This window comes from Dunckerocampus dactyliophorus, chromosome 5, assembly GCF_027744805.1.
Source record: "Dunckerocampus dactyliophorus isolate RoL2022-P2 chromosome 5, RoL_Ddac_1.1, whole genome shotgun sequence".
Classification (NCBI taxonomy): Eukaryota; Metazoa; Chordata; class Actinopteri; order Syngnathiformes; family Syngnathidae; genus Dunckerocampus; species Dunckerocampus dactyliophorus.
The window spans coordinates 16,741,875-16,813,963 of record NC_072823.1 but is presented as its reverse complement, the minus strand read 5'-3'; the positions used below and the strand labels follow the sequence as shown (position 1 = coordinate 16,813,963).

The following is a 72,089-nucleotide window of genomic DNA, read 5'->3' as shown; positions in this document are numbered from 1 at the left end:
GCTAAATAACTGGCCATGGAGCTAAAGTCCCAGCAATCTGAGTAAGAAGGTGAGAAACACGATTGAATTATATCTCGTCAGGATGTACAGGAAGTCTGCATCAACAGTAAGGTCCATCCATTCGTTATTTACAAATATTTCACATTGTTTTATGCGTGTTAAAATATAATTATTCTCTGTAAAATGTATTTTTTATTAAGATTTTTATTTTTAATATTTTTGTTAATATTTTTGGGTGTTAATTTACATTTACAAAAAACACCGTGGTTTTCATTTTCTGTTTTTGTCTGACCTTTGGGAAGGAATTAATGAGGAAAACCCGCTGTACAATGTTTATCTGAGGACTGATTGTTTCTTGCTTGCAGCTATGCTAAAACAAAAGTACACATTTGTAGTACCTAAATATTGCAACACACCATGACACAGGTGGATTTTGTGTTGCAGATGTGATTTTAACTAATAATGAGTCAGACTGTGTACACAACAACCTGGGCTGCAGTATGCAGAATAAATGAATGAGCAACTAAAAGAGTCTGCCAGATTGCCACTTATTATTAGCGTTATTGTGCTGCCACGCAATTCCTGTTGTCAGGCATTGCAGGCTTTGATGAATTTATCGCTACGAGACTCGCAAATTGCAAACGCACAAATCTCGCTTGTCTCAGTTTAACGGTCCCTATAAAAAAGCGCCACTGTTTCTCAATTTGGCGGCAGTATCGCTTCATAGAATCATATTTGATTAGTGGTGTTCGGCAGCCTCGTGTGTGAGCGGAGTCAAAGAATGTCTTTCTGCTAAAATGAACGGCGGATTTGCAGCCATGAAGAATCTAAATGTCCTACTTAGCATTTCCCCAGGTTTGCACGTTAACCCTTTCTAATCTCTTCCATTGTGTAAGGAAGAAAAATAGTTCAGTATTTAAAAGAATATACGTTCATACAATTGTTGGTACCCTTCTGTGAAAGAAATAAAAACCCTCAATAGTCACTGAAACAACTCAAAACTGACAAGGTAATAATTAAAATAAAATACAGAAATTTGCCAAAATGCATATTGACCAGCTATAAAGCTCCTGGGGGACAAGTCAGTCACATCAGCGCTATGTTTACAGACCCAAAAATGAAGCATGCAGAGGCAAGAACACCACCACTGTGAAACATGAATGAGACTTAGTTCTGTTCTAAGGCTGCTTTGCTGCACCCAACACTGGGTGTCTTTAATCTGTGCAGGGTACAATGAAATGTCAAGACTATCAAGGCACTTCTGGAGCGAAGTGTGTTGCCCAGTGTCAGAAAGCTTGGTCTCATCTGCAGGTCACGGGTCCTCCAACAGGACAATGGCCCGAATCACACAGCCAAAAACACTTAGGAAAGGCAAAGGGCAAAACATTGGACTATTCTGAATTGGCCTTCTGTGACTGAAATATTAGTGTGTGATCTTTTTTTTGGGCCAGGCAGTGTATATACAGTCTTGTTTCACTCTTGTTTCTTCAGTTTCTTGTTCATTTTAATGTCTGATACAACAAAAGGTACCTTTGTTTTGACAAATATCACAATGACAACAAAAACAGCTCATAAGAGTTACATTTTTTGGCAGTACAATGCTATAGCTATTCATGTAAGAACTCAAGTGATTTTGGTTATTATCAAGAAAACCACAGACGCCCTTAAATTAAACTCTTATGAGTTATATTTGTTATCATCATTATATTTGTCCAAACAAATGTACCTTTAGTTGTACCAGGCATTTAAATGGATCAATAAACTGAAGAAACAAGGGTGGTCTAATCATTTTTTCCATGACTGTAGAATATGAAGTGCTCCGTGGCTTAGTGCTAATGTGGTTCAGAAGGTGCAGTAGGCCTGACACATTTATATTATATATTTATTTGATAAATCCATTTTAATCTTGCGACAAAAAAGAATATAATGAGAACAAAGTCGTATTTTATAATAAAAGAAACAGAGAATAAAACTGTATTTTGGGAAAAAAAATGTTTAAAATTATCTTTATGTGGTTGTTTTTTTTTTTTTTTTGGGGGGGGGGGGGGGGGGGGGGGGGCGCACGGTGGTCTAGTGGTTAGCACGTTGGCCAACACAGTAAGAGCCTGGAGATCGGGAAGACCTGGTTTGATTCTCCCCTGGGCATTTCTGTGTGGAGTTTGCATGTTCTCCCCGTGTGCGCGTGGGTTTTCTCCAGGTACTCCGGCTTCCTCCTACATTCCCAAAAACATGCATGTTAGGTTAATTGGCGACTCTAAATTGTCCATAGGTATGAATGTGAGTGTGAATGGTTGTTTGTCTATATGTGCCCTGCGATTGGCTGGCGACCAGTCCAGGGTGTACCCCGCCTGTCGCCCAAAGTCAGCTGGGATAGGCTCCAGCATGCCCCCGCGACCCTAATGAGGATGAAGCGGTATAGAAAATGGATGGATGGATGGTTGTTTTTTTTTATGACAAAAGTGGTAATCTTACAAAAATGTATTCCTATGGTTTCAACGAAAAAAATGCAATTTAATGTAGTTTATAAAGGTACCGAATTTATGAGTAAAAACATGTTTTTAACAAATATTTAGTGATTTAGAAATTGTCACTGTTGCTTTTGTTTGTGTGGCAATTTTGACATTAAAATTAGTATGTTAATCTTGTAACATTCTACATTTGTTTCACAAAAAACAACTTTTTACTACATTATAATTATAACTCCGTTCACACTTAACTTTTTTGTACTACTATGCCTTCACTACAAAGTTGATTTGAAGGGATTTCTACTTTTGCAGATTGCTAACTTTGTCCATGATAATCACCCAGGAGGCCTTATGTAAGTTTGAAATATAATGCACTGTAGACATTAGAACTTGTCAAAGTTTCTTTTAATGAAACACAGTACAATAATCCTTAAATCAACATATGTAGCCAAATAGAAAGACGTGCGATCAGCATTATGCTAACACAGTGGTTCTCAATTATTTTCTGTCATGCCCCACTTGGGGACAGAAATGTTTTTGCGCCCCCGCCCAATTTGAACTACTTTTGAGAAACTGATAATATCAATTTATTTATCTGTACTGTACAGACTGAACTTGAAACTGAAACCGAAATGCAACAAAACGGAGAGCAGTGACGCATACAAGCGTATTCAAGAGTCAAATTGCATGCTGAGTACAACAAATTCATACATGTTGGCAGGTCTGCACTAATATTGAAAACCCTCCCTCAGGACCCCCCCCCCCCCCCAGGACCCCCCTGACAGTTCACCGCGCCCACCCCCAGGGGAGCCTGCCCCTCTATTTGAGAAGCACTGTGCTAACATAGTGATGTGCTAATGGTATTAGCTCAACTAATGGCACAGGTTTTAAGAAATTTAACATAAAAACAACAATTACGTATGGGCCTAACACATAATTGTATCATACTTACAGGGAGATACAGTAATTTAAAAGGTTTAACAGGAAATTTAAGTTTTGGGGCATAAACCGCTCTATTGCCCTTGATTGCTCATCATTTTAAAAATTATGGCAAGTCAGAATATGCCATAAGTAGGTAAATGAAAACTCAGAATTATGCTGTCTGGCCCGAACACTTCTTTGTACAGACAATGAACAGTACACATCCACAACACTCATTATTCACACTCCTACCGTCAGGCAGACGCTACAGGAGTTTGAAGTCCAGGACCACAAGGCTGACAAACAGCTTTTACCCACAGGCCATCAGGCTCCTCAATGAAGCACTCGCACACGCCGCACGCAACACACGCACACACTCATAGCACTTTATTTATTTATTTGTATTATTTATTTGTATTAATGTCTCTTCTGTTGTTGTTGCTTAATTTATTGGTATATATGTTTATGTGTTTATGTTTCTTATGTTCTTATTCTTTCATTTGTTTTCTTTCTTTTCTTGGGAGAATGAACAGAATAAGATTTTCATTGCATGGTATAACTGCTGTTGTACTATGCACATGACAATAAAACTCTCTTGAATCTTGAATCTTGAATCTTGAATTTTGGACATATTAGGTGTCATTATGAGACAACCCTGCTCTGACTTTCACCATCGCCCATGTCAATAAAGCTCACACACGTGAGCAAACATTTGGCACTTACTGTCAGCCTCTGGAGAAAAGAAAGAAAAAAAAAATAAATGAAAGAGTCATCATTTCTGGTGTCAGCAGTGTGTCCATAGTACTGCACAAGAGCCTATTACAACCCAGAGAACATAAAAAAAGATGCATAAGTTAGAGCAGCTAGAGAGGCGTTTTAGACTCCTCTCCTCATCAACTCCTCATCCTCTCCTCTCTCTCCTCATGAGGCTATATAATGCTGACGGGCAGAATGAGAGCAGAGGGAAGCTCAGAATATGAGACAGTGAAGTGAGACAGCGGGGAGGGAGGGGAGGCATGGCGTGCCTGTCAATCAAAACAAAAGCCCTATCATTTACAGTGAGACAAAAAGACACCGCGTGGAAGAAGGTGAGAGCGGAGAATTAATACAACGGAAACTGAGCCACATGTAAATGAAGTGTGCGTGTTTGTCAGCAACAGCCATTTACTGCCTGGTGGGCCCCCTGGCGCTGTCACAGAGAAGAGCACTGCCTTGAATATTTTAGCCCAGATTGATACTTTGTTAGGCAACTGTCTGACGTTTGCCTCCTCCCCACACCGCCCCCTCTTCCTGCTTTGTCTCGTTATAACATCACGATGAGTGAGGAACACAAATGCAGGATGAAACCGCAAAACTAGGTGTTAGAAGATAAGCTTGCGTTAATAAGATGGATGCGAGCTTTGATTAAAGGATCAGGGGAGTAAGACATGTATCAGCACTTCATCAGAGGTGAAATTTGAAAACGTCTGGGCCCTGATAAAGTGCAGGGCTCCCTCATGGTGTCTAACTTTATGTCAACACAAGAGCAAAAATATTGGGGCATGCTGCCATGACAGTTTGGTGTCCAAGACATGTTTCTGGAGTATCCATTCCTTCAGAAGCATTGAGATTCAGAGTGGACTAACTCCTAATTAATTAACCAAACTGCGGTCAGAAGTCACTGATATTGGACCTGAGAGAGGTCCTGCTGGCAAGAGAAATATGATTGTTTAATTGGTTGATTTTGTGGTGCATTACAGTAATTGTCTATATGGAGCACACACTCCAAAATCTTCCACATTTGACTCATGTGAGCAAGTTTAAGCAGCTGCAGTCTCTCTGCCAGAGGCGAGTAGCTGACCTTGACCTTTTCCTACCTATTAACATCATCTCCTCCCTCCATTAACGGCAGGGGAACAAGGTGGGAGAAAGAATGGTTTGAGGGGAGATAGACTTGTGTGTGTGTAAGGAATCGGTGTGTGTTAAAATGTGTGTGTCCTCCTGCTGATCGGCAGTGTTTGCTCTGTTGGAGTCCAAAGTGAACAACGTTGCCTTCAGGAGCAGACTTATCTATTCAGCTGATGAGCTCTGCTGCGAGTTGGAGCGTTCTTCCCTCAATGTCTGACGTCTGCGGGCTTGTTCCGACTTCATCCCCTAACATGCCGACAGACTTCCTCAATGTGGCCAGCAGCTTACTAGGGATATCAATAACTCTTTTTTTTTTTAACCCTGGTGCAGACTGCAGAGGGAACACATTTGTGTGTTTGAATGAGTAAGTGTGTGTGTGGTATACAGTGCATTATACAGACTAGACTGGAGGAACCACCCAGCTGTAGGCATAGGCCACATACCAATTTATACATGCACACACACATACACACACACATTTATATTTGCAAGGGGTTGTTGGGTATCACGCTCCTAAATTGGATTGAGACGACAAAGTGATCCGTTTGGTTTGGAGCAGGGGTAATGCTTCTGAAAATCCTAACCTACTTATAGGTAAGCAGTCCAAAGCCCCCACAGATGGGTGAGACAAATAATGGAAAAAACCAAAAACAACATCGGGCCGTGTCAACAGCAACATACAGTGAAACCACTAAGGTAGGACACAATCAGTTATGAATAGGAATAGAAATAATCCATTCTAGGATCACACCCTTGCCATTATAAAACCCAATAACTGTACTGGGAATGTTTTAAGTAACATTTGAACACTCTTAACTGTCATACAAGTGTCAAAATAAGTTAACTGCACATGTCCACGCAGCTCTAAGCCACAGTTGTCCATGTTGTAACATGGGATGTTTAGAAAGACACGCTATAAACCTTGCAATCCTACCTACACTCGGTGGTCCCAGTGTCACTTGTGAGCTCCAATGAGTCAAATATGAGACACTTTTTCATCAGAGTTCAACAGTTGCCGTGGTCCAAGTAGTCCAAGTAGAAGCTAGTTATTTTGTCCATAAAGTAGCCACATCATTGTTTAAGCTGTAGGGTTCAAAGTGCTCGAAAAAAGCAGCAGCAGATAGTCCGGAGTTTATAGTAAGTCCAAGCAAAAGAAAACGTAACATGTGTTAACTTAGCTAAGGTGTAATAGAAAGGTGAGTTGCTTAAAACTAGGTTAAACACATACTAAACTAGAAATCACAAATTTGCCATGCTGGACAAAAGTATTGGGACACCACTTGAGTCTTAATGCTTTGAATGAGAGTTATTTACTTCACGTAAGTTCCTATATATGGTCTTATTAATTATACAGTGGAATCTTGGGTTTTTATACGCCCAAGTTTTCATATGATTCGGTTTATGATGAAAAGTCTTGCCAAAAATATGTCTCAATTTTTGGATGCTCAAACAATGCCCAAACAAAACATCCACACGTTGTTGACTCAGTCTCTGTGAAGATTGGATAATCGTTCTTTTAGAGTTTGGATTCCAGCTACGGGATCCTTTAATCATCTTTATTATGCGCACGTGTGGTTTATTTGTTCATAGAACGCACACAGAACAATGAATAACTCAGTTTTTATCCCCTTTCTTCCTCCTAATAAGCAGGGCGCACACTGTGCTGATGAGGTGTTCAAATATGATCTTGGAAAAAAAAAAAATTACTGACACTTACACTGTGTGCAAAATTATTAGGCAATTTGCATTATTGATGATTACTTTTATTATTTAACAACAACAGTGCTGTTGGTCATTCCAAAATGTTAATAAACCTCAAACTTGAATATTTAAGGAAGTGAAAGTGAGGTTTTGGCTTTTGGTGAGAATATCTCTGTGTGCACCACTATTACTGTGCAGAATTATCAGGCAACTCAAAGAAAAACAAAAACATTCCCATCTCACTACTTTATTTTCATTTGTTTAAAGCCAGAATGATAAACTTTACAAACTTTACAAATAAATATTTCTGGCATTTCCAAAAATAAATCGGTGACCAATATAGCCACCCTTCTTTTCAATAACACGGAAAAGCCTTCCATCCATGGAGTCTGTCAGTTTCTTCATCATTTGACCATCAACTTTTTGCCTCCCAGACACTGTTCAGAGAGGTGTACCTTTTTGCTTTACTGTAACTCTTACGGTTAAGAAGGGCCCTCAAGTACTCAATAGGGTTTAGGTCAGGTCAGCAAGGAGGTCATGTCATTAGTTTTTTTAGACCTTCTTAAGACCTTTACTAGCTAACCACACAGTGGAGTACATGGATGCGTGATAAGGAGCATTGTCCTGCATGGTCTTCTTGAAAGATGCACACTTTTTCCTGTACCACGGTGTGAAAAAAGTGGCAGTAGGTTTGGGAGTTGAGTTTGAGTCCATCTTGAACCTCAAAAGGCTCAACAAGCTCATCTTTTAATAATTCCAGCCCTTACCAGTACCCCACCTCCACCTTGTTGGCATCTGAGTTGGAGTGGAGCTCTCTGCCCATTGCTGATGCAGCCACGGGCCCATCCCTCTGGTCCATCAAGAGTCACACTCATCTCATCAGTCCATAAAACATTCGAAAAATCTGTCTTCAGATATTTCTTGGCCAAGTCATAGCCTTTCAACTTGTGTGTCTTGTTCAGTGGTGGTCGGGTTTCAGCCTTTCTTACCTTGGCCATGTCTCTGAGCACTGAACACCAGGTACCACACTGCTGGACACTCCAGGTAGATTACAGTTCTGGAAATTTGACAGCAGTGGAGGATAATGGGTTCCTGGGAGCTTCACGTTTGATTTTTCTCAAATATATGGCAGCTAATTTGGATGTTTTTCTCTCGACACGTTTTTTGCGACCCTTTTGTGCACTTGTGTTGGAACTGTCCATAAATTAACAAGCAATATAATTATCACTCATATATCTTAGCCCTCCCCTCACTGCAAGACATTTATAAAACTAGAGTCCTCCGAAGAACACACAACCTCATCAAGGACAGCACACATCCACAACACTCATTATTCACACTCCTACCGTCAGGCAGACGCTACAGGAGTTTGAAGTCCAAGACCACAAGGCTGGCAAACAGTTTTTACCCACAGGCCATCAGGCTTCTCAACGAAGCACTCACACACGCCACACGCAACACACACTCATAGCACTTTATTTATTTATTTATTTATTTGTATTATTTACTTGTATTAATGTCTCTTCTGTTGTTGTTGCTTAATTTATTGGTATTTATGTTTATGTGTTTATGTTTCTTATGTTCTTATTCTTTCTTGTGTTTTTCTTTCTTTTCTTGGGAGAATGAACAGAATAAGATTTTCATTGCATGGTATAACTGCTGTTTTACCATGCACATGACAATAAAACTCTCTTGAATCTTGAATCTTGAAGAAGGAGGTTGGTGAAATGTGTTGCCCTTTAGAAATGTTTGTTTTAGGAATGCTGCTGTGACCCCGCAACAGAGAAGGTGGCGACTCATGGCGCTCCTGTGTCTGTTGACGCCGAGGCTGCAGTCGCAGACCAACCGATGTCCTCCAAGGCTATGCTGAAATGTGCTTCATACCACACATGTATTAAAGATAATCACCACAGAGATGCACACACATATACAAAACAAAGCAAAGACAGTTGTGCAGCTGCTTGTCCCCCCCCCCACCCTCTCCATATCCAGAGCGGTTTGGGAAGGCAATGGTGCGTCCCTTCCGTTCTCCTCGCGAGTAAAAAGATGCGCTTGTTGTCTTGTCTCTTCTGTAATTTTGCTGTGTTTTACAAGTGTCACAGGAGTTTGAAGCTGCTTGCCATTTAATGGTTCTGTGGTCACAACCAAATATTTTTGGCAATTTCTGCAATTTCAAGAGTGCTGCATTTACAGTTCTTGATTTTTTTTAGAGTCTGTAAAAACTGTTTTCTCGTCCATTTTGCAAGAGGAAAAGAAGCTGCCAAAAAATTGTGCACGCCTAATAAAGGGTGTTGATCTCCTAAGGCAACACCCTCCCTCAGTACACACATGCACATCACCTGGTATACTTAAACCCAATAGGCATTCAAGTTTATTCGGTTTGGGATTGGAAAATATGCATAAAAATTAGAATATGGTCAAAATACTGACTTGCCTAATAATTGTACACACAGTGTATGCGCACAAACAACGCTAAAAACCTTCAGCATATCAGTGTGTGGAATCAAATTATGGAAGAAACTGAGTAAAGAACTCAAACAATGCACTAAAATGAGCCATTTCAATATACAGTACAAGCAGTTGATGTTTACAACGTATAAAGCAGAAGATTCCTGAATCACAGGGAAATACCTGTACAATGGAATGTCATATGACAACTGCACTTACTCCTTATTCTCCATTTCTTATAGGACTATCTGAAGTACTACATCATTTGTACTCACTTATCATCCAGCAATGTACTGTATGTGTCACCTATTAACTTCTTCATCGTTTATTATTATATATATTTTTGGGTATACAAGTGGTATACAATTTATTTATATTGATTTACAAACCTCAACTTCATTGTAAAATATTGCTTTATCATTTTTTTATGTTATTTCCGAACTGGTAAAGAGCACATGTTGAATAGGAAGTGAACAAATGTATTAGCATTTGATTTTATTTTTTTTTAATACGGCTGTGAAATAACACCAAAGATAGTTGCAAGCGCCAGCATTTTGATAAAGAAGCTGAGAAATACTATTGAATTCAAGAAAGTACGAAGGTAGGATTGTAATGTAAAGATAGGTATCTGCAAGGTGCAGGGGGAACAGTTTCAGGAAGAGCCATAATAAGAGTGAGCCTGGCCAGTGTGCATAATGATGATAGTACCTGCTGCTGAATTTTTCAATAAAGTTCAAGTGAGCAAACACAGTACTTGTAGACATGACATAACACCCCTATAGTCACCGTTACACTCCTATTATTCATTGTTTACACCGGATTACACAACTAAAAGGACTCTAGACGGCCGCTAGCGAGCGAGCTAACAAGCTAACGAGCGAACCAGTTAGCCTTGGATTTTTTTCTTCTCAACTTAAGAAAGGGTTTCAAACGGAGTGGGGAAGAAGGACAAAGTAAGAAGCCACAAACTTACCACTTCCACATGGAATGGGAGGAGAACCTTTTTTTACTCTGCATCCAGCTGGCTTCATCGAGTGCAAGGTAGTGCAATGTAATAAGGATACATGTCTCACCCATGTAACATTACTAATACGATATATCACTTGGATTCAATATGTACTGACTAATAATAGACCATAGTCTACCACAAAACAGCAATTTTTAATTAATTAATTTCTGAAAAAACGCGATATAGCGAGGGAGCGATATCGACCCATGATCCTGCGAGGGACGATTGTAAATAAAATTTACATTATTTCTTATTATTTCTTATGGGAAAAATTGCTTCGGTTTTCATACATTTCTATTTCCATCTGACCTTCTGGAACTGATTATTGGCAAAACCAGGGGTTCCACTGTATTATCAACTTTAGAGGGATAATTTTTAGACAATTTCCAAATTTGACAACATCATGGGGGTCTTGGCAATCTTGCATATGCACTAGGTCCCCAACTTACGAACACAATTGGTTCCAGACGACCTTTCGCAAATCGATTTGTTCGTAAGTCGAACAAAAGGTAATATTACCAATTATATAGGTACTAAATGTACGTGTATACATATACATATACATATATGCGTATGTATGTGAATATGAGTTTGGATGTAGTAGTAATATTAAAAGATGATAATAAATGAAAAAAACAATAATAATAAAAATGATATAATAATACGTAATGATAAATGTTATTTACCTTTGAAGAGGAGTGGTCGAGCATACGTCGTTGGTGGTAGTGGTGGAGGAGGAGTTATTGAAAAAAGAAAAAATCATCGTCGTCGGTAGACTCTTCTAAAAGAGGTAGTTCAGGGGAAACTACTGAGGTGGAAGGAATTGGCGATGAAGGTGCAGACGAAGGCGTAGGCATTGGTGGCGAGTCAGTTGGTGACGACGGTGCAGGAGTAGCAGATCTACGTTTGAAGAAGCTTTCAATGGAAGTTTGTATGGTCTTCCTTTTCTTCTCCTCTCCTCAAATGACAAAATATCGCAATTTTCGACAAAATACATGCAAATAGAGAGCAGTCAGCTTGTGTTCGTATCTCTGAATGTTCGCAAGTCAGATGTTCGTAAGTAGAGAACCCAGTGTACTGTATCTTTTACATCTTTATGGAAAATTATTATTATTAAGTTACCTATTCAAAAGTACTACTACAACTTGTTTACAAGGATGCAGTTTAGAAAAGTGCTGGTGGATCCGATGCCACCTATTGTGGCTGTGCGATACTACGATATGCTACGCCTTAAGAGTTGCACTGGACATTGGGTTTACAGTGGGGCTTTTGGCTCATTGGCTAGTGCTGCTCAACTTACTTCTCGTTCAGTGAAGATGTGTGGTCACAGGACCGAGCCCCGGTGTGTGCAGGGCTGAACTGCATGGGTGACCAGTGTTTCACTTGCACTTTTAGCATAGGTACACTGAAATCTACATCTTCCACTATTGGAGACAACAGGATATGTGATCAGAAAGTAGCTACACAGCTGTTACTTTTTAGGCTTCTAAAATAGCACTTCCGGTTGTTGTTTTTTAAAATTTGCTTAACACTTTCGTGTGGCCAGAGATCCGTTTTTGACCCTGTAGTATTTTTTTTTTTTTTAAAAAGGCATAGCTTAATAGAAGACGTAAACAGACTCAGTTCTATTGCTTGGCATACAATACTTCACCAATCCTTCATGACTAATAATCACTCTTTTTTTTGTCATTCTCTTAGTGAATCAGCATGTAACTCAGAGCCCATCCAATGTTATCATTTTGGATAATGAGCGTTATCAGGGCAGTTATGGCTCAGACTCAGTTCAATAACCAACTCCGTTCACTGTTGATTTTATGCAGACGAAAAATTCCCATTCTTTTATCCAAATGAACAGAATTTGACAGCAGGGCAGTGGAGGATGCCAACCCTAGAGGAAATGATGATGATGATGCTGATATTTTCCCAATAAATGATTGAGCAGGGTTATCTCATTTGTTTTTGGTTCTGCAGCATAAACCTTTAATTTACTCGAAACGCCTCACAATAAAAGCAGCCTACATTTTTTGTCCCTGTGACTGAAGAGGAGGTTTCTGGGTTTTCATCAGCAGTAACTCAACATGACTCCTATAAAGCTGAGAGCGAACACGAGACAGTAAAATAAACCCACCAAGAAGGTACCAGAGAATAGAAGTTCGTCTTAAAAGCTGAAAAAGTTCAGGAGAGACTTTTCAAACAGCACTTTCCTTTGTGTCCACTGGAAGGCGGTTTGGTGCATTATGGACCAACTAAGATCCCAAGTTCCAATCTCATATACACCACAAATACACTTAAATGACCCAGAAATCCAAACCAACACTTTTTTGGGGAAAAAATATGCCTCAAAGGTCCGACAAACTTGGAGTTCAAACCATCATCATGAATGATGTCAGTAAATCATCGAAATGTTTAACTCCACAAGTGTGTTTCGCATTTTCTTTGGCTGTTTTTGCACAAAAGGATACCAGTGATGGCAAAGAGAAAAAGTGTGATGCTAACCCTGCGGTATCTAAACCTTTTCCACTGAGGGACACAAACTGTTGTGAAAATGTTGTCAAAAGGAAAAAAAATATATATTTTTCTATATTTTATTCTATTTCAAGACAAAGCTGTGTGTTATTAGTCGTTATTAGTGTCAACGTTTTAGGTTTTTCTCTTTTACATTCTGTCTTTTTGCTCCATATTCCTAATTTTGTTTTTATTTATTTTTTATTGTTTTTGTTTAATTTTATTTCGAAATTAAAAAACGAGCTGCAAAAGACCCCCGGGCTGCACTTTGGACACCCCTGCGCTAACCCGAAAACAGGAAATTTAACTTACTGTGCCATGAAAAGGGTCCAGCCACGAACCTCACTGCACATCACTCCTGGACAGTTCATAAACCATTTATGATGGATACAGTTTAAAGACTGGAAAAAATTTATTCACATTACAGTTTCCCATGCACTTTTTTATTTTGAAAAAATCAGCCATCTTCACAAAACAAATTTTTGACTAGCACGAGTCTACATTGGTCTCTCACACACAAAACAACAGTTTCTCATTTTGGCTTAGCAGAATTATGTGATTCATACACACTGTCTGATGAAAGAGAGCGCATGTGTTCGGAGGGGGCGGGCGGTTGTCCATTATTACACAAATGCTTAAGATAAGCTGATGTCTCATGTGTTTGCAGTGTGTGTGTGTGTGTGTGTGTGTGTGTGTGTGTGTGTGTGTACGGGCAATGCGCTGCCAATATTGACATTTCTTATAAAGCATTGCATAAATACACTCTATTTTTAACATGCAAACCTGCCTTCAGGTTGACACCATATAAACACACATAAACTGCCTTTCCTCCACTAAAAATACTCTGCCACACAAGCAATATTGCCATGGCAAAGTCTTATCTCTGTCTGCCTACCCAGGGGGCTTTCCCCCCACCCTCATGTCTTGTCATGTAATAAATTGCCATTTGGATGATTCTGGAGAATATTGCTGAAGCCCACATGCGGTATTAAAGTAATGACACAGAATTCTGGATATATACAGTGGTGTGAAAAGGTGTTTTCTCCCTTCCTGATTTCTTATTTTTTGCATGTTTCTCACACTTAAATGTTTTGATATAAGTCAATGACAACACAACTGAACACAAAATGCAGTTTTTAAATGAAACTTTTTATTATTAAGAGAGAAAACAAATGCAAATCTACATGGCCCTGTGTGAAAAAGTGATATTATTGATTCTCTTTGTATTTCCACATTTGTATATTTTTGTATTATTAATTCTCTTTGTATTTCCACACGTATTCCCTTTTAATTTTGGCACTCCTGTGATTCCATAGTTAAGCTGCTAACTTATCTGCTAATGCAAACACGACAGTCTCCATCTCCTCTCAGCCAAAGCTTGCCAAGAAGACACAGTTTTGTCTCAAGGTATGTTAACGTATTACTACTTGTGTGTAACTTACAAATAAGGTGTGTGAACGGGTGTCAGCGATCGCATAACTTATTGTCCGCGGATGCGGGACGTATGAATCATACGTTGACATACGTCGAAAAGTTTTGGGCATGCAGAAAATTTTTGGACGACTTAGACGTACTACGACGTATGCCGGCGTGCTTCCGCGTGCTGTTAACATATACAAAACTTACCCATAACTTATTCGACGTATGCCAGCGTATTGGCCAAATTTTTCATACGTTGGTGTATGTATACGCCCAAAATTGAAAAAAAACTGTCGGCAGTTCAACGTATGCCATCAAAATGATCACGTCAGGCATGCGCTGCTGCCTAAATCGTCAAGGTGTGACAGGGCCCTAAGGAGTGGGGGATAATAGACAAGGTTACCACTATAGGGACTTACTGTATATATATATATATATATATATATATATATATATATATATATATATATATATATATATATATATATATATATATATATATATGCACACCAAATAAAATTTGTCTCTGAAGTAGCACTGTTGGCCTGATTTTTCAGACTAATTCAAACAGGCCCGAGCCGGCTGGTCCCCTGAGAAACCTGGCCAGATGAGAGCATGAGCGACAGAGTTAGCCTCTGTGACACTCTGTACCGCATTATTCCCTGTTAAAGACTCCTCCTGCTCTGCTGCACAGGCTTGAGAAAATTACAGTCGGTTAAGTGAGTCAGGATATTTCACATCTTTATATCCTATTGACAAAAAACACCTATTAACAGCTAATAAAGGTAAAATTACTTATCTCTTTATGAAAAGTACAGAACTCACATACTGTCTATTAGATTATTATTATACTGTTATGTTTATTTCACATATTTCTTAACAATTGTTTAGAATATGTCCAAAATGTGTTTTGAAATGCGTTCAGAAATTACATTATACAGTGGGGGAAGTAAGTACTTGATCCTCTACTGATTTTGTAAGTTTACCGCCTCACATAGACATGAACAGTATTATAAATAAACACAAAATAACAGAAACACAAAATAACAGTCAATGGTCCTTGCTATGAAGTGCAATGCAAAATTTCACCTTGTGAGGCAAGGATGATTTTGAGAAAGGTGAGGGATCAGACTAGAATCACATGGGAGGAGATTGTAAATGTTCTCAAGGGTGCTGGTACCAAAATCGCCAATGGTTACAGAAACACACTAGCCTTTAAAGGGTTAAAAAATGGTTTCGGGACACTGAGTGAGTATATTTAAAGGACCTCTTAAGGCAGGATTGTCCAAAGTACAGCCATTTGTGCCCCACGGCTGTTTTTTTATTGGCCTGCTGCAAAATATCATTAAAGAAAATTAAAACAAAAAACAGCAACAAAAATGGAAAAATCTGCAGTAAGTTTACAAGAATAATTAAGAGAAAAAAGTCCTATTTTAATGAGAAAAAAAACATCACAATTTTACAAGAAAATATTATTCACGAACAATGAAAAGAAAGAAACATTAACAACAGCAAAATAGGGAAAAAAAGAGACTGACGTTCATACTAATAATACGCTTTTCACCTATATCACAAAGCTGAGATGCATTTTTTTCTTGAAATATCTATAACGTCTTACATACAGTATATATACATGTGTTGTTTTGCAAAATATCAAAGTGGACCTTGCATCCTTTCATTTTTCAGTTTGTGGAAACAGTTGAGACACCCTTGTCTCAAGGGTTAAAAGTATGTAGCCAGATAACCAATAAAAACATAAACTGGACTGCAACTTTTTCAGCTGACAAGATGCACCAGAGCTGTGCGTTGGTAATAAAAGTTGCTCCATACTGATCAGCACAGATGTACAATGGCAAACTCTGGTTCTGGCACCTGTTTGGCCCATGAAGTCGCAAATGATCAAGTGTTGTTTGAAACTGCAAGCGTGACCATGTCCCGAATCCAACTCCACTCTCATGAGGGCATGCTCAAAATGAAGAGGTGTCAGATCCTCACCGTCTGTGTAGGACCGAAAAATCAGCAGCTTGTGCTCCGGGTGCCAAAGACCAATATGCAGGGATCACAGCGACAAGCTGCTTCTTTGCTCTGATTGTGGGCACTGAGTAACACGAGTGGATGTAGACACTGTTCAAATTAATGTTTGCCTAGTCAACAGTTGGTGACTCCCGTGCCAACCCACGTTCGTATGATATTGTAGGACACGTCGGTGATTGTATCAGACAATACAGAGGTTTTTATCACTATTGTGGATTGAGTAACTTATTCCACCGTGAACAGCCAAAACACAGCCTGTTAAAAAGGCTAGCTAGGCCTATTGTCTCTCTCTGTCTACTCACTGCTGCACAGGTGATGCCAGAGGGCCTAGGTGTGTAAAGATGGAGCTTCAGTGGGATAATAATACAGTGCAGATGCACATGAATGACGTCTGAGCTTGGTATTCCCAAATCCCTCTCCACTGCACTGCATTGTAACTCTTTTCATGGTATTATCCATCTTCACTCCCTGAGAAGCTAGAGTGGGGATTCTCAGAGAAATTCACTGAGAAAAAAGCAAGGTGGTGTGAAAGCATAGAGAAATGAAGAAGGTCGTCAAAGAAGGACCAAAAATGCTTATGCTGTATACTACCACACTGCAGGTGTGTTTTTAGAAGTGTTGACAAAGAGGCGATGCTAGGAAGCCGATTCAGGGAAACTGGCAAAATGTTTAGTTTGACAATGCCCAGACTAGACACTGATCTGTAACAAAGAGAAGCAAAAAATTACTGGACCAGCTTTCATTTACTGGGGAGCGGTCGAACCAGTTTCAAGCCTTGGTGGGTGCTGGGCTGGATTGCGTGGGTGACCACTGTTAAACAATCAGCAAGAATAATGATGTCACACTTACAGTAAATTAAAGACATTAAAGGCTGTAGAAAGTCATGGTGTAGAATAAATCTTTCTGTAAATATTATGTTGTCGACATGCTAACAAACAGGCATCAGCCACGTAACCCAGTTTGTGTTAGACAGGCATAGACAAACAGCTCATTCGAATTAAAGCTACAGACACACAAAACTGTGTCTTCCCAGTAGGGCTTACTAAAAGTTCTTTTAAACTGTCAAATTCCAGCAACAAGACTAGATTTTGAACAACACACTTCCAATACAATAGTGTGGAACCAAATTGTGACAATATACTATCATATGGAACCTTTATCAGAATGACTGTATAAGAAAAAACAGTATATGGACAAGACCACCAAACCTGAGGCTACATCGTATGTAGCTTTGTGGGGAGGGCCACAATACAGAAAGGAGGCTAGCTTCAATAAAATTTAAATATGAAAAGAACAGAAGCCTAAAGCAATTAGCTCATTGGAGTTGACAGGATTGCAAAAGAGTGTTCAGGAGTGATAAGGTCCCGAATGTGCATAGGCTGAAACAACTGGCAACTAATGCACAGTCATGGCAGCAAATGTATTTTACATACACTACCGCCTGGGACAAATCTGTTAGTGTTAAATAAATGAAATAGTGTTAAATTAATTATTATTATTCATCCATTATCCACTAAGTAACATAAAACCTGTGCGTACCTTGCAAGTGGTAAACAAATGGGACTTGGGTGTGCAGTGTAATTAGTTGTGTATGTATTCATGTGTTACAGTATAGTTTACTGTCTCCCTTCAGTGTTTGTAGTGGCTCTCTGAAAAAAACACACAATGTAGTTTACTGTATGATTCTATACAGTATAATGCAGTTTGTTTGGCTGCCATAACTACCAAATGTTGCTAGTTGCTTCATTTTGGCAGCGTGAGTTGGTCATTTTGTTCATCATTGATTGTTTAATTGAATAAACCGCAAGGTCAATTAACATTGTTTATTTTGCAGAACTGCAAAAAGGTCTTAACGAGAAGCAGGCTATTATTAGACTCATGTCTGCTGTGCTTTCTACCTGTTTTGTGTGTGTGTGTGTGTGTGTGTCTGGCGGGGGGGGGGGGGGGGGGGGGGGGCTTACCGGGATGTGATCATTTTAGTGAAATGCTTGCACATCTTGCATCTGCTCCCATTTGCTGTGCCAATTTGTTTGCTCGAGTAAATCCGCCATGGCTGAATATTAAAAATATTCAGAAGCTTCAAGGTTATGATCTGTTGTCCATGAGACTTATTCAACTATCTGCAGGGAGTGTTGGTTTTCATTAAACGCAACAAGGACAGCAAACAACAAAGTGTATACGATGTGAATTAATGAGTTTTGTAGACTTTAAAATGTATAGTGATTCTTGTTTTCCCACTTTGTGAAGAAGGTCATGTACGAACCCCTTTTGTAGTTTTTTTTTCACATCCCACAAAAAGCTGCATCAGAGCCAGAGATTCAGCATTTACTTACCCGTACCTTTTATACAGAAGCAAGTGAAGCTGGATATTGCTGCAACTGTTTGTGCTTTCATACAGCAACACGGCGTCCCTCAGTCACATAATTAGAAGCATGACTTGATTTACTGTAAAGCAGTGGTTCCCAAACTTTTTAAAGTCGCGTACCCCTTCAGACATTTGACCTGAAGCCATGTACCCCCAAACCCAACAAACTTAAAAAAAGCATAAACTTCTGTATCTTAATTAACTTTAACTATTGAACATAAGTAATTGTTTAATTAATTTGAAAGTAATTTTGGATCAACATTTTGTATTTTGCATGTTCATATTTTGATAATGCTTCACATCAGCACTAATACTGTATATAGATAAGTAATCATCCTACATACCGTATCTTCTAGAAATACTGAACATAGTTAATTGGTTAATTAACTTTATAGTAATCCGGGGTCAAACTCCTACATATCCAGTCTGATGTTGGCATTCATTCATTGAATGGGTTGAATTTCTGTATCACTTTTTTGTCCACTCACAATGGCTGTGGTTTAAATCTGCATATTCATTTATGACCAAATTGAAGAGGAAAGTTTAACAATCACCATAAAGCAGTAGCCGAAGTACAAAAATACATACAACCAATGATAAAGCCCTAAATAATACGGTGTTGTTTTATTTTAACAAAATAACTATAAAGCAGCCGTGATGTGAGTTTAAATAAATGATTATATAACCTGACAATATTCTCTTAAATACTGTATGATCATAATTCTGTCCGTTTGACTTCACTTAATAGTTTAAGGTGGACAAAGCCCCTTTTGCATTTGCATGCAATCCAATCCACTTATCCAATCCATTCTACACAATATGAAGAACACCCACATCACTAAGGCTCCATTGAGTCCAGTTCTCGTTTTCCTTGCGACCATTCAGCAGCTGTGCTGTCCTTCCGGTTAGCACAGAGATTAGTGTGACTGTGCTGTCTTTTGGTTCAGCCTTTTCCAGCCACTGGTATGTTTTCTCGACGTCAGCCACCTCTTCAATTTGTCAGTGGTACATGCCATGCAGGGGCTTGTCTTTCCATAACAGCCCATCTGGCTTCTGTTCCTTACTGGGATTCTGTTGCCTGAGGTTTTCACTTAGCAGGTCATCCGTGGGGGCCAGCTTCTTGGAGTCCTGTTATTATCTCCTGGGCAGTACCGGTGACACTCACTAGTCCTCGGCCCCGCTCTTTTCACTTAATGCATAGCCTCAGGATTCTGGACTTGGGGTAGAAGCCCCCATGCATTGTAAGGAGCTTTTTTCTTCTGATATCTGTAGCTTGCATCTCTTCCAGTGGCCAGGGTATTATCCCAGCTGGGTATCTGATTGCTGGCAGAGCACAGGTGTTAATTGCCTGGATCTTATTCTTGCCATTTAGCTGACTCTTCAGGATCTGCCTCAGCCTCTGTAGGTATTTGGTTGTGGCTGCCCTCTGAGCTGCCTCTCCATGGTTTCCATTTGCCTGTGGAATCCCCAGGTATTTGTAGCTGTCCTGTACTGTATGTCTGTTATGCTGCCTTCAGGTAGTGCAACCCCTTCACGCTACATGCCAAAATCTCACATGAGCGATAAAACAAATGATAGAGTCAAACTGGCTCGGATGTCGCCCAGGTTAACAAGGTCTGCGCCAGGTGTTGCGGAACCATGACACTCCGGCGGGCAATTGGCTACTGGAACAAGAACAAGACATTCGTGCAGCAGGGGAGCAAACATATACTGTATATGATCAAAATTTTAAGATTTTAAGACCAGTTGTGAAATTGCAAGAATTTACATTTTGCACTGTTGGATCTTAAAGGGATAGTCTGGATTTTTTTACTTGAAGTTTTATTAAAAAAGGATTGGATTTAGATCAGGGGAACATGCAGTATTGTCCAGAAGGGTGACGTTATTCGTCTAGAAGAAGTCCTTTGTCAGCATTGTCCTGTGGAAAAACCATGTCATTACCACACAGATGAAGTCCTTCAGCCATAAGGGATGCCGCCTGCAACATCTCCACATAGCCAGCTGCTGGTTTGATGCCCTTACACAACCTGAAGCTCCATTGTTGCAATGAAGGAAAAAGCAGCCCAGATCTTCATGGTGCCCCCTCCACTGTGTTATGTGAAAAACATCTCAGGTCGGATCTCCTTGTCATGTCTGGAAGACATCAGGACCATCAAGGCTACATTTGTTACATCAGTGAATAAACCTTCCAAACGGGAAATTTTGTGGCGCTGAAGAAGGCGAGGCCTTTGAAAACCTTTTTTGTTCTTAAAACCCTTGTCTCTCAGATGCCGTCTGATGGTTATTGGACTGCACTTAGCATCAGTAACAACATTAATTTGGGCTGAGGATCGTCCTGTGTTTTGACAAATAGCCAATTGGATCCTGTGGGTCCAATCCTGAGGGTCGGTTACCGTTTTTTGGGTCTACCTCTCCTCCTACTCTATAGACTGGCTGTGATAAGTGAAGTAGGAATCTTTATTTATAAATCAATTTTTTTCATAGTTAGAGCATAGAAAACCTGTTTGTGACCTTCTAAATACAATTATTAACATTATTAGAGCCCTCTAGAGACAAAATAACACCCCTATAGTCATTGTTATTCTTGTATTACCCAATATTGTAGAAATAATCAGAGAAAATAAGCCATTAAAGACATAAATAAAACTCATGTTTGTGTGTGTTGCAATAAATATGTTCCAGATGTGTGGAGGACAGGAAGTAACATGGGATCCATAGATGAGTTTTATCTTAGAGTGGTCAATGTTATTATTGTGTTACCATTATTGTGCCTGAAATAATTTCAACCTGCAATAAAAGCCTGTTGTTCCTCCGATCAAGTCTGGTGAGTGTGTGTGCCTCACCGAACATTACAGTAAAATTACTGACACTTAGTGACCAGTGTAGAATACTACAAACCATCACGTCTTTGAATGCATCCTGTGAATGCCTTACATTTGTATTTTAGTTCACTAAGCCATTTTTATGCTTGAAAATGCTTAATTTAGGCAAAAATACATAACATTTCCTTACCAGCACTTGTTAGTTAGCTGACAAAGCTCTTCGGATGAGGAACGAAACGTCCGAGACCTTCTTCACAGAAGTACAGATGACGTCTCAAGAAGCCTTTCCCTCGATTTCCTTAAATTTACATATTTTTTGAGAAATAATAGACCACATTCAACCACAAACAGCATGATTTATTAATTGATTTTTTAAAAACCAAAGCCGTAAAATTCGAACTATAATGTGGCGAGGAACGAGTGTAGTATAAGAGATGTTAAAGATGGTTGCGTCCTTAATTTAACTGCTCATGGTTTTCGCTACCCTGAAACGAGTGACAACCACAGCACGTTCAACACATCGCAGAGCATGAATGAGCCCACTGAGTGTCTCCTTTTGAGAGGCTGTCTAAAGAAAGGAGCTGAAAGTAAATATGAATGCAGTACAGTCTGCCAGGGTCACAGTAGGCTCCTTATTCACGCAGCTCAGTGTCAACCACTATGTCCTCAACAGCCAATCACCACTGCAATGGAATCTAGGGAAACCATAGCAACCCTGAAGCCTTGGAAGTTATTGGCACGGTCAACAGCCTCACAGGAAGAAAAAAAAAAGCTGGATGTCAAGTTTTGAATAAGACAGACACAACTGGCAAAGATTTATTAGTTTGACAAGTAACTGGGACATACTGTATTTTTATGACTTTATTGTTAAAATAAGTTGTTGTGGAACAATATGGCATACACATGCCTCGCTTTCTCAGGGGCTATCCACATGGAAACGTTTTCAGGTCAAAATGGAAAAGTATTTTATCCTTTCACCCTCTCATCCACACGGAAATGGTGTTCTGGGTGACTTGAAATGAAAATGGCTTCCAGAACAGGAAAATCTGAAAACACCGGCTCGTCGTTTCCGTAACGAAAAGTAATCTGCTGCTTTTTTAAAACGACATCAGCGACCCATCGCCATCAGAAGAACTAATATTTTGAGTATTCTACAGAGCCTTGGAAAGCGGAAGATGACGGACTTATGCGCATGTGCCCTTTCTTCTTCTACAGTATGGTGTGTCAGGTGGTTCCGTCTGCGTATCTGTTCACAGCCACACAGGTACCTGTAGGTTTACCTTGTGTATTACATTGATTTCACTCAGTGGTCCGTTCCCGCGTGGATGCAGTCATTTGCTAATCTGGGACAGTGTGGATGCAATTTTTTTCAGCCCGCCAAAAAAAAAAAAAAAATCTCAGGAGCGTTCCCGTGTGGACAGGACCTCAATGTGTTTGCTTGAACAGCTTTATTTTTACATCCCAGTTAAATTGTCTCACTGAAGACATCTTTAAATGAACACCAGGTTACTGCAAAGAAGAGCTTTCTAAGTGGCTATGCAACCAGACAGAAATGGTGGGAAACCTGCCAGTTCATTTACTGTGTTAAATATTTGCAAGAGCATGACACAAGAGGGAGAGAACTATGTTAGTTGAGGTTGCAAATTAAGGGTAATTGTATGCAAACAAGTCAGCTCAAGATCAGGCTGACCTGTTGTGCTGAGCAGCTGAATTGAATAAATGAAAAAAAATATTACGCTGAACAAATACATCTATTTTGTATATACTGTTTTAGCACTAACAACCATAGAGAAATATTTTTGTAACAGTTCTGAATATCTTCAAACAACACACACAAAACCCAAAAGTGAAAAATGGATCTCTCTGGAAAAATGAAAATCAGGTGTTTATTTCCTCCTGGAGCGGTGTAGCTGAAGAGGTAGAGTGGGTTGTTCGGTAAGTGGAGAGCTCTGGGTTTGATTCCTGCTTCCTCCATCCCAGTCATTGCTGTTGTATCCTTGGGAAAGACACTTCACCCAGATTGGCCCCAGAGTCGCCCACACATGGACGCTTCACTGACCAAGATGCTGACCTACGACCTGGATGCAGTCGCCCGGGTGCCGCACAATGTCTGCCCACTGCTCCTCAAGAAGATGGGTCAAAAGAGACATCTTCTGCAGTACATTGTTTATGTGATAAATATAATAATAATAATAAAATAATACAAGCATAAAAATACAGTGGAGCCTCGGTTTTTGAACCCTCCCGTTTTTTCCTTGTCTTGGTTCTGCATAACTGCAATATTGTGCATCACAAACTTGTATTTTACCCTTTGGCAAGCTGAATCTTGTGGTATTGTCAAGATGTGCCCAGACTACTCCCAGCATTGCTTGTTTATTCAGCCAAATTGGACCACACAACAAACACCAAACTTAGTTTACACAATCCTACGGTATCCCGTCAGGCTCATTCAGTTGACAAAAACTCAAATGAGAACGTTACACAGAACTAGTCCAGCTGCCCGCGTATCATTCTGTGGACTCGAGTGCCCAAACAAGAAATCCCACATGTTGGTGACTCAGTCTTGTCGTGTTATTAACACACTGTATGAGTTTATAACATTATAGTTTATAATATTTTTTTTATTATCACAAAACGTGCTTGTTAGCGTGCTCTCAACTCGAAACCGGAATCGGATGTCATTGTCATTCAGCTCCAGCACTCATCTATGATGACATCACTGGCTGGCTTTGTAGTTCTTTGCTAACTAGAAGTTACACCACCAGCTTTTTATTGGTCGCGGCTGCAAAATAACCCACAACGGGCCACTCAGCTGGGCAGAGGAGAAGCTGTGAATCCGCTGACTCCGCTCTGTCTCAGAGGAATGAATGAATGAGCGAGCGAACGAGTCAAGGCGGTGAGGCGTTGGACTGTGTCATTCATATCAAACTTGCGGGCCACACGAATATTAATCTTTCATATTAAGAAGGGGGCCGCAAACTATCGTCCCGGGGGCCGCGAGTCTGAGACCCCTGGTGTAGGCTGCATACACTACCACTCATGGATTTGTGACTCGCTAAGGCATTAATAAAGTTGATAGAAAATCACAAAAAGTTGGTTCCATTCCCAGTGTCACAGTGCCCTCTACTGGTCAAGCGGCAAACTTACCTGCAAATGCAAACACGACAGCCTCCATCACCATCTCTCCTAGCCAAGAAGACAGTTCTGTCTCAAGGTATGTTGACGTATTACTACTTGTACAAAACTTACAAATAACGTGTGTGAACGGGCGTCAACGATCGCATAACTTATTGCCCGCGGATGCGGGACGTATGAATCATACGTTGACATACGTCGAAAAGTTTTATGCAGGCACAACATTTTTGGACAACTTAGACGTACTATGACGTATGCCGGCGTGCTTCCCCGTGCTGTTAACATATACAAAACTTACCCATAACTTATTCGACGTACGCCAGCGTATTGGCCAAATTTTTCATACATTGGCGTAAGCTGGCTAAATCGTCAAGGTGTGACAGGGCCTTTAGGTGGGATATTTTTGTTGATCTTGGCTTTTGTGTTAAAAAACTGTTTAAAAACTAAGCTTTTTAAAAACAAAAATGAATACTAATACAGAAACTAGTGACAGCAAATAATGCTTTCATACTAAAAATAGGCATGCATGAATAACAGCCAAAGAAACACACACACATTAGTGAAAGAGTGCCTCAGCTGCACCCTGCCTGTGCACTTTACTAAAAAATATGATCTGCCCTTGACTTACTGTGCAATCAGATTTGATTCTACAACAAATATTTTTTTTCCTTTTTGTTCCGCAGCAAGCTTGTACCTCCCTAGCAGTGAGTGGGTGAGGTTAAATAACATAAAATGGACACACACACATCCACAGAATGATGGAGGCAGACAAAGTGACAGAGAAACAGACCTCCAGGAACAATCTCCAGCTGCCACCCTTTATCCAGAGTTGTACTGCTGCAGTCCAATGATAGCATGCTGTCCTAAATTACAGTGACAATGACACATACAGTAACAATGACAGTGTGTGTGTGCCTAAAGGCTGCGTGATGGTGATGAAGTGGTTCATAATACTGCTTTAGGACAGGTTTATAATGATATATCTAAAAACCTAGAGAAGGACTGATTAGGAAATGAATTATTGTAACAGATGGAATTACTGTAACAGATACTCGTTGTCAGGTTCAAACACCAAACATTATATCACCAACTGTGAAAGAAGACACAAAGACGTGAGTACAGTTTTACTTGCAAGGAGAGTGATCAGAGACTGCTCAGATACAATCCTCCAACCCACTCTGAGTCAGCCTCTGTCTCGTTGCCCTTTTATTTTGCTTTGGGTATGCCCTAGTTACATGCAGTTTCAACCGCTAAAGGGAGGGAACATTCTTGGCGCTGGTTGAAACTGATTCTTCTACTTACACTATCAACCAGAGACAGGGCGTCCTATCTCCACTCCGCAAAACACATGAGTCACACATCCTGCAACGAAACGTCTGGCCTTGATACTTTACTGCTACACACACACACACATGGTTACTCACTTTATTCAGCACAGCAATTTGGATAATATTTTGCATAAAAGGCTAAATGTATGTACATTTTCCCAACATTTCCCTCCTGTTTATCCACATTGCTCATCTGAAAAGAGATCATTCAACAGTCACTTCCGAGGATTTTCGACTGCGAAATCATAAGGCAATGATCATGTGATAATTTAGGGGGTCGTGCGTCCCTCATAATCTCCTGGATCTGGGAAAAGATCAGGTATGTTAAAAGATGTTTCATTGTCAGAGTCCATTTTGTCGTCGTCCGATAGGATGACGTCGTCTTGTGGAAGGAGGGCGTACAGTTCCTGCAGGTTCAGCTGGATGGGTGTAATGGCAGCAGATAGCATCTGGGTGCAACTACGTCTAATGATAGGAATACAAATACCTCCACATATTGCCAGAAGTACGACAAACGCCACTACAGCCAATGCAATTGTCATCAGCAGTGGTTTCCACCTGCTGAAAAAGTCACCAAACCCAGACCATATAGAGGTATCCACCCCTGAATGCTCTTTCATCTTGACGTTGAGGGACCGAAGTCCGTCCAGGGCCCTGGTGAGGCTGCCATCGGAAGCCGTGTTGTTCGGGATGTACGTGCAGCACTGGTCACCAAAAAGGGCACAGACATGTCCTTCTTTTGCAAGTAACATGTCGAGAGCAATACGGTTCTGGAAGGCCATCAGTGATGTTGCTGACAATTGCTCATGAATAGCCTGAAAACCAGCATGAGTATAATTTCCCAACTTCTGCACATTATAGTGGATGTAATTGATTCTATCAACATTTTTATTTATTGTTATCCAAGGTAAAATTGATTCAAACCCAGCTGCTACCTGATGCACCAATTTATATTCGTCAGGAACGCCTCGTGGAATTCCTATGGCGTCGATGTAGGTGGGGTCATCTGAACTCCATCCCCTGGCAGCTCGCTTTGTATGATGCCATGAGCTTGGGATGACGGATGATAATATGGAGAAGAGCTCAGGCGCAGTCATCTTGTAAATGTTCACAGGTAAAATGAGTGTAATAGATGCACACAGTCCAGTAGTATTGTAGGGCAACCTGTCATAAATCATACTTCCTCCACACCACCACCAGATGTCACTACGAGATTGCGGCCTGAAATGTAGTTCAACAGTGGTAATATACATACACTGAGTATCATCAAGTGTACTAATTGATCTGCCCTCTCCAGTTCGATTAATACATGTGAAATTGGCCTGCGCCACCCTGGTCGAGAATATAGGTTTATTCTTTTCGTATTTGGTCAGTGGATAAACAGAATCAAACTGACTACAATTTTCTGAGGGGTTAGTTTTGTTCATTACTTCTATGAGGCAAGTGTTAGTAAGCACAGATGGTACGACCTGTAAAAGAGGCCGTGGGCCCATACATACAACACAATCATAATGAGTAACGTTTGCTGCTTGCTCGACCATCAATAACCAGTTATTATTTATACTTGACACCCCCGTGGTAGCTCTGAACCAGTCGTCTACATCCTTTATTACAGATACAGTTATACCAGCTGTGCGAGTATAATTACTTATGATAGGGCTATCAGTTTGTGTCATGGTTGCGTTTTCACAAACAATTATTGGAAAGTAAGGGTCTGGTCCGGAGGAATAAGCCCACAACAGAAATGCCCAACATGATGTATTGAATATGCTTGCCAAGGGAGTGTCATAAGGATTCAGTTTGCTTGAACCAAAAGCAAACGTCATTTTTAAATTTGCTCCATACTTTAATAGAATGACCTTTTTATGAAAATGTTTAGCTTCTTTAGTGGAACCTGGACTCCAGTAATCTCCTTCTTGCGTTGTGATAAGGGAATTCCAACTCAAGTCTAACACATGTCCAGTGACATACCACCAGTACTTGTCCCACCCGGTTCCGGTTATTTGTTGCCTATTTTTGAACCCCTTCAGTGCAGGTATGGGTATTTGTAGTTCTGTGGTTGTATTGGGGGCTATTGTGAATCTAACGGAGTTGTTATACGCCCACCATATGATCCATGCAATTGGGGTCTCGCTTTGTTCTTCACGCTTTTTCCTCACCTTTCCTTCATCCCTTCTTACTATAGGGGGTGCAGTATTTGTTACCGTAAGCAATGATGAGGTCTTATTGTTGTATGGTGTCTCCCTGCTGGTGATGTTTGAACATAATTCAACAGTAACATACAAGTCCTGTCCAGGCCTAGGTGTACTATTGGAAGGATATGCACAAAGATACAACAGATAACATTTAATTTGACCATACTGGCTAAAAGGGGGGTTTGTTGGCTCTGACAGAGGCATATTTGTGGTGGTGACATTCAACAACAGGTAATCCTCTTTTGCATGTAAGGTGATTCTTGGTTTCCACCATTTTGCCATGGCGTCTTTTGCATAGGTTCCCTTTGACCAATTTGCCGTTATTCCAAACACCTGTGACATGGTACCAGCTTGTTTAGTGTGAGATAGGTACCACTCATACCCGGACCCTGTACAGCTTGTGATAACATGGGTAATATTTAGCGTCATTTGAACCTTTTCTGAATTATAACAAATAGTTAGATTTCGAGTGCACTTTGGGGCCCCCTGATCATATGCACATGGGTCAGTTGAACAGTACTTGTACCCTTTAACTCTTATCTGCAGGAGGCCAAGACCTATTAGACCTACAAGCATTAATCCAAGCATTAACGCTACCCGCCTCCACCTTTCCTGTGGGGGTGGCATGCTGTCAACAGGCCTGTAGTCCCCCCTAAAAAGCACACAGAGTTGTGGACAATCTTCACCGGGTTTGAGATGACTGCACACTATAAGTACAGCCCCCTTTGTAGTCGGACTTCCTCTGAGGCTTGATGAGGGATTACAGGCCTACAGCAGATACCAGATGGCCATGATGATAATACACATTAGTAGTACTGCGTTACAAATTACGATTGAGGCGGTGAGATTAGTCATACTTTATCACCTTTTTACAATGTGTTAAATGTATCCAAGTAGCCCTTTCAGCTATTTTTAACGCAGTTGGTGTAGTCAGGAGTACTTGGTACGGGCCTTCCCACTTTGGAGAGTGCCAATGTTTCTTCTTGATGCTTTTGACTAGCACCCAATCACCTGGCTCTACCAGCTGTTCCTCCTGCGGAGACACGGAGACTGGGAGATCCTCACTGCATGTTTCTTTTTGTTTTTTTATGTTCTGCAGCATATGTCTCATGTAATCGGCTAGGTTACTGTCCTCATTTAAATCCCATTCATTTTTAAAATATGGTAAGCGATATGGTCGTCCAAATAATATTTCATACGGGGTTAAACCGTTTGTACTGGTGATGTTTATATGTAGTTTCACTAGGTCTACACATTGTGTCCATGATCTCCCTGTTTCATCCATACATTTCTTTAATCTATTTTTAATCGTGCCATTCATTCTTTCCACTAAACCTGCACTTTGTGGATGGTACCCACAGTGTCGTTTTAGATCGATATGGAAGGTTTTTCCAATATTGTCTACTATTTGATTGACAAAATGAGTACCATTGTCACTATAGATTTTTTCAGGTATACCGTATCTAGGTATGATGTCTTTACACAATGCTTTGGCTACTGTAAGTGCATCTGGATGTTTTGTGGGAAAAATCTCAACCCATTTTGAGAATGAATCTATTATTACCAGGCAGAACTTTTTGCCTTCGCTTGGGCTTAGCTCGATAAAGTCCATATGGATGTGTTGAAACGGGTAGTCTGGTTTTGGGAACTGACCTCTCTTGGGTCGTATATTGCCTTGTGAATTATGCCGCGCACATATGAGGCATGCCCTACAAAAATTTTTTGAATAAGAATTAAATCCATATGTTGTATAAATGGTGTTTACTAATCCCACCATCCCTCCTGTTGAGACATGGGATGTCCCATGGCTCACCAATGCAGCCCATTTATACAAATTCTTTGGAAGGATGGGTTTGTTTTCGGGTCAGAAGTAAATACCGTTTTTCAAACGAGCACCATTGCGTAACCACATATCAAGTTCCTGTTTGGGAGATTGTTGTTGCATCTCTCGCAAAGTGTCAACAGCTAAGGGTGTGTCTTGCTGTTGTTGGAAGTGCAACGCTTGCATTTCACCGTTTGCGGCTTGTTTTGCTACTTTATCAGCAAAGGCATTGCCTTGAGACACAACATCTGTTCCGTTCGTGTGAGCAGCACACTTGCAAATGGCCAATTGTTTTGGTAATTGGATAGCTGCCAGTAGATTAGTCAACAATTGGGCATGTGTAACAGGCTTTCCTGTGGAGGTCACCATGCCCCTATTTTTCCAGTACATGGCAAAAGTATGCGTTGTAGCAAATGCATATTGACTGTCTGTGTAGATTGTGGCAGTTTGATCTTTCATCAATGTGCATGCTGTGGTTAGCGCAATGATTTCTGCTGCTTGAGCAGAGAAGTGTGAGGGCAATGCTTCTGCTTTCAGGACTTGATCTGTGGTTACCACTGCATATCCTGTTCTTGTTTTGCCTAGGTCATCTTTCCGTGACGACCCATCTACGAATAACACGTGTCCTGTAGATAATGGGGTATCTAATAAATCAGGTCTACTTTTAGCATTCTGTTCGGCAAGGGACTGACAATCATGAGGGATACCATCCTCCTCAGTAGGTATAAGTGTTGCTGGATTCAAGGCTGTACATCGTTCTATCGTCAAATGTGGTTGGGACAACAGATTAGCCATGCATGACAGATGTCGTGCAGGGGAGAGAAAGGTCATTTTGGTTTGTAATAACAGTGCAGATACAGCATGTGGCACCTTTAGGGTTAAAGGGTGAAATAGTACCACTTCTGCACTTGAGGTAACAGCCAAGGATGCAGCAATCACTGCTCTTACACAATGAGGCATTGCACATGCCACTGCATCTAATTTGGTAGAATAATAGGCTACAGGTCTCAATTTAGTTCCATGCATTTGGGCCAACATTGATGTCATAAAATGGCCTTTACAATCTACCATTTGGATGAAAGTCTTTTTATAATCTGGCAACGCTAAAGTAGTTGTGCTCACCAGGGCTTGTTTAAGTTTACAAAAGGCTTCTTCAGCCTCAGGGGTCCAGGTCAGGGCGTCAGACATCTTAAGTTGTTCTGAGTACATCAACTGCTGCAGCGGGGCTGCTATTTCAGAATAATTTGGCACCCATTGTCTACAATAATTTGTGAGACCTAAAAAGGACATCATTTGTTTCTTAGTTAGAGGTTTAGGTGCCTGTAAAATAGTTGTCTTTCTGTCTTCCAAAATAGTACGTCCCCCTGCACTCAGCTGATGACCCAGATATTTGACATGTTCTTTACAAAATTGTAATTTAGCTCTACTGACTTTATGTCCTTCTTCAGCCAAATGTTTTAGCATTGCAATTGTGTCAATTTCGCAGTCCAGCCTAGTTTTTGAAGCTATTAAAATGTCATCCACATAAGTCAAGACTTGACTGCCCTTTTTAATATCCTCACTTGTCCATGTCCTAAACACTCTTACAACTGGACCCTGATTGGGTTCACCCGCTCTTGGATTTGGTAGTTCGATCAATGGACATAAATCAGCCGTTGCTACATCCCTCATCCCAGATACTGGGCCACATGCACTTTTTACCCAGGTCTCAGACTGAGGGGTAGCAAGGGGTGATATAAGTGTCTGCGGGGGAGGCGATAACAGGCCTCCTTCTGCTCCTGTTACCATTGTTTTTGTCCAATTCCCTACAGGACCCTGTGTTCTGGTGTAGGGTCGTGCCGGAGCGCTGGGTATGGACATTTTAGCAGCAGCAGAGGGAGTGTAGACCGGCGGTCTATCCTCCTCTGGTGCTGAAGGTGGCTGCTGTAAAAGCTGTCTTGCCTCACTATATGGTCCTACATACTCGTCATCTTCTTTCCTGTGAAACATTACCTTTGTCTTTTCCTGATCTGCCTCCAACTTTTTTTAATCCTTTCCTCAACATTCTGTTGCTCCTGTCTCACTTTCTCTTGCCTTTCTCTATCTTCTTTCTCCTGTTCTGCTTTTTCGCGTTTTGCTCTTTTTTCGCCCTCTTCCCTTCTTCCCTGCTATTTGCATCCAAACCGCAATATATTGATATCCTTGTCTGTTCATTTCCTTACTTTTGCCTTTAGTATTGTTCCTAATTTTTTGTTGTAAGTCTTGTAACCCTGCGGTGATAATTTGCCATTAAAATCGTACTGTTTTATCCAGTAATAAAGAGGTTTTATCGCATCTGGATCTTGTTTTTCTACAAACGTCCAATCTTTACAGTCTAATTTATCGAGACATTGTTGCTTACTTTTACTTTGGGATTTACCCATTTTGCAAATTTGGTCCCAGTTATTATGGTAACTCCTAGGGAGTTCTAACAACTGGGGATGTTCTTCAGTGAGGTGGTGAATTGGCTTATGTGGTAATCGTCAAGCTTCTACCCCGGTGAGGGCGGACGATTCTTGCCTGTGCTTCCACAAAAGTCACCACGTAAGGTCTCACTGTTTTGGTATGGAGTTTGGGTTCCTAGTGGTTCCTTTACTCCCACACACACTCTCATTCATACACACTTCTAATACGTGATCCTCTTAACGTATTAGGTTAACATGTTAACTACTTTTGCCAGAGGTCTCCCGCAACGACCTTGTATTTGACGCGTGTTCAATTCTTCTGCACGGAGTTAACTGGTCTTAGTTTACCTGATAGAGTCTAGAATTGTCAGGGTTTTACACTTTGGCACACTGGCCCTTTACTCTTTGGCACACTGGCCTTGGCACACTGGCCCACACACACCTTTTTAAACAAAGACTACTCACTCGTCTTTATGTCCCGATGTCCCCGTCATCCATCCGACTCCAGTCCAAGAGGAGAAACCAGTCCCGAAAGGGGTGATAATGCTGTGGCCACAGTCTTACCTGGGTCTCACTCGAGTGCTGGAATCGTCAGGAATATTGGGATCCGGCTCGAAGGACCAAGTTAATGTCAGGTTCAAACACCAAACATTATATCACCAACTGTGAAAGAAGACACAAAGACGTGAGTACAGTTTTACTTGCAAGGAGAGTGATCAGAGACTGCTCAGATACAATCCTCCAACCCACTCTGAGTCAGCCTCTGTCTCGTTGCCCTTTTATTTTGCTTTGGGTATGCCCTAGTTACATGCAGTTTCAACCGCTAAAGGGAGGGAACATTCTTGGCGCTGGTTGAAACTGATTCTTCTACTTACACTATCAACCAGAGACAGGGCGTCCTATCTCCACTCCGCAAAACACATGAGTCACACATCCTGCAACGAAACGTCTGGCCTTGATACTTTACTGCTACACACACACACACATGGTTACTCACTTTATTCAGCACAGCAATTTGGATAATATTTTGCATAAAAGGCTAAATGTATGTACATTTTCCCAACACTCGTGTAAAATATGGAGACAGAACCAGCTTCATACATTTCAAAAAGTCGAGAGAAACAAAAGTTGAGTATGCTGAAGAAAAGAGAAAAAAAAAATCATTTTCTGCATAGGCACTATTTTTTCAGTGTATTTTTTTGGAATTGTCTTTATTTTTGTGAAAAAAAGAAATTGAGCCAAATATTTGCAAAAAGGCAACATAAAACAATGGCCATAAATTACATATATGGCCTTATTTAATTGTTTTTAATTTAAATGTTATTATTTAAATGTACTTACATTTACAAGATTTACTCTACATTTAGTATTTTTTTTTTAAATCATCACTTTGTATTTGTCAGGATATCTCAATCACCACTACAATCCATCTTACCATTGCAAGCAGCATTCAATATTTATATTCAATATAAAATATTCAATAAGCATTTTTAAATATATTTGAAAACCAGCATACAATAGTGTGAAAAAGTCTTATTGTATGACAATTGACATTTTTTACAAGAATCATGTTAACACTGCAGTACAGATACAGTTAGGAAGATTGCACAAAACATGCAATGTGAAGCATGGTCTGACGATCCAATACATTATGGTGAGAGTCTGGATAAAAGGTGCTGATACAGGAATTTGCCATTTCAAGTCAATGTGGCATCAATGACACCGTTATCCACTAAAATTATAGTGGCACTGTCTGTTTAGTCATTATCATCCTTGAGCCAAGAAGTAGCCTGCTAACTAACCATTAATTGGACACAAATATGACGCTGCAATATTGTATTGTCTTTGTATAGCTATTTTTGGTCATTTCCATACAAAGTGGTATAAACATATGTGAAGTACTGTAATTTTTAGGTTATTTGAAAGGAGTGTCTGTTTAAACTTCCGGAAGATATGCATTAATCCTAACCATTTAGTAATTCTAATGTGATCAGTTAATTAGATTAATTAGATTCTCAGTGGAGTGTGTTGATATGGCCCTTACAATCCAACTGCATAAATCCTACATCATAGAATTGTCATACAACACAAAAAGACATCAGCGACTTTCAGAACTTTCATTGAAAAGTTGTGTTTGATAGGACATACAGTATGCTCATAACTGCACCTTAGTAAAATAACATTTCAGGTTACAGGAGTTATGATATTTCATGGTTCGCACTTTCAAGACACTCATGTAATGTTTATGTTTGTGAAAGACGAACAAAATCAAAAGCAAGACTAGAAAGAAAAGCACAAGTGAAACAAACAAACAGTATGGAGGCCTAGTTGTTAATTTGACTGCCTTTTTGCATCAAAACGAGTGAGCTCACACTTGAGAATAACATCGGAGACTCATACTAAATGTAGTTTGCAGGTAGCACAGTGTGGTCACATGCTGGCTTACTAGTCAAGCAATGAAAATAAAATGAGCTGAGAATTTGAGTCTAGACTATTTCTCAATAGCACTGCCATGAATCATTACTCCAAATTTCTTTGTGGGTGCAGAAAAGCATCAGTCACCACCAGGACTGCCAACCATCTCTCGGTAAACGGAATCATCCCGCATTTAGAAACAAAAGTCTGTGTTCCGTATTGAGCTAAAAAGGGATGCAAGTTGTCCCGTATTACCCTGCCAACAAGGTGTCCTTTATTTATTTCTCAGGGAATTGGAAACCATAGTCACCAGGGATACTTGGGCAGACTTACTGTGCTGCCTGGTACGGCTGCTGCTTGAGACTTCATTAACAGATATAGATCTTGAGGCTCAAGGACTCACTTTTGCAGCAAACCCTTTAGCTCAAACCGCGTTAGCCGCCGCATGTCATCTCGCCTGTTGGCTTTTTTCCCCCCCTACTAGATCCCATTGAGCTACACAGACAAACGACTGCTTGTAGTGGCACTTAATTCTTTTTATCTCTGCTGTGCCTTGCTAATATGGATAGTGTAGGCTTCCGACAGGCTGCTGAAAACTGGTGGAATCTGCTGTCATTTGTAACAGTTGCCTCAAGGAGAGACAAATAGGTTTTTAATCCTAATTGTATTCTACTATAGTGTCCTAACTATGGTTTGACCAATTTTCATTATGGGAAAAAGTGCTTTAGTAACAAGACAACAGTGCCAAAAGAACTGATTACAATGATAATAATCTTAATAGGCCTCATTGATTGTTGTTGTTGTTTTTTTTTTTTCATCAGTAAACCAAACAATAACTATATATTTTTATAGCCACAAATTAAATAAATTGTCAGTTGTTGCTCTTTCAGTTCAATCCTCCTCATGTGCTTTGTATTAAGGAGTATTAGGGCACCCTTAAAAGAAAAACAAATATACGGCAGGAATAAAGTCATATGTTAGGTTTATATTTTTGAGAACAAAAGTTGTATATAAAAAAAGTTCTTTTTTAAAACATTATTAATTTTTAAAATAAACATATTAACATATTCAAATTTTGAGTGACTTTGTGAATTCAATATTCTGTCACACCAAAAATCGAATTCGGTATTACTAAATGACATTTGCTCACTCTGCACTGTGTTACAGAAAACACTGTATGATGAACACGTAAACACACACACACACACAAACACTTCAGCAATGCTAATATGATCGTCATGTAGACTGCTCACCGACTACTTGAACAACAATTGAAAAGCAGGCCAATGATCGTTCAGTAATAAGAAGTTAAACATTTTTTGCTGGATATGTCTAAGGATTTTTTTTTTTGACAGTTTGAACAACAGAAGCAAAACACAAAGCAATGGAGGAGAAGATGGCTGCTGTACTACGATATATCAATCATGACTGACTCAACTGCAAGACATATCACTGCATCTGAGAGAAAAGACTGACAATAACCCTTTTTGATGTTACCAGGGAGAACACTAGATACCACAATAACACTTCCACTCCAATGTTCTACCTCTTAACCCTTGACAATAGCACAGGCATCTGTGAAACCAACGGTTGACGGTGCCATGTTTATACCCTGGTGAAAGAAAACCAAAAAAAAATGCAATTGCCAGTGTTCCAGGTGGATCATTATCATGCGCATTAGAGAGTTTAAATAGAGTCTCTTTTCAGGCACTGCAGCCCCTATTGATCATGACAGTGTGAAGTACTGGAAACTGTGGCCTGGGCCAAATGTACTACTAAGATCGGGAAAAAAGTGTAGCTTGGGCCAGATGTACCACTTCTTGTGTACTACTTCTCCACAATTACACATGGGATCGCAGGGGTCTTTTGTTTAAAGTTAATTTTAAAGTTACCGTAAAGCACCGTGTATAAACCGCACTTTTTTCCACTGGTAAGAAGCAAAAAATCGGGGTGCGGTTTATACACGATAACAGGTCTGTGACCAGACGCAGAAATTGACTACAAACCCATTTTAGAATAGCCGTCTGTGGGTTAGACAGTTGCTTTAACTTTAGCGCCCTCTGCTGTACAGTTGCTGAAAACGCTTGTGTATGCAACTAACTTATCTGACGGCTGTCTGTATTTTCACACAGTGAAGCGATGTCTATTTACACTGAAGCTAACCTAAGCTTCCAATGTAAAATACAATACAATGTTGGAGTTTATTCAAATTCACACTGAAGCAATGCAATAAAATAATAGAGAAAAAGAGAAGCAGCGAACGATAAGATATCAAAACATCTCTGAAAATTGCAAATTTCTTTATTTTGATTTATTATTATTATTATTATTATTATTATTATTATTAATCTGTGCTTAGCCATAATATTAAAGATCTAGATGCCGAAGTTCAGATTTCTTCTTTCCTTTTCTTTTTGAAATTGCTTAGTACCTTTACGCATGTTGATTTGAGATGAAAGAGTTGGCAAGCATTTATGAACTAAAAAATGTTTTTTCCCCGCCGTGAGCCTGAAAATGGGGGTGCGGTTAATACACGGGTGCGGTTTATACACGGTGCTTTACGGTATATGTACTCTGGTGAAAAAAAAAAAAAAACTAACATTAAGCTATGCTGTGTTACCCCTAACTGTAACCGTATTAGCCAATCACAGGGCTGAAGAAAGTCATATCCAGAAAAGGCATAGCACCGACATGATGATCCAACTGTATGGGTAGACAGCGGAATTTGTCCGGAATATTACAGTGGAATAAATGAAAACATAGTACAAATTGTACAAGTACTGGTAAGTATGGTTTTCAAGTCTACATGTTAATGCTAAAGACAGTTTTCAGTGGCGTAGGTACAGTTTGCATAGCAGCAGAAGGCCAAAAGTATAAAACAGTCAATATATAAACATATTTTATACCGCCACATATGTCCAGTCACGTATCACATCAGACCACACCTCCCCCATTCACCGTTTTGAACATTTGGTAAATGACCAAAGCAATAACATGTACAACATACACGGATGTAGCGGATGTGAAAAGATTTACGCGAATGCTGCTAAAGCTTTCTCTTAAACACGATGGTTGGTTTTGTTTTTGAAATAACTGTTGTTATGCAACGGAACGCTTTTATTACCGTAATACCCTTGGTCCTCAAATGTACTGGTGCTAACTATTTGAGGTAAATGTGTGGTGTTCAATTATTTGATAGGAGTCACATCAAGTGTGGGTTTTTTTTTTGCACGATAGTGTTTGAAGCATCCATCTACAAACATGGCCGCTCCATCTCCTTGTTGGTCCACCTGTACACACACCCTGCCTGGTGCGCTTAACTAACCAGCCATGTTTCATTCTGACATAACCTGCTCCCATTCAATCTGTACGCCTGACTGTTACATAATTACTGTCCCTGTTTTGCTGAACCAGATGTATAGCGACTGTTATTCAGTCCTATTAATAGAGCCTGGTCCCCTGATAATTTAGTAGGATTTTGTACAAAATGAATGCAAATTAATTAGTACAGAACTTACCAACTCACCATTTTTTGATTGCTTGAAATGACCTCATTTTTAATGGATTCATGTATAATGCATTAAAAAATGTATGCAAAAGGATAAAAGATAAGCGGATGAAAGTTTTTTCAAAATGTTTTTTTTTTTTTTTAATTTTGCACATAATGAATACCTGATTTTATGGAGTGACACAATTTTACATTAAACGTATGCCCTAGACGTAAAACATACCGCTATAAAATTGGCAAAATATTTTTGTTTGATTTTGTACAAAATTAATGCACTGTAATTAGTACACATTTTTAATCACCTTATATAGCTATATTATTTTATGAATTAATTTTATTAACTCAATTTTTTAACCTGAAAACATAACCGCTAGCAAATTATGTCAAAATATATTTTGTACAAAATGAATGGACTGGATTTAGTACAAAATTCATATACTTTTGAATGACCTTATCTTATTAATTTTATTAAAACGTATGCCCCAACCTTAAAATCTAAGTTTTATGAAGTTATGTTAGTATTGTTTACTATAAAATATATTTACTATAAGTAGTACAAAAAGCACCTACTGTATTTTTTTAACTTCAATATGCTTTTTTAAAATTCATTCGTTTTACAAAACAAAATCCCCTAATAATGCAAATAAAATGAACATAAACATAAACACACATATATACATATATAATAAATAAAGATACTGTAATATGAAATAAAGGCAAAATTTATATATTTTTTTAATATCGTATAAAATGAACATATTGTCCAAAACCTACCGATATTTTTGATTACATGAATTTGTCTTATTTTAAATTATTTAATTAAATTTTGAAAATAATTTTAAAAATACCTATGAAATGAAATTTACGTCCAAAAGTACCCAAACTTAATAACTACAAAACATCTAAATTCAAAATTAAGATATGCTTTCCTTTTTTTGAAAAAAAAAAAAAAAAAAATCATGTTAATTAAGAAAAACATCTAAGACCGAAACATGGGTGTAGCTTCTCATAAAGTAATTTGGACTATCGTCAACCCTTTGTGATCAGCAAAAGAACTCCAGCCCGAAGCTGTTGAGTGGAGCCTTGCTGTTCCTGCCAACTCAACATGCTCTATAATTATCACAGGGGTCGGACTTTAATTTCTGCAAATAGCCTCAGCAGGATGAATTTTGTGTGTGTGTGTGTGTGTGTGTGTGTGTGTGTGTGTGTGTCTGTCGGCAACATTTTCTAAATGGTTATCTAGCTGCAGGGTTTGAAGAGCATCTGACAAATGTCTGCAGCATTATGGAATGACTGGACTGTGCTTGTATACTAGTATAGACGGCACAACATATTAAGGTCGTACTGTATGTCTTTGAGTCACCGCATTTGTCACCCAAATGAAGCGTTCAGCTGTCTGATGCCATGACACGTTGATAGTAACAATAAATCTACTTGTCATGGTTCGGACAACATTTCACTTGCACTGATGAAACGCTCATTAATTTGTTGATTGAGCAATGCTACCTTACATAGTGGATCCTGCAAATGTACGTAAGGGAAAGAAACCCACAAACTGCAGAACTGTGGGATACATATATTTTTTAAACTCTTTTTTTAAGAAGAACTAAGTGGAGGCATCAAAGACCAACAGCCTATCTGACCTGCATAGAGCCCCACTGTGGGGTATAATGCAGCATTGTACACCAGCTACTTAAAGACCCATTCATGCAGACACCGAGTAAATGCATAGGAGAGCGTAAAATGGGGGAGGTTTGGGGGTAGATTTACAATCCTGTCCCCGCTCTTTACTGTTAAACAATTACACACAAAAGACATCAGATGAAAGTGTTTCTGTTTCAAGAAATACAAATGAAAAGGTTTTATTTTTCATAGCCTCTTTTTTGTCTCTCCATAAAAATAGTGTTCCTTGAAAATAAACTGGTAAAACAAAGTCAATGTAGTCCATGGAAAAGCCCCGGGTATCAGACAGACATTCATTGTGTTTAACTTCAATCCTTTTTCCCTCCCAAAAAAAAGCAGAATGGTCCGCAAAGCCCTGTATCACTGCACCACATGTCAGTTCCGCTGAAAAATTAGCATCAGAATGAGCCCTTGCAGAGACAAGTCAGGCAACTGCTGTAATGCATTACTAAATTAGCCCTAAACACTACACAAGCCATTAAGAAGCAAAACCTAAAAGGGGGAAAGAAACAACACAAAAATGCAACCAATGACAAACAAAGTACAGTATTTGCAACAACTGCTATTAGTCTGCATGTTTGTTTGATGTGCCATAAGTACATAGAATTAAAATGTTGAGATAAAACAACTGTCAGAGCGTGACATCAGCAAACACAGGGTGAACCTTAGCTGCAGAAATGCACTGCAGTCAAAAAGCATTTGAACAGCACATGTTCTATCTGTGCCATCGCACTGCTATGCTTACACAAATGTCGAAATCTATTCATTTTACTTTTGTGTCTTTTTGCGTTTTCCTTTGTGGGTTAATACCATTTTATTGCATATCACATTTGGCACAGTAAAAAAAATGGAGCTTTCAATGCGGGGCTGTATATAAAGATCCATATTTTACTGCATCCTAAATATGGTCCAGAACAAACTATATGCCTCCTTTTCTGCATGAACCACCCTCAAACACTAAAGCAATCTTTCAACAGAGGTTACCAGTTATTAGAAAATAGTCTCAAATTTCTTTCTTCTCTAATAAAATCTGCATGTCTTGCCGCTGCCTGGTCATCTCATATATAGATATATATTTGTATTTTTTAAAGTGATATATTATGTATAGGCATGTACAAGAAACATGAAGTGTCTCTTATTTGCACTTCTGTACAAAAGACCATTTTTTTTTTCTTTGTGCATTCTACGACATGGACAAGAGGTGGGAGAGAGTCAGTGATAAATCCTTGTGGAACATGATTCAGATTTGGGTCTCTTGAACCTTCTCTTTTCCATGAGTAGTCTTAATCATATAAGGATCCGCTATGGTGCTGATGTGGCTGTGATGCTGTCTGGTTGAACGATGAAGAGTGTTGTTCTGGGTCCAGTGGGCACCGTAGGCCCCTTGGCGAGACACGTAGCCAGGCTTAAAGGTGTTGCTGTTGTGTTCCACTAAGGTTGGCAATACCAATCCCGTCTCCTCTGAGCCGCTAGATCCAGAAGTGGGTGGCACCGGAGGAACCTCCTCCTCCATCTGTATGATCTCTATGGTCCTGGCCGCGGCCACTGTGCTCCTCTGTTGATGCCGCTTGCGCAATTTATAGAACGCTATCAACATGGCCGCTGCTAACAAGGTCACAGCGACAAAACAGCCAATGATGATTTTGGTGGTTTTCATGACCTCATCCAGGCTTGCAGCAGGCCCACTGGGGATTCTGGCAGTAGGTATTGACACCTGCCTTGGCGTTTGTGTGCTTTGGAACAGCACAGTAGGCGTGGAGATGAAGACGGGCTTAAAGACTGAAGGCGAGGCCGGGACAGTAGGCTTGGGTTTTGGGGTTTCTTCAACTGTTGGCTCGAGAACCTCCACCGTTACAGTGGTAAAATAGGACAGATTTGATGTGTTGAGTTCGGCATTGCTGACATTTAAGTAGGCCGAGGCATTGGAATTTCCTGCCATGTTGCTCACCATGCAAGTGTAGACACCTGTGTCTGACGGCAGAACATTGGAGAAGTTTAGAGTGCCGTCGTTAAGGACAGAAATCCGCGGGTGAACCGATCCATGTGTCAGAACAGTCCCACCCGGGAGAAGCCATCTAACAGAGCTCATAGCAGCAGTACGACACTTCAGTTCTGCCACCCTTGCTGCTGAGATGTTCAGATCTCTTGGCGCGTCCAGGATGAATGGTGCCGAGCACTGAAACGTCGTCTGGTCTACTTCCACCAGGTATCGTCCCCTCATGTGGCTCGGGGTGTGGCAGCGTCCACAGCAGGTTGAATTAGTGGGAATGTATTCTCTGAGCCACCAAGACAGCCATACTACGTCACAGTCACATTTCCAAGGGTTGTGGTGCAGATGTAGCTCCACTAAATACTGCAGTGGTGTGAAGAGGTTATGGGGGAGCGATGACAGATTGTTATGAGCCAAGTTCAACTCCACCAAAGCTGTGATGTCATCAAATGCATTCCTCTCAATTGTGGTGATGGCGGAGTTCATAATCCATAATTTGCGTAAATTTTTGAGCCCGTGGAAGGCCACAGGTTTCAGTTCAGGGAAAACATTCTCTGATATTTCAAGCTCCTCCAGTCCCATAAGTGGTGACAGATTGGGGAACTCCCTCAGGTTGCACATCCCCAAGTTGAGGTACTTGAGGTTTTGAAGGCCTTCGAATGCCCCGTCAGAGATGTACTCCAACTTTCTGAGCTCTCCAAGATCAAGCCTCATTAGCGAGGGGACGCGATTGAAGGCATATGACGGGATGCTCTCGATGGGATTATTTCTCAACCACAATTCTCTTAGCTTTGACAAGTATTCAAAAGCTCCACTGGGTATCACCGTCAGCCTGTTGTCAAACAGCTCCAGGGTGTTGAGGCTGGTCAAGCCATTGAAGGCCCCCACTTCAATCTGCCTGATAACATTCCTGCCCAACTGCAGTACCTCCAAGTGATGCAGGTGTCTGAAAGTGTCAGCCTGTATGGTCTCTATGCTGTTTTCCATCAGGTTAAGGTACCTGGTGTTGGCTGGGATCTTTGGAGGCACCCGGACCAGGCCTCGCCGAGTGCAGACCACCTTGCTGAGCTGGTTGGTGCAGGAGCACACACCCGGACAGTTCTGTGGGTTGGCTGAACCTAGTGCTGGGCTGCTGGACTGGCACATACTGAGGGCAGGTACCATGAGGGAGAGCACGGCAAGCAGGGCTGTGTTCCAGGTAGGCTGCACACTAACCTGGCCCAAAGGACTCATGATGTGGAGGGCACATTATTCTGCATGGTGGGGGGAGACGGCATACACCAGAGGACGGATCACCCTAGCCTGGCTGGAGCAACTCAAGGCTCCCGAGTTCCATCGACAATGCAGGAAGATGCTGCATCAAAATAAAATGCGCCAGAAGCAGAAATAAGAGAGAGAGGGGCAAGGAGAGGCGAGATTAAGAAAAGAGATGAAGCAGGAAAACAGCTTCAATAAGAACAATATAGACTTACCTCATTAGTTTGAAAATTGTCTCATTGATTTATGTAGTCCATCTATGGGTCACGGCGGCATGAATTAGTTTTCTTGCAAGTGAGAGTGACCCTTGATTGGCTGAGGGTACAAAATGGCTCCTGGTTGGAAGGACTGAGCACTCACAGGCGCAGGTAAGGCCAGCGAGGCTTACCAAGTGCTTAAACCTCTTCTGCCCTGGCTAACCCTACCAGGCCAAAGTCTCTCAAAGGTGAAATTGATCCATGATGTACTTCACCTTGTTAGAGGAAAACTGCCAAAAAAAATCCTGGTCCAACTGTCTCCTGATACATGCTGGTTGCCTTGTTTGGTGGCGAGACCTCCCTCAGTGTGACTTTGCCAAGGACTGCTCGGCTGGTGATTAGCCCCGTTGTGACAGACTGAGAGACAGAAAAAAGGCTAAAGAACTCCAGGCACAATCAAGCCCCCTCTCTCTTCCTCTTCTCCCCTTCCTTTGAGCTCCTCTTGCTTCCTCCCAGCGTCGGGGCTGGCCCTGGTCAGAGCAGCTGCAGGCTGCCGTGTGCACAGTTAGCAGTAATCCGTCTATTCCTCCTGAGGGAGGGGGGCAGTGGTGGTGGTGGGAGAGATGGTGGTGCGGGGAGTAGGGGGGGGGGTCGGTTGTAGAATAAGGGATGCGCTGCACTGCTGGAGCTTCGCGGAAGTGTGAGAGAGAGCGTGCTTGTCCTCAAGAGCAAAAAAGAGAGCGAGAATGGATGTGAGACAAAGTCAGCTCCATATCCATAAACAGGGATCGAGGCTCGCTGGTCCTCCTTTTAGGTCGTCTCCCATGGTGTTCTTCTTCATGCTTACTTGATAGTTTTCTCCACCACAGCTGGCTGAGGTAGTAAGTTGTGTCAATTGGCCATGTGTGCGGCTGGCTGGCTGGCTGGCTGGCTGGCTCGTGGACTGCTGCAGTAGCCCGACTAGAACACTGAGAGAGAGAGAGAGAACTAGTGACAGATCAAGAGCAAGGGGAAGATAGAGTGCGCAAAGGAGAGAATATGGGAGGGAGATGGAGAGGAGGAGGAGGCGGCATGCAGGCGCTCAAACAGGCAGCCCACCGTCACACATAAGCGGGCGGCAGCAGCAGCATCCTAATCCCAGTCTTCTCTTCTTGTTTATGCTCCAATCTCTCTCTTTTTTCCCCTCCTCGTCCTCCCCAATGTGTGTTGCAGGCAACTAAGACGCTTGCTCTGCCCCCTCCCTTTGTCCTTCAGTGGGAACGTGAATGTACTGCTGACGCACTCCTCTCAGCTGCTCAAGCCCGCCTTAGAGCAGTGCATTGGTTTGATGCAGTCTTCCTGTGTATTAACACATTCAAACACCCCCCTCCTTCTGGAATGACCCTCCTTTGTCCCCACCTTATTCCCACTCCCAAATACTTTTCTTTTCTTCTCCTTTTTACCTGTGGTCAGGTCCTCCTAGTCTTCTCTTATCACATCCAAACTGGGGTAAAAATTCCCAAGTCTCAATCTCGGATTTTGCACTCAGGGTCTGCATGAGTGCACCAATGTTTTCCCCATTCTTACCTCTTGCAGGGCACATTTTTAACCACCCAGTGTATGTCTGTGTATGTACAGTATATGTGTGTGCGTTAGGTCGGGGGGGCGGGGGGTCTGTGACATCATGAGAGGACCAAAATGCTGACTCGGCTGCTCTGGCTCTGCTGGGCAGTCTTCTCTTCAGGGAGGAGGAAGATGAAAGCGCACTGTTATCTCTTCCAAAGATGAGAGAGACACGGTGAGTGAAAGGGGACGGACAGAGAGAGAGTTGCGGCTGAAGAAGAGGACATATGTCCATGTCCTTGGTGAAAGGGGTGAAAAGAGTACACTATAAAGTGCATTATGAATTAAGAGGGCTCATGTGTACATACAATAAGGTACAATGATGGTGCCAGGCATCATTTGAATACAGAAGAAGGAGCCTCCGGTTAATGATCATATTCACACACGTTCATCCATTTTTTTTGCTGCTGGGAATATAGCTATACACCACAGCTCGTCATGATTATAAATGTAACCCAGTCACTTCCAGTTTTAATTACTATATGATTGATAGGAATGATATAAATATAGTGTGTTAGTCTGAGATTTATGCCTTCTCTCTGCACTGGACCATGAAGAGTTTAAGGTGGTATCAGAGCCAATTTATCACAGTCCACAGTTGACGATAGAAAAAAGCAACAATTTACTGTATGCAATTAATAATTTATATATATATATATATATGTGTATATATTAGGGATGTCCGATAATATCGGCCTATTGATATTGTCGGCCCGATATTGGCATAAAAATGTAATATCGGTCAATATTGGTATCGTTTGTTTTCTCTATAATGAAAGCCGATATAGCTCTTTAATTGCCAAGTCGCAAAACATTGACAAATTTGCTGCCTCGTGTAGTTGATACTTTACACCAGGAGATGGCGGACATCTCTAACTTCTAATCTGAGCAACATTTGTGGGCGTTTCTATGCAAAGTTTAGGAGTTTATAGACTTTGAGCCCCACGTGCCTGCAGCTGCCGCAGCACCAAGTCCGCTGACCATAAAGTCCACACGCAGCACATACTTGAGTACAGTAAAGAACTTGAGACGATGCTTTGATGATGCGCTGGGTTGTCAAAACACTGCTAATGGCGAGGAGCGTAGCGAGAATGTAAAAAAAATGCGAAAATAGCGGCAGGCAGACACGGCAGGCTAGATTCCTCGGCCACTTTGCCATGCCCAGTCGCAAGTATTTCTCAGATGTCAATGTTATTTACAGCCACGTTGAGAAGCTAATTGCTAATGTTGTATCCATTAGCTCTACAATATGTGTTTAGATAGATGGCACAATCTGGAGTTCAACTACAATTTTAAAGGAAAGGAAAATTGTAGTTTGAGTTCAAACAATCATGCATGATGTCAGCACATTTTCTGACACTGTTATCTAAATAAGTGTGTTTTATATTTGGCCTTTTTGTGACGCTACTACAAAAGGTGATGGCAGAGATAAAATCTGTGATGATAACCCAAGAAGCAGAAAAGCTTTCCAACTGTATTGAAGTAAAGGGTCCTGCTGCCCTGCACAATATAAGCATTGCAATTAATGAGTTACATAAACACATTAATTCAATGTTGATTAACAAAAATATGCATTTCCACATTTCACAGAATACAGCCACAATATGCAAGTATTTCATAATTAATCAATAGAAAAATTAAAAACATTATTACAATAATATGTCATTAATAATTAAGATAGGAGAAGACTGACTTTATTTGTCCCACATTGGGGAAATTCAACAGTTGCAGTATAAAAGGTACATATATTATAAACAGGACAAAAATAAGCATGGGTTACACAGGTAGACTTGTAGAAACACACAGCAATCTACAACCATCAACAATAAAAAAATGTTTGCATTATTTTTGAAGCACATTTTTGTGTTGCCGTTGTTTAAAATAGTGAGCGTACTGTATATGCTGCTGCTGTATGCACCGTATTACTATTTAATGAGCTGATAATATCCAAACCTTGTTGTAGGGTTCATACTAAGGGTAACGGTGTACGTACAGCTTTGGATGTTTTACGTTTCCAAATCAGGCAAGGTGACCAAAGATGATAAAACACAGCATTTACTAGTAAATAAATAAATAAATAAATCCCTTTTTACAAGCAAAAATGAGACTAAGCCTTTGAATTCAATAACAATACCAACCGCCCTTTGCGGCCTGACATTATTCATGGGAATTACGATTATGTGAGCAACAAAGGGAATTCAATATTTGTTTTACGAATCAAAGAGTAACTTGAAGGGTGAAAAACAAAAAAAGATGATTGGTAGATGAAAAACCTGTTTAAATAACAGTGTCATTAGAGGTAACGTATGCAGAATTTAAAATTGGTTTTTTTTCGAAGAGGATGGATTGACAGCAGGGGGCTCGCTGGGGGTGATGCGAGGCAAGGAGAGATAACTGTTAGTTAAGGTGGTGCAGGCAGGTTTGGCCACATAATTGATGGCCATGGTTGTAGCTGATGTGTTAATGCTATTACGGGGGCATGAGCATGAAAAGGTCACTTAACTCACAGAATATATTACTTTTTCCTCCTGCTGTGTTTTATGGCTGGTTTCCTCACTCCTGTTTACTTCAGTGTTCTTTCCCCGCTCTTTTTTTGTTATCAGTCATGTATCCATAGTTGAACTGTTGGAGAGAGATTATCAGACACAGCTGGAGTCCATTTCCTCCTTTGGATGTGTGAAATGGGATCAGGGGAAGAGTTATGGCACTCTGGAAATTGATATAGTGAGTATTAAATCAGTTTTATGGAATTACTTTGTAGTCTGACATAGCATTATGTGTGAGGGTGTGTCAATTCTGCAAGATTAATAATTCTAACAGATTTGCTGCGTATTTCAAAATGCCATTACAGCAAGTTTTGTGGGTTAGCGCTCTAACAAATTTTCTGTGTGGCTTCAATTAATTGGTAAATGACAGTAGTGAACTTCATTCTTGACAAATTTCTCCATGGACCACCGGATTTCCTGAGCGTTGGTGCAAAAAGCAAATATGTTTCATGGTGTTAATAGCAGCTGTGCCCCTTCAGGAAAAATTCCATTCCAAGCTCCATTTGAGCCGTACTAAGTCACCCTCTGCAACGTCACAAAGGTCACAGAATATTTGAAATCGTAGTTGGTTTCCAAGATAAAAAAGTTCAACATAATGCTGGAACTGAACCGATGAAAGAAGAGAATAACTAAAAAGAAAACCTAATAACCAAGAGCAAAAGTATGATAGAGTTTTCGAACCACATTGAAAACACATTTATTAGAAAGAAAGTTATGGTGTGTGGGAATAACAGTAAAAAAATTCTCTGACTCTCTTGGGGTGAGTGTCGTTTGGCACCACCTGATGTTTGTTTACATAGAGCATGAGAGCCCATCTTTTTCATACTTTCATACTAGGGAAGTGTTAGATATGATACAGTCTAATAGCTCAGTGCATGGTCAGTCTAACAACTTCTCATAGAGGCCTTCAGGACACACACTCACCCTCCATGATACACACACGCACACGCACACACAGCACAATCAGAGTTGCGCAACACTTAGATATGACTCATAGAAAATTAGAGAGATACAAAATAGATGCATTGTTCTCACTCACACCAATTTAACTCCCCCTCCCCAACACACAAGCTTAAGTTTTACTTTCTAGAGAGGTGCAGCAACTGTTATGTATATAGACTCTGTTATATAGACTGTGTACTTTCATTCTGGGCTTTTCCCTCGATATTCCTCGTTGATGATGGAGTCCAGCACTGAAAGTAAATATGATTGTATTTTTTTTTATCCAATTTGAAACCCTTTTAAATTGTGTGATCATTGACTCCGTCTCCGAGAGTAACACAGCCAGAGAACCAGGACGAAAGGCTAAAGAAAAGAAATACCCATTAGTTTTATAAAGTCTTATATACGTCTTGGTCAGTAAAAATGGCAATGATTGACACTAGAACTGAAAAAGGAACTTAACATGAGAAGTAGTGGTCATCAATGGTAAAGTGGTTTTAACATGTTATGATTCCAAAGTGTGAATTGCATGACTTCTTTTTGCACTTTTTTCCACCATTAAAATTTGTTGTTTGCAGACCACACCGGACTAGAAAAACACTTGACTGAGGTGTGTCGCAATACTTTAGTGTGAGAGAGCCATTTCGTTTCTGCAACGGCCATCACTATACACGTCCACACTACGGTAATACAGACAGCTATCAGTCATTCTCAGTCACGCTGCAGCAGTTTGCTGCTCTTTCAAGAACTGGGCCATAATTTTACACACTCTAGTAACTTTTAAAGACTTTCGGCCTTGTGGATAAATTTTGATGACGTGTAGAAACTATTCTTTGTGAAATGATTTCAGGGTCAAATGTGGAGGCTCGCTGACCCTGCAGTCACAGGGCCAAAAGCATGTGCTATTGAGCCATAAATGTCAATACGCACAGCTAAGACAAGTAGCCTGGTGAAGTTTGTTGTAATACAGCAGCGTAGCAATCACAGTCTCCTGCAGCCAAACAACATTAGTTACTGTTAATCGCTGTTTCATCAATGCGACTTTACGGACTGATCAAATTAGCGGCTGGTAGCCATTGCCCTGCCTTACCTACTGTTTGATGTCTCTCCGGCCGCCCCTCAGCCGTATGTGTGTGGAGGCTCAGCAAAGTGCTGGAGCAGCATTTGGCCGCCATGGGAGGAATGCACGCTGGGAGAAAGGATCCCGGTGGAAGCCTATCGATGTGGCTCGTATTCATGAACCCTCGCTTCCAGCTCCCTTTCCTTCGCGATCTCAAGCCCGCCATTTTAAGATGGCAGGAGGTGATTTATTAGCTGTCCTGCCTTAATCAGCACCATCGACCCACCGTCTGAGGAGGGTTGACTCATACTAGTATATACTCATTCCCTCTCTGTGGGCTCCATCTCACTCAGTCATCTCACACCATTCACAGAGAGAACCACAAAGCGGCATGATTACTGTTAGATATTCATTTCAATTTGGAAAGCATCAGAGGAGCCAACGCTACTGGACCTCTTATTGGTACTTCTGTATGTTTCAGCTTTTATCTAAACACTTCGTCTTGTCATTTGATATTTGTTTAACGTTTGCATCTTATTATGAACAGAAAGACTGGCAATCATAACTGCTAACGGTAAAGTAGAACCAGAAATAGTAGAAAATAGTACAGTCGTCCCTTGCAATATCGTTACCTTACATTACATTACCGTAACACTGCATGAAGTCACAAAGTCAGCCATGGCATGTCCAACATGATAGAGTGAAAAAAGCTCTCTTGCCATTCCGTGTTGAAGTGGTAACTTGTTTGCTTCTTGAGTTTAGAAGAAATAAATTTGAGGCTAACTGGTTAGCCTGCTAGCTCGCTAGCTTAAAAGCTAGTGTTCGTCTCTAGTTCCTTCGGCATATGTGTTTCGCAATGTGATGTAAACAATGAATAATAGGAGTGTAAAGGTGACTACAGGCGTGAGTTATTTTATGTCCTTAGGGCTCTAATGATGTAAAAAAAATGTATTTAGACAGTCATAAACAGGTTTTCTCTGCTCTGTTTGTCGTGCATATATTTTTTTGATATTCTTCATTGTTTCACAAGTACGTTTAAAAAGAAGTTAACCACTGTAGTCTGCTTCCCAAAGCTAACTTCTGGTGTACATACAGTATATTCTTCTTCTTCTATATTAACACCACTTGTTCTTCTTTGGGAAAAGTGGCACAAAAAAGCACAAAAAGCAAATCTAAATGTACAACTGAAGCAATGCATCATAAAATGCACACCTGAGGTAATTGTTTTGAACAGTGTGGCAACATTTTGTGTGAATTTAGAGACATATTTTTCCCGACAATTTTGGTCGAATTCTAAATTGTTAAACTTCTGTTGTTCTGCTATATTAAAATAAAAAATACATTTATTTCCTCACTTTTCTATGCAATTTAATAACTTAAGCAACCAATACCCGCAGTAACATGCCTCCCATGATGAAAAATACAAAAACGAATAATAACATAAAATAAATATTCATATTTGTCAATTGAACTGTATTATAATAGCATTTTCTGTATGATTCCAATTCTTTTTAACATTCTCTTAAGTAAAAATGGCTGAATTTGCACATTTCCTGAATAAATACAGGGAGAAAGCCTAAGTTTAGTGTGGCTTCTCGGAGTTCACACTAAGTTGGCTCATGGCGTCTGCCAGTTTCTGTTTGCGAGCATGTCGCCAATGATATAATGTTGCAGAAACATTTATTATACACCATGACTTTCTACAGCCTATGCAATGTCTAGCACCAGCCAGCAGAAAATCAAATGCATTCAATATATTTTTATGCTTTGCTGAATTAATGAATTAATTTGACTGCCAAGATAGAGAATTATATATCTAAACTCACCAGGAGGTGATTTTACAACAAAGTAACAGAACTTTTGCTAGAGAAGGAAAGGCTGGATGTACTTCATACACAAAAGGTAAGAAGTAAGTACACAAATGTTATTCAGAAAATAAACATAAATGCAGTCACCCCTCGTTTATGGCATTTAATTGGTTCTAGACCCGAGTGCGATAAGTGAATTTCTGGAAAGTAGCATTCAATATCAATAAATGAAGTATTTGTGTAGTTATGGCACCTGTTTACGATCTTCATTTTAACATTATTAAAGCCCTCAAGACCCCTATCGTCACAGTTACATTTGTATTACCCAATTTCAGTATTACCCAATACTGGGACCAAAACTGTTCAACTTGTATATCAATGACATCTGTAAAGTGACGAAAGACTTAAAGAATTATTTGCAGATGATACTACTGTCTTTTGTTCTTGGGAAAGCACACAAGAGCTAATTAAAAAAGTCACGGATGGATAAAAACAGATTACCCTTGAACTTAAGTCAAACTAAAATGATGCTATTTGGTAAAAGCAGGAAGGACACGTACAATCAAATACAAATAGACGGAGTGGACATTGAAAGGGTGAACGAAAATAATTTTCTGGGGATCATAATAGATGAAAAATGACATAAATAACATAAGGTGGTGAGAAATACTTCAATATTGAATAAAGCAAAATTTGCTCTTGATCAAATATCACTCCACACTCTTTACTGCTCTCTGGTATTATCATATCTAACTTATTGTGTGGCGATATGGGGTAATAACTATAAAAGCAATCTTCACTTGCTAAATGTACTGCACCGAGATGAGCGAATTCAAGAAACAATGCAAGCAGTTGATGTTTGCAAAATACAAGGAAGAAGAGTCGTGAACTTGTTTGTTATGTTATTGTTATTTGTCTCAATTCGTTATTATTTATTTATTATTATGCTGATGATTCTATATGATTTCTATTCATTATGAAAAAATGTTAATAATTACATTATCATATTGTTACATTACCTTATCACTCTTCTATGTATTAAAAGATCACATATGGAATTACAGGAAGTGAATAAATGTACTGAAATAGATGTGGAATGGATGGGAGGTAGAATTAAATAAGCTTTGCTTCTCCCTACTCCTTTTGGACATGTGGAACTGTGAACCGAATTATGTGATGTATTCCATTGTAACTTGTATGCATGTTCAAATACAATTAAAACATTACAATTACTAGATATAATCAGAAAAATAAGACATATTAGAAATAAGATAATATCGACTCACACGCTCGCAGTTTCTTTTTTCTGGACGGCATACTTGCATGTGGCTATCGTCTCATCAGTGTATTGTAATGCGGGCTTTAAATGGCTTTACACTCATATTACTTAATGCAGTAGAAAAATAAGAGTAAATAAGCAATATGCAATATTTTATTAAGGAAAAGAAAACTCCAGCCAAGTCACAAGTATTCTACTCACAATCATGTTTTATTGCCTGTCTTATAAGTGTTTAATGTGGCCACCACCTGCAGCACGGGCAGCATCAATGCGATAATAGAATTCCTCCCAGTCGCATATCAGCATATCATGATCCACTGAGTTGATCGCTGTTCATAATTCAATGTTTAAGGTCATCAAGGTTAGTGCGTAGCTATGTAACATAAGCGAGATCTTGTACGTAGATATGCCCACAAGAAAAAAAATCACACATGGTAAGGTCTGGGGATCTGGCAGGCCAAGAACAAAGATGAAGGTCTTGTTCCCCTTCTGTCCAATGTTGCCGGAGGAACGACAACAGCACCCCCGTGGCAGCCGTTCAAAACTTAGACAAATTCTCTTTCAAATGGTCACTGACTGACAATGCTTGAAAACTGAAGCAATGCATAAAAAAAACGGTAGAAAAAAAACTTGATTTATTTATTTTATTTAACTTTTATTTAACCAGATTAAAAAAACCCGTTGAGATCAAGATCTCTTTCACAAGGGTGACCTGGCCAAGAGGTCAGCAGCACACGTCACACGTGATAAATGTACAAATCTGAGCGGTGACAATATACAAAGTATATGAATACGCATACTTTGTAAAGTGCAGGTGTTTTGTGCTAAATACATAAAAGCTATTTAAAAACAAAGGCACTGTTCTGTGGTCTCACGCGCTCTGTCCAACAGCAAGGACCGAAAGGCTCCAAAAGGGATGAGTTCTGAGAGCTTCAGTTCAGCCTGTAAAAAAAATGATGTTAACTGATGTTAATAAAGATAGCATATTTTGACTGGCAAAATGTTTTCATGGACATATGCTCCCCAGGTAATGTCATAATGTTGCATTTTGTGCCATTGTAAATGTTATCGTTCAATAGGTTGACAAAAAGCTACATATCATTATACTGTATGAAGGGCTCTTTCATGTTGTTATAGATCGCAATTTTTGACATGTTAAATATCATCCTTGAATAGGATGTAGTGTAAAACATGTATATTAAGTGACAAAACACATTAATATTGGGTTATTTTGATCAAGTCTGATCCTTGTGTGTCCCACCAAACATTACAAACATTACGACACCTAGTGCCCAAAGTAGAATACTACAGTTTATCAATGTCAGTGAATGCGTCTTTATATGCCTTATATTTGTATTTTACTTTATTTAGTCATTTTTATGCTTGAAAATGCTTAATTTAGGCAAAGAATATGTACCATTTTCTTAAATATGCATGTTTTGACTAGCAATAAGCCGTATTCAACCACAAAACAGCATGACTTATTAATTAATATATTTTTTTTAAAACGTGAAACACGCAAAATTAAAAACTGCATTTTATTCGGTGAGCACTAAACAGTGCTTATGACTCGTGAAGACTTGAAAATTTAAAGTCTATGAATTCGGACATGACTTAGATTACCGTGTCTTGATTTGACTTGGACTTGCATGTCTTTACTTGACTTGACCCGAGACTTGGACTTGCATGTTTTGACTTAACCTGACTCGAGACTTGGAATTAAAGACTTGGACTTGCATGTCTTTACTTGACTTGAATCGAGACTTGGAATGAAAGACTTGAGAGTTACTTGAGACTTGCAAAGCTCAGACAGTGCCTCACCTGCCATGAACCTCACCGCACTGGGTAAAAGTGACAGAAGTAACAAAAGTGCAAGAGGGACATGAAATTGCCACGCATCAATCAATCAATTGCAGCCCATGTTGTTGTGTGTCTCTGTTGTTTTCCTAATCCTCCTCAAACAAGCCAACAACTGACCCCTTTTGTTTTATCAATCCATTGTCCAAAAGTCACCTATTGTCGGACAAACATTTCTTAATAGAAACCATGCAGCTCGGTCGATGACATTGATCACACTCCACAGTGAGGAGCTTGGCTGTAGGAACACATGTCCGGTGAATGCACTCAGATCCTAATCCTGCAACTCTCATGCTGGTCAGGAGGAATTACCATATCCTGTGCATGTGACTATCAATGAAAACAGGATTAAAGCAATAAATGTAGAGCTTCTGCCATAAATTAAATCAATTGAGTCGTACATTGGCTTGTAATAAGGAGCATAGCAACTATGTTATTGCTACAGTTAGCCCGGATCATCTACTTTATCGTCTGGACCACCCAGGACACATCTAATTTTGCAATAGCAGGAGTGTCGATGCTATCATCACTATTCAGAATTACGTGGTGGTGGATGCCACAACATCTTTGATTTGTTTTGCATAGTTTTTACTAGGGATGAGCCGGATACTCGTTTTAGACGGCTTGTGTTGCGTCAGTCACTGCCAGTGTTTTTTGTTTTTTTTCATCTGCTTGCTTCTAATTTGGCTGGTGATATAAAGTCAGTCGGAAAACTTTGCGGTGCTATTGAGAAAATGACAGTGAACAAGCCTGACAGATTATGTTGTTTGCCATCACTGATGTTTGCATGAATCACCAACTTCACACAGATCATTAAAAAACAATTAAATCATAAAGTCTTACAGATCACTTACACACATACACATTACACATATAGCTGAATAATAAACAATAAATATAGCAACTTCTGATCAATCCATGTCAATTTCAGACTTAAAATAATGTACCGAGTTAAGCCCCACCAATTTCCGGTTAAACCTCGTCCGCTTCCAGTTTATGCCCCACCCACTCCGAGTACAGCTGCAGATACCGATAATTTAGATGGGTGAGCAGATAGTGGCGTACTCGCTCATCCTTAACTTTTACACGGGATGCCCTTCCTGATGCAACTGTCCTATTTATTCGGGTTTGAAACGGGCACTGGGCATCTTCAAGTGATGGGTGTAATAGCCCTGGTCTGGAATCGAACCCATGCATGAAAGGCACAAGCATGTCCTATTACACCGTTGGTCTTTGTACACCCCAGTTTTGGTATGATTTGGCTTTTGTCAAAAGTTTTCGCCAAATTTTTGCCTCAGTTTTTGTACAGTATTGCCCGTAACAAACTAGTCTGTGTACTGTATCGTTCAGCAAAATCAAGTGCCCAAATAAAGCACCCAGTTGCTGACTGACTGTCCGTGCATTTTTTATTGAATACGATTAATAAATAAGCTACCATGGGGCCAAACTAAGTTGCAATTGCCAGCAATTTGATGAAGAATTTGCAAAACACTACTGAATTCAATCTCGCCGGAAGGTACGGAAAGTCTGCATTAACAATCTATTTGTCATTTATAATTATTTGGCATTGTTTTCTGCATGTAAAACTATAATTATTCTCTATAAAATGTATTTTTTGTTAATATTTACGGGTGTCTGGAACAGATTAATTGGAAAAATTGCCTACATTTTCTTATGTTTCAGTTTTCATTGGACCTTTTGGATTAATCACTAAAACCGAAGTTCCACTGCATTTAGAACAACCGATTTAAAGTAATCCAACAATAGGGGGAACAAAATAACTACAGTAAATTGTTCATTCTTTAGTGTGGCTTTAATTGCTGTAGATACACAATTAACACAAGTACCGCTTATGCTGTATTACAGCATAATCCCATTGTTTAAAAACAGTATTAGCCAGTTTTAGGGATGTGAGGAATACTGATAACAGCGATTATTAAGGTAAACACTATTACAGTAAACCTACACCCCCATTTCCTCCTAAAGGAATTAGCTCTAACAGGTTGCTGCCATGTATTTATCTTTTTTTTTTTGTCTTCACGACTGGTTGCTCCGAGTTAATAGCCAGTTATTTATATTTGTGTATCTCATTAGCGTTATGATTGATTTTGGTGAGGTCGAAACGAGCCCGCCCTCACTTCCCATGTGCAAAGACAGAGTTGTCTTTGTTTTGGATGACCTTCAACACTACCATTTTGTGTGTGTATGCGTGCTTCTGTGCACGTTGGTTGGGTGCTTAAATCCTCCCTTTTTTTAAAAACGTTTTTTGATACAGTTTGCTGCACCTTTGTAATACAGTGAGCACCATTTCAGCTTTCTTTTTCAGATTGAGGAAAATGTGGTGAACTCTGCTGAAAGCTTAAAGTAATGAGTTATATTAACCCACAACCTTGAATCGAAAGGTGCCTCTCACCATGCAAAACTAATTAGTCTGTTTGTATTTCCCACTAGAAAAAGATTTCCTTATATTTTCAAAAACCTTCAGAAATATGTTTTAATGGTTTTGCCTGCAAGACCATTTCTGTGGCACCACAACCACTCATCCCACTATGCTGGTGATGTATGAGAGCTAGTGTGGTCGATGGACTCCCTCACCTCTCATATGCAAATAACTCTCCCCCCATGCAGCGACGTGATTGGCTTGCCTTTATTAATATTCTGCCAGCGTGTGACTTCCTTTAGCCCTGAGTTACTGTGCCAACAGGCAGCACTAAAAAGGGACTTTGTCAATGTTTGATGTCTTGTGAAGTGATGCTGTGTGTGTGTGCAGCAGGTATTGCAGGGACATAATCAAGTTTAATTAATAGAAGATAAAAGATTCAATTTTAAGGTGAAACTTGGCGTATAATGAACATGAATGCAAAGGTAGGTTACAGTTAGCATTAAGGCTAGGGAGCATTTGCATGAGCACTGTCCGTTTTCATCAAGCTTGGTATTGTTTGTTTGGTCAGGCGTGAATGCACGAAATTCGGTGAGACGGGTAGGAAACAGACGAGTCCACTTACATACCTTTTTCGGTTGAGAATGTGCAAGTCTGCGTGCTCAGAACTTTCAGGGAGGCCTCACACATCCTATTAAAAATACAGACTGATTTTGGAGTGACAGTCGGTGCTAGTCTGGATAGCAGTCCAGATAATTATTATAATACTTATACTACTTTATAATACTGAAAATGTGGATGCATCCAAGGAAAATGTGTGGTTGCCCTAAAGTTAAGCTGTGCTGTGATGGAAACACTGTTCAAAAGTTCCCGATGGGAGACCTTTCTTGCGCTGACATCAGCTAAACAAAAACAGTGGCTTTTCAGTGTAATCGCACGAAGTCTCAATCTATGAACAGCCAGTCTGTGGCATACCCATTAAGCCGCCAAAACCCACGACAAGCTAAATCTAGTCTCTGAGAGGTCTAAGTGCAGGTTTGGCTTATGGAAGCTGTCAAGGCACAATCTCCACCTATTGCTTTTCATCCATTTAAGCCTGGGCCGCTGCCAGGACTGCCTCGGCTTGTAAACAACAAACAAGTTGAATCATACGAGCCAAAACCGGGTAAAGGGACACGATGGCAAGTCTAAACTAGCTGTGACATATCTGCCCGTGGCCCGCCTCCAGTCAGCGGCTGTCATTCTTAAGCTTCTCTGTCACTGCTGCATTTCAACAATGACAGCACAGCCCTCGCGTTCTCAACACACATCATAAGGTGTGTCATGACAAGGACCACTCTCCATTTTGTGTGTGTGTGTGTGTGTGTGTGTGTGTGAAGTCAATCCCCTAAACTTGAGCCGGTGACCCTCAGTAATACATTTCCTTTGGCAGAGCGCTCCTGGATTTCCCTCCCTTGGAGCGCCGGCATTTTGTAGAGAGAAAAGTATAGGGCAGCATTTTCTAAATTGAAGTCAATACCAATCGGCCATTTATCTACAAGCACCCTGACACTCAGGGCAATACAGGCCAGCATGCACACACACTGTACAGTACGCACACAAACACACACAACTAGGTATTCATTCCACAGGCAAAATACATGATTTACAGCCAGCCATCATTTCAAAATGAAGCACATTTCCTTAATCCCAATTCATTCTATAAAAGACCTCAGTTGTATGTGAGCTCATTTGTAATTTGGTATCAAGCTCCAGGGCCGTATTTCGTCAGAAACTGATTGTTTTTTTATAGGTAGCGAGAGAATTTAATATCACACAACCTAATTACTCTTCACATTAAAACGGCATATTGGAAGTAGAACAACAGTCAGTGGGGCACATGATAGATGAGTCATCATAAAACATGGCGGAGTCATCAGAGAGCATCAGTCATGAGACTTGTTTGTCCTGAGATAGACCGCCAAAGAGAGTCCTTGTGTGACTTTCACAAAAATCACATTCAAACAAAGTGAGTCTCAACAAGTCTCAAGAAGAAGAACATGTTTGCTGTGGTAAGTTTAGCTACAGCCATGCTATGAAATCAGCATTATTCTGCTCAGTACGACACTGGCATTGAAATAGGAATTCAGAACATTCGGAGAGAGATTCTCCCATTCCATTAACAATATTGCATATATTTAAATTAAATATATTAAGATATTAAGATTATATTATCATTATATTAAGATTTTTAGGCGAGGGAATACGCTACATTTTCTCACTTTTTGAGCCCAGCATCAGGAATGAAATGCAATATGAAATATTTATTGGGCCAATGTTAGCAGACGTATATGTCACAGTAGTCCTTGTGTGAGGACTCAGCCCATTACATCATCATCTTATATTACAACATTTTCTGGTGGGATAAGCACTCTGAGGCATCAATCAATTGCAACAAAACACTTTTTTATTCGAACAAAAAGGAAAAATTTGTCATAAAGGAAAAAGTCGCCACAAAACATGTCAACACTGCCAACTAGTGGTCACCACGAGGTACAGCATTTTATTACCATAAAAATATGAAAACAATATACAAGTAGACATATTTCAAAGATGAAAAAAGACAATTGTTGCTACAATTTATTCTCTTTTAAATGGATAAGTCGAAGTTGTTCAATGCTGAGCGTTCATAAATGAAAAGACTAGTCGGGTATAGTTAGTACAGTAATCAGGATTAACTTGCGCATTTACACGCTCGGCATTAGTCTGCGAGCGGTCTTCCCTCACTTTATTGGCGGCGACAGCGTTGCTTTTGGCAGTGGTAATCCCTTCCACTCCTCATAACGCTCCATAATAACTACTTGCTCATCTTGTGTAAAATACACTGCCTGGGATCACTTAGTTTTTGCGTGGAAGTAGAATAATATGACGTCAAACGTCCCCTTTTATGTGAAGGCGTACTGAGCCGAAAGTCGAGAACCGGACTTGACAAAGTAAATTGGTAACCGCCGTTGCAGTACACTTTAACTCTGTCTGGGGAACTTGGATTTTGTTGAGCTGCATCTTGAGCACCACGCCTGGGTTTGTTGAGCCACTTTCGCCGTATACCCCCATTGTCAAATGCCCATCACTAAAATAAATAAATAATAATACCAATAATCAAAGTGTCACTATTTAGCTACATAACAACCACAATAATACATATGTTGATAAATAAATACTAATTACATTACTTTGTAAAGGATTTTTAAAATACATTTATTGTACTGAATTAGATTGTGCAGGTGAACCTAATGAAATGTCTGGTTCGTTTTTATATGTTTTTGAGGACAAAAATATACACATTCTGGACAGAGAAGAAGGATGGTTTGAACGACACCACTTTTCTCCCACATACTACAATACTGTCCTTTCTGTCGGGCTCTGTGTAGCGGTGTGAGGTCTGTCCTTCCGAAGTGGAGCACTTGGCTGGAGATGATCGCCGTGGCCGCAGAAAATTTGAGCAGCGGGAGATGGTGTGGTCCGCCGCTCCGCAGTACAGGCACAAGACGCATCCGGCGCCTCCTCTCCGTGGCCGACAGCCGGTTGGCTCCCTGCATGGGCATCACCTCCTCTGCGAACTCCGCCAAGGGTCCAGACGAGTGAGGCAGCAGAAGCGGAAGCATCTCCTGATCTCCTCCATAAAATTAGGCAGGTTGGTGAGGAGTTCCGGCTTGCTCTCACACACCACTATAGCCCACTTGGCAGCGCGACCAGACAGCAAGCCAATAATATAAGCCACCTTGGCAGAGTCTGAAGAACAGGTGTGAGGCTGCTGGTTGAAGACCAAAAGGCAGTGGTGTGTAGAAAGAGTCTGCACCACCAAAGTCCCCCTCTTACCTGGTGGGGTGTGGTATATTGGGCTTCCGTGGGGAGTGGCTGGAGGGCGGGAGGGCTGGCGGTTCTGTAGCCAGCGAGGGAGGTCCCTCTGGCGCAGCCGTGAACGACGGCCCTGTCATGCGGCCATGCATGTCCTGTACCAGTGTTGGGAGGTCCTCCAAGGCCTGCTCGTGCGTCTTGAGGGCAAACTGAAAATGCTCCTGCTCTGCGGGATCCTTAATCTGGCTGGATTATTCTGTCAGGCTCTGTGGAGCGGTGTGAATGGGTCCCAGGACGCAGTTCAAGAAAATTTAATGAAAAAAACATAGAAGGTGACAGTGCAAAACCAAGAGGAACACCGTGGGCAAAAAAACATGGACTGTACTCAAAAAACAAGAGACAAATGGAACTACCACGTGAGCTGGATGGACTACTGCAGGACAGCCAAATAGGTTGGCGTGGCGTGGCAGGTTGGAGGACAAAGGTAAGTGGTAGCAAGCAGTATAGCACATGGTCTGAAGGCGCAACCATGGAAAATAATCCAGCGCCAGCTGGCTGCATCTGAGGTGAAAAAGAAGGGGTCCAGTAGCTCCGCCCAGCTCAGGAGGTGTCAGCATTTGAAACGGCCAACAGAGGTAGAGTGAGCAGCAACACTAAACATAATTGAAGAAATCACAAAATTCAATTAGAGACTGACATGTGTCAATGAAGAGTGTGATACTTTCATCCCTTCCGAAAAGACTCAGTCATTTAGCCTCTTTGCAGATGGGTTCATGATCATCATTACATCTGAATGGGATCCAGGCAAACGTGAATGACCATCGTTGGCGGGCAGAGGCCCCAATCCTTGCATCCTAACGATGTTTATTTGACACCACCAAATAGCCAACCATTCCTGTCTGGACCTGCCTCCTGAGAGGATAAATAGATTGGATCTTGCACCAGGCTCTCAGACTAGAACTGTCCTATCGAGTCTGACTGCTGTGTGTCCCACCTAGTCTTTGAGTATGAACTGATGAAGCCAGCTCGGATGAGGGGCGTAAAGTCTTCAACATGAACAGTCCACTCGAGTCCACTGAATGCCCTGAGAAGTTTTTATATGTATGCAGATAGCAGTTGGTTAGTCAAATGCATGTTAATGTTGACAAATGTTCCTCTCAGTTAAGTCATTCAGGGTCGATATAAAAACATAAAAAGTACAAAAAGCACAAGAAGTGAGTTGTTATGGGGGAAAAAAAACAGTAATACAATTTCCATTAGTAGAAAATACAAAACAAGAAGACTATAGACGTAATGGTAAGCACAATGAATTACAAACAGTCTTCCTCTGACTTTGAACAAAAGTCACAGCTGTTGAGCTGCAAAGTTACGGTTGAGGGATGCGATTATTATTTCAGCAGCATATTGAGACAAGCAGCAACATGTTGCAACATAAAAAATGCATTCTCATTTCTTGGATAACAATACAATGCAAACCATTTTCTCTATTTAAAGAAAATACCAGTCAGAATAACAGCAAGTCACTCCATTAGTTTACATTCCAAATGTACTTTTTTTGTTTGCAAAACAATCTTTTGTTGGTGTAATTTCTCCAACACTGCTTGGTGAGAGGCTGTGTTCTGCATGTTGTCCACTGATCTATATTCATGATCTAACTCTCGCCCTTTCTGCTGGGGATTACATGGTCTCCAGGCAGGATAATTTGATATCCATTGATTGAGTCAAGAGGCAATTTCAAATTGAGGAATTTTACTTATTGCTATTGATTTTAATAACTAGGCTATTACAGTTCAATCTTTGCACAGCTTGTCAATAAGTGAACTGTTCCCTCTTAGGAGAAAAGGAGACAATTTCATTCTGATGATTCTATGATACAAAATGAATTTAACATTAGCTATGTTGCGACACAATAGCCAATAATGAAGCTTATGGCAGAAAAAGTAAGTAGTGAGCAATAAAATATTAAACATAAAAAAACTCAATATAGAGCTATTATGTGTAATATTAATGGCTCTGGGGTGCATATCTCTCGTCTTATAATTTGCTGCTTATGCATACTTTATGGTGTAGCTCATATTATGTTGCAGCCTTTCAGTAACCCCAAAAAGCTTGTTAATTTACTTTAGCCTGCAGAGACATTCACTCAAACTTTCCACTGATCCATATTTAACTCATTATTGGTTTAAGCCTCCACAGAAGGTGGTAATCATGAAAGATTACCAAGGCATGATGTCTTCATTTTAGGTCTACTTGAAAGATGCAGACAAATGTTAGATATAAATTGAAAAAAAAAATCCACAAACTGAACACCGGATAAACTACATTCCATTGCGATATGTGCAGAAATGAATATGCATAAAATGAAACGCATAGGCTAGGACAGCTGCCAACTGATACCATCATAAAACCTTGATTAATTGTCCAGAAATAAGTTGAAACGACTGTAGAGTATAATAAAACTCAAATTGGGTACAACTTCAGTATTTATCTTTTGAGTAGCAGCATAGTGAGGGTTGTTTAGTGACTGGTCAGGCACCGACTCCTTAGGAGTTTTTTTTGTTAATTTAGGTTGCTCATTAAAAAGAAAAAGAAGAGAATAATTCACTTTGGTTAAAAATGTGTTTTCAAATACTTCTTAGTCCCATTTACTTATTTTATTAACTGGAAAAACATTTGTGGTGTGATCTTTTGTCCATGAAGTACATGCATTCTATCCTTTCTGAAAACTTTGTTGTAAAAGTTTGTTTCACCTATTGTTGAAACTTGGATATATAATGCTACACCTTGGCAGTCAAATTCATTCATTCATTCAGCAGAGCATAAAAATATCTTGCATTTGACATACTACTGTCCAGCTGGTGCTGCTGTCAAAAAAAAGCTGACTTTTCCTCTCCATGGAAGAACAGCAGTGACAAGCACCTGCCACGCATGCCCCCCACCCTCAGGATGAAGACAGTAGTGCAAAAGACTCCTGGATGACATTTCTCTGTATTTTATTGTCCAATTAGCAAGTATAACTAGAAAAGCACTCCGAGAGCGCCAAGAGCCATGGTTCCCCCCATATTGTGATTTACATCACAAATATTAATCCTAAATTTTTTTTTTTTATCTACATATTTAGATTGCTAATGTTGGCATGCTAACATGCTAATGTTTTAAAAAAAAAAAAAGTTATGTCGCTCTCACGGAAATACATTTTAAAATATGTGGCTTTCATGGTTCTCTTAGCCAAAATGGTTCCCGACCCCTGATCTAGTTTATCATTTAGATGCCACTAAGCTCACAAGGTTTCTGCTTGCCCGATTTTTGTTGTATCTGTATGATAAAATTGATATGCCTGAAATGTGCCTATTTATGAATAGGCACATTTCAGGCATAAAATGCATTCTTTTAATGCGTATTATATGAGTAGTAGTGTGCATATTGTACAATAATTATCCCGTAGTTGTAAAAGACATGCATTAACACAAGCAAATAACAATGGGATGATATTTTTTTAGAGTATAACACAATAATTACAGCTTCGGCAACCAGTGATAATGTGTTAGGATGACACAGAATGATGATTACTATGGACACCTCTGAGCTGCCAGTGGTTTGTATTGACAGCGGTCGTAAATGCAAGCGCTGAAAGCGAGGGTGATGATTTATGCAGAGTTCCATATATGAGGGATGACAGAGCTCCGGGTGTAAACAACCACAAATTCTGAAAAAGCAGACATAATTCACCGTGAGCAGATGTACAACCATTAGCGTTTTTGTTCCCAGCTATTTTTACCTTCTGATCTATCGCGGAAAGTGTTTGCGATGCATAAAAATGAGGCAGTAAAATTTGGGAACCTTTAAAAAGGTCACTTTTTGCATCACAATCTGCTATTTAATGTGATGCAATATGGCGACTTGCAATTGCTAATTTCTTATCCTGAACATGTGACCTATATTGATTATTAAAGTGAGGCATATGTCCTGTTTTTAATATAAAAGCAACACATTTTTTGACTATACATTCGTCTTTGCAACCATTAACGTGCGCAAGGTGAGCTTGCTCACTGACTCAGAGCCTGTGGCTGCGCACTGAGAGGCAATCCTTGCTAAGGAGATGAAGCGAAGCTGTTGCAGCCTCTAAGTGGAAATGAATGGAAGGCTAATTTGATGGGAGCCACTTCTCTCCCTGCCACATTTAAAACCTCATTATAACAACATCCACCGCGAATACCCCACTGGTCTTTTTTGAGATAAGTGAACTGCACAGGTCATGCACTAATAAATATGCATATATAGTGCTGCAGCACAGGCTTTGTTGAGAAAAAGCAGGTATAGAAGGATCCGGCTTAAGTAAATGTGCCGTGGCTTTGTGGCTACTAGACCATGAAAGGTTATAAGAACTCACATAGTCTCTTTCTCACACATACACGCACATATTCACACCCACACACAGTCAATGGGGCCCATTAGCACCCCTGCTAGTTCGACTTTTCAGACCCCCTTCGAAGGGAACAGAAACTCCCCTGCTGGCTTTCTCTGTTGTTAAAACATAAGTGGAACTGTACTCACTTAAAGTGCTACTACTACCTGTATACAGTCGTCCCTTGCAATATCACAGTTCGATATCGCTCTCTCGCTATATCGCGTTTTTTCAGAAATTAATTCATTAAAAATTGCTGTTTTGTGGTAGACTATGGTCTATTATTAGTCAGTGCATATTGAATCCAAGTGATATGTCATATTCTGGTAACTCGGCAGCAGTAATGTTACATGGATGAGACATACTGTACATCCTTATAACATTACCCTACCTTGCACTCGATGAAGCCAGCCATGGATGCAGAATGAAAAAAGGTTCTCCTCCCATTCCCCGTGGAAGTGGTAAGTTTGTGGCTTCTTACTTTGTCCTTCTTCCCAACTCCCTTTGAAACCCTTTCTTATGTTTAGAAGAAATTAATTTGAGGCTAACTGGTTAGCTCACTAGCTTGCTAGCTAGCGGCCGTCTAAAGTAATAATAGGCATAATAGTAAACAATGAATAATAAGAGTGTAATGGTGACTAAAGGGATATTATTTAATGCATACAGGGCTCTAATAATGTTAAAGACCGTATTTAGAAAGTAATCATGTTTTCTATGCTCTAACTACGAAAATATTCCATTTATTAACACATTGAATCCTATGTTGCGGAAATTCATTTATCACAGACTGGTCTGGAAACAATGAACCACTATAAATGAGGGACGACTGTACTGCAATAATTACAGTCTGCTTGGGACACTCTTAATCAGTTGATTAATCAATCACAGTTTGGGCTCAACAACTTATTTAGTTTAGGATGACAAACTGAAAACAGAAATTGTAATTGCCCTTAATCAGACAGCTGTAATGTCTCTGTCCCAATACTTCTGTCCATATAGTGCAGCTCTACATGCATTCTCTGCAAGTGGCACTGCAGTGCGGGATCACCTTCACGGGATTAGACCAGCCTGAACTCCACTGATTTCTCATCCAGCGTGCACACAGCCCCCTGCAGGGATCAACTCAACACTATTAGGTGTGCATGCATGAAATGGCTCAAGCAAAGCTGTGTATCATTCTGTGTGTGTGTGCGTGAGTGTGTGCTCTTTGTTGTCAGTGTGAGACATCGCTTGTGGAGGTGGACGTGCAGAGGGAAAAATATCAATACGTTGCAGAATTGTTTGCATGGTTATCTTTGCTTTTCCAAACCGATTACGCCACCATCAGCCTCGAATGGATCAAGACCTCCATCCATGTCTCTGTAAAAGACATTTTAACAACACACAATGAGCAGTGTCGTGTTCAGAGGCTAATTTCATAGCATCAACATCTATTCGGCCTGCTCTTTTGTTCCATACATGTACTTCCTCGTGTATTCGCTCGTGCTTAAATGTAAGAGCTGAGAGGGTGAGTATATTATTCAAAGCACCTTGGGCATTGCACTGAAAATGATTACAATATGTAATTATTTACTCTGTAAATACATTTTACACAGCCTGCCTATCAAAACCACTCACATCCACCCATCCACCTCACAGGACTGTGTGGATGTGCCAAAACGCCGCCTCCATTTAAATGTTTTCCATATACTTTCCTTTTAATTGCCCCCCTTGTGACTTGAGCGGAGAAATGCACGGCGGTCTAACCGTCTTAAGTATCGTTGGCTGGGAATGATCTGTTTAGTAGCTTCCGTTTGATCATCTGAAACAAGTCATTAGATTCAAGCAGTCTGGTTCCTTTCCATCTTGTCCGTTTACTCCCCCCCCCCTACTTTCACCCCATAACACAGTGAGTCTTTATTTAGTCAGTTTCATGAGAGAGGAGTGACTCAAATCGCTCACTTACGTAACATATGTACATACAGTACCTATGGCAAGGACACTTTGTGGAATGAAGAGATGGCTTTGGAGGCTGAGGATTCTCTGTGGGGAAAAAAAAAGACTCATTACTTGGGTGGGATCTTCAAAGATAATGATTTTGTACTTTGCAGCTTGAGAAAATACGTGCAGTTTAGTATGAGGGGTAAGTGAAGCAATGGCCAACCAGATCCAGTTGATGGCACTGTAATTTATTTTGTCTCTCCATCCATCCTTTAATACAGACAACTTAATCCAGAGTGGTAAATCACTTGTGTATAAATGTGTATGCGTCTAAATGAACTTGTTGTGTAATAGTCCTCGTACATGTACAGGGCTGCGGGTGAGCTCGGGCCACAACCTTCAGATTGTGTTCCTGTCATGACTACCTGTCTTTACTGCATTTTTGGTGGATTTTTCTATTGAACAAATTGGACACTGCTCTGAGGTCTTGTTCTTATACACCAGGGGTCCCAAGCAGAAGTGATGCTGGCTCCCAGCATGCCTTGCGGTATTTGTTTTGTAAATAGTTGCTAAAAGTACATATTTAGAGTTACTATAGTTAACATTTATTATCCCCCACCAGTAGTAGTTGCCCTGTCTATGTGTTATCTACTTGTTGCGTGTTAAGATGCTGTGTGGTGGTTATAGCGTTATTTCTTTTATGACACCGTGAGCCAGGCTGTTGGGTTGAATGTTGAATAATGGCTTCCTGCAATTTCCGATGGGTTGTGAAGCCCATTGTGAGTCTTGCGACCCTTTTGGTTCCTGCTTGCCCAAATAAAGAGCAACTGTCTTCAATCAAACTGGAGTGCCTCTGACGTTCTCCTGAGCAACTCAATATTATAATAACAATAATATTTGTACACTTATGTTTTATATTTTATTACCACTTACAGTCTATGCTCGTGTCAGCTTCTGGTGGTGTTTGTTGACAAGTTAGTCATCTGGTGGAAACGGATCGGGCGGAATACTTGATGCGGCTCAGCTTCACCCAGACTGTACTTCCAGCAGTCCCCAGTTAAATCGAGTTTGAGACCCCTGGTGTATACCATCACTTTATAATACAATACTGCACTCCTGCAACCTTCCTCACTTTTTTCTACTGTGAAAGGTGACAGTTATCAACAACATTATGATAAAGCATTAATTATACACTGTGTTACATCGAACACTTCCTTACGCATGCCCTCTTACGCATGAGCAAGCGGAGCATAGGCTTTGATTTTGTGGATTATTTCAATTATTTCTGGTTATTTCTATTACGTAAGGTGCTGGTTATAATTCATTACTGGCAGCAGGAACAGTCACATTGATTATTTGATACCTTCAGGTCTTGAGCCCAAACCAAACAAACCCGATTTTGTTTATAAACAATTTACACATTTTTTGGCACCCAAAATATCCAACCTATACACTCCCACTTTTCAACACGCTATCACTGGGGGAACCCGCTGCAGTAGTGCAGTACAGTCTGCTTGGGAAGGATAGAGCTAATCACGCTGCTCTTCATACTTCTGTGTTATAATTTATGTAATAGTGGAATGCAGTGAAACCTCAGTTTTCAAACACCACTGTTTTTGTATAATTCGATTTTCAACTTAAATGTTGCCTTAGTTCTCCTACAATGTCTTGGTTGTTGTACAATATTGCACATAACAAACTGTTGCAGTATAACCTTTGGTTTGTTATGATAGTATTCTGTGTAAATCCTGCGATACTTAGTTTAGGTGTGTCCCAATCCAATATTGACACAAAATATTGGTTCGATATCAGCCAACGTATTATACAAAACCTTCGCTATCACCATCCTAATACAAGCAGTCCAGCATGCAGAGCTAATCACAGTGATCACAAATGAAAAAGCAAATGAAATGTTGTATCGGGACACCCCTGTTTACACAATACTACAGTATCCTGTAACGTACATTCATTTGGCAAACTCAAATGAGAATGTTACACAAATTCGCCAGTTTGCCCTGCACTGTCTCATTCTGCGGAATCGAGTGCCCAAACAAAGAATCCCACACGTTGGTGACTCAGTCTTGTCGTGTTATTAATATACTGCACAAGTCCAACTGTTTTCGTAACATATCTTTATGTAACGGACACCAGCTGGTCCAGCTGTTAGAATGTACAGTACGTTGGTAAACCTCACTCCCTGACACCTTAAGAGTCGCTCCGGACGTGGAGTTGAAAGTGCAGGCTTTTATCTGGACGGCTAGAGCACTCGACTCTCATTCTGTTAACCTTGGTTAGAGCCCAGGGTGGAACGGGGGCTGGTTGAAACAGGTGGATTACATTTATTACAGCACATGCCTGTTAGCATGCTCTGAACTCCCACCTAGAAGCCAGCCAGGCTGACTCTGTAGCTCTTTGATAATTAACACAGTTAAACCACAAGTCTCTGCTTTTTTTTATCGAGTAATGCTGCAAAATAACCCTCAATTGGGGCCATGCTTCCACCATGCTTCCACCAGGAAGAAACCCATTCATGTCCGTGCTTTCTGATGAGTTTGGGCTTGCAGAGAGAAATTGTGTCTGCAGTTTAGTTGATGTCATCATACACATTAAATATGGCATCACAGTTCCAGAGAGATTGTGTCTACTAAAAGTGGTGGGCTGATTTTCAGTCTTGGTCTTGACTTGTTCTCAATACAATGTGCTGGTCATGTGTTGGTCTCAAATCCTGAAAGTCGTCATGTTGACTTGGCCTGGGTTTATGCGGTCTTCATTACAACACTAAATAACATTGCCCATACGTACCTACAGTCTGTGGTTTAAATCTGTGTTTCAATCTGTCACTGTGACCCAGTAGTTGTGCTTCTGTCAGCAACACTGCCCTTCTTGTCCTATCACAATCACTATGTGAGAGTAATGAAATGTAGATCGCATTTGGGATTGTGTGACGGCAGCATGGGTCTGCCATCAGGGGGCTGTTAGTTGTGTGACGCTGGGCTAATCCAACAACATAGAATTGCTGCACCTGTTTTTTCCCCACTGAGCAAAACCACAATATGTTTATGATTGTGCTCTTTCCGTGACAACTTTAACTTTTTTATGGCCTTCATTTTGTTTTAGTAATGGGCACAGTTTGGAGCATGTTTAAAGGTACCAGAATCCATTGTACACCTGAGGATACAAGAATATCCTTTCTTTGAGTGTGTACTTCAGAAAAGGGGATAACAGGTTTGTTGTTTGTTACTCCTATTGTTTAAGTGCAAAGATAGCCGGTATTGAAATCGCCATACAAAAAGCTAACACTATAATCAATGCCTATTGTGCACACATGGTTGGTATAGATGTGAATGTTCTGAGTGTGTGTCATACTTTTGTGTGCGTGTGTATGACAATTCTGTTGATGTTAGCAGTTTGTTGTGAAACAGAAGCAGGGGTGCTTACACCTACACTTATTCCTAATGAGGGTTTTACAGGACCCACAGCGTCTTTTATATAACTATACCAGTCCTTGTGTGTGTGTGTGTGTGTGAGAGTGTGTGCGTGTGTGTGGCAAGAGTTATTGATACTTTGGGAAAAGGACTGGAGACAGAATGGAGGATGGAGAAAGTGAAAAATGTCCTGGTTGGAGAATAAATGGTAGGTGGAGCAGTTATTAAAATCCATGTGGGAGGTGGGGAAGGCATCAACAGTACAGTACATGCAAAAATTACTATAGTTTGTATTGTATACTGTATACCACTAGCATTAACTTTCAAATGTTATCATTACTGATGAATGTGTTATATACCTGTACATACAAAGCCTGAGTCTGTATTAGTGTAACTGGGGCTTGATGACATGAAGTCCAATCCAGTCCAATCCACTTTATTTATATAGAAGATATATAAGATATAGAAGATATAGAAGATATATAGATCGGTGCACCCCTAATAACAGGCATACAATACTTACAGTCGAACACGTTCTAAGGCTCAACAAGAGACAGGACTGTCACGTTTAACATCTTAATAGCAGTAGATTACTAAAAACATTGGTCTTCTAAGACAGTGGGTTTCAAATGGCGCAACAGAGCATTGTCACCACCTTAAGGAGCATTAATCAATGACAACCTGCTGCATTAAAAATTCCCTTCAGAATAAAAGTGGAAGATTAAGACCTGTGACCCACGTAAAACGGCAGTTGAGAATCACTGATTTAAAGTGTTTGACTGCATTTCGCAAATAGAAGACCGGTCTCAAGACCAAGGCCAATCTTGAGCACTACAACACTAATGGCATCCATTGAGTTTTGGTGGCTGTTGAGTTCAGCAATTACACATTTTAGTGTCCTGCAATGAGATACTGTAGCTGTGTAAATTTCCATTGGTAGATGAAGCAATGTGAAGCACTACAATAGCAATAGCCACATGGATCCAACATACAGTCATGGAAAATATTATTAGACCACCTTGTTTGTGATAACCAAAATCAATTAAGTTCTTACATCGACCGCTATGGCATTGTACTGCCAAAAAATTAAACTCTTATGAGTTATTTTTGTTGTCATCATTATATTTGTTCTTGTACTTAGTTGTACCAGGCATTAATTTAGGGTGGTGTAATCATTTTTTCCATGAGTGTCGTCACAATATCCAACTGTATTCTTCCCGGTAGGTCACATTCTTTAAAATTCTGTTCACTAATATTGTAACAGCATTTCCACTGTGTGTACATTGTCGATTGTTGGTGTGCAGTCATAAAGCCATAACTGTTGTGCCCGTTTAAAACTCAATTAGTGATGAAAGCATCAGCGGCCTCTTAAAAGTCAACACTGTAGCACTACTCTGGGATGCTCCCCAAACAGAGAATCCAGCCGACAGCAAAAAGCTACTGGAAGATCATCTTATTACTTGTAAAACAGGTACACGATTACGTGCACGTGGGGAGAG

General features: G+C 40.2%; 1 protein-coding gene across 1 annotated transcript; it reads right to left on the bottom strand.

The window, feature by feature from the left end:
• Window positions 1-33,169: 33,169 nt before the first annotated feature.
• lrrc4.2 (leucine rich repeat containing 4.2) lies at window positions 33,170-44,712 on the bottom strand. Its single transcript, XM_054776727.1, has 2 exons — window positions 43,548-44,712; window positions 33,170-43,429 (listed from the first exon to the last, which is right to left on the bottom strand). The coding sequence occupies exon 2, from the start codon at window positions 43,306-43,308 to the stop codon at window positions 41,326-41,328; it is 1,983 nt and encodes a 660-aa protein (XP_054632702.1). The 5' UTR covers window positions 43,309-43,429; window positions 43,548-44,712; the 3' UTR covers window positions 33,170-41,325.
• Window positions 44,713-72,089: the final 27,377 nt, after the last annotated feature.

Coding starts and splice junctions, on each gene's coding strand:
- lrrc4.2 (XM_054776727.1), bottom strand. CDS start 43,308: ATGAGTCCTTTGGGCCAGGTTAGTGTGCAGCCTACCTGGAACACAGCC.